Here is a 72089-nt window from a genome sequence, read left to right as displayed (position 1 = left end):
CCCAAAAAGGACAAATCTAAACATTATGCAAACTGTAAATTTGGCTTGAAACTTTCTGGCACCAAATAAAGGTGAAAGCATTTTTATGCACATAGTTTTTCATTCAAAATCAAAATCAGATCCCACCCCCAGAGGGGGAAAAAGCTTTTCTGGGCATTTGATTCTAAATGAAGTATTTTAAGGGACACTTTAATATAGGGAGTGATGTAGAGCAAACACAGTAATAAGTTTAAATTGCCTGTTTCTATGAGAGCTGTACAATACATTTGTGAAAGCTACAGTATATTAGGCATTTTTTGCTTTGACTGCTCAGAATTTATTCCACTTTGGGAGTCTTTAAGCAGCCCAATTCTTTGGGGGAGATAGTTACATCCTGTTACGGCCAGTCAGCAAATCTGGTGCCCTATCTTCCCTAGGTTGGGAGCAGTTAAGTTAGGGTAAAATATACGCAGATGTAACAAATAATCTTCCTAATTAATAAGATGAGAGTTTATTTTTCTGCTCATCGTTGTAGCCATTTCAGGTTGGCTTTGCTACAGAACTCATTCCAGGACCTCATCTTTCATATTGTTGTTCTACCCTCCCTTAGGCTACTGTCAGTCCCTGGTCTATCAGTGCTGGTTACAGCTTATTTGTCCTATGTGCCCATGCTTCTGCAAGTGGCCTTTTAGATAAGAATCTGGAGCTCAAGGGAGAGGCAGCGCTGGAGATGTACATGTGGGAGTCATCAACGTGGAAATGGTATTAAAAGCTTGAGATCATGCAAACTCACCTAGAAATGGAGAGGCAGCAGAGAGGCCCGAGCCCTGGGGAAAAGTAATAATAAGAGCTCAGGTAGAGAAAGAAGACCATCAGAGGAGTCTGAGATAAAGTGAACAATAAAGAAAGAAGAGGAATAGGAGACTGTGAAGCCTTGAAGACAAGTAACAAATGTTTTGAGAATGAGGAAAATGTCAGTGAATGTCCAGAGATCAAAATAAGTGAAAAACTAAGAATTTACCATTTGGTAACACTGAAGACTGTGTTGGAGTTTGTCCTATACAAATCTTTCAGGTAAAAGGAATTAAAGTTAAAATGTACTGTAATTCTTACCTTGCCTGGAGAAAGGAAGAAGGGAGGTGGAATGGAATCAGAGCTTCTATGGAAGATGTTTTTTATTTGGCTTTTCAAGAAAAATCTTTTTTTTTAATTAGCCTTAAGCTGAGGCAGAGTGCTCATTCTCCTGACAAGACTGCCCTCATTATCAGTGTGTGTTAGCAGGGCTTTGCCCTCAGTATAACTGGGGCAGTCTCAGACAAGTGTAAGCTGGAGGTAGGCGTCGCCTTGGGCTTTGACTCTGGCCAGGGGCATGCTTCTCAGAGCTCTGCTGGAATCAAGATGCACCTCCTGACTGCCTGACATTCTGTCCTCAACCGCGTGACTTGCCCCTCTGAGGATTTACTGGGGGAAGTTGTTTCATAGTTTCTTCTACTCAGTTTCCAGGGGAAATGTTTAAGTCATGGGTCAATCTGAAACTATCTGCACTAAAATAATAAAAATTTCTTCAAATTCTTTTTTCCTGTATAGTAGTAATTAATAACTAGTTTTCAGGACTGATTCTATTCAATGATCAGTCATAATTTCAGTGAAAACCTGAATGAAATAGGATGACTCACCTATGCAACCTACCATAGTATCCAGGTGTATAAGTAGGGAACTTTCTAATAGCTTTGTCTGAGCCAAAGACAAAAGTCAGAATATATAGAAGAGGAATCCTTAAGAAGGGACAGTGTCTGTGACTTCCCTTTAATCATGTGCTAACATGTATGTGTATGTGTATGTGTGTATGTGTATGCTCATTCACAAATGTATACTTAATACTGATGGGGGTCAATGTTTTCTTCATAGTGAGAGAAGGGATTGTAATTCAAAAAGGTATCATGAACAGCAGATAGTTTAGGATTATGTTTTCTCGTGAGAACCTGTAGTAAAGGTATTTTATATTGTTCTGGAAATACACATATACTTTGGGAATCTAATAAGTGGATGGTAAGAAGTACTGTATATACTTTTACATAATATCTATACTAATAAAACCTAGGTTACTCTCACACGTGATGTCATCACAAGATGGCCACCACAAGATGGCTGCACGCACAGCGGATTCGGGGCCCTGCAGCTGCTCTGCGTGGTGAGGCCTGGGGGTCCCGTGGCTCCACACAGCACAGAGGAGGCAGGTCTCCGCATCTCCGCCACTTTGCACAGAGGAGGCGGGTCCCAGCAGAGGAGGTGGGTCGCAGCAGGGGAGGGCAGTTGGGGGTGATCGGACTAGCAAGGGAGCAGTTAGGTGTCAATCAGGCCAGCAGGGGAGCAGTTAGGGGGTGATCAGGCTGGCAGGCAGGTGAGCAGTTAGGAGCCAGCAGTCCCAGATTGTGAGAGGGTTGTCCAACTTCTGGTTCAGGCTCGATCCCTGTGGTACATCCCCAGAGGGGTCTCAGATTGGAGAGGGTGCAGGCCAGGCTGAGGGACACTCTCCCCCCGCCCCCACCCCATGCACGAATTTCATGCATTGGGCCACTAGTAAAAATATAACCAAGACTCTCACATGGATGAATCACCAATTTAGCACTATGTGGAGGTAATGCTTATAGCTAAAACATTGCAACTTTTTTCACTGTTTTCTAAAATGTATTTTAATTGAAATTATTATTGAGAAAATTGTAGCTTCACATTCAGTTGTACTAAATAATACAGAGAAAATATGTGTACAGTTTTCCCAGTTTGTTTCCCTCTCCAATGACGTTTTGTCAAATTGTGGTATAATATCACAACCAGGATATTGACATTGAAAAAATCCACCCAACTTATTTGGATTTTCCTAGTTTTACTTGTACTCATTTCTCTCTCTTCCTCTCTTGTCCTCTCCATTTCTCTTTAACTTTGTGTATTTAGTTTATGAAATATTATCACATTTGTGGCTTCACATATCAATCACCACAATCAAGATACTAAACAAGTTCCATAACCACAAGAATACCACATTGCTTTTATGAGCACACTAACTTTCCTTCTTCTCTTTTCTCTCCCTAACCCTGTGAGCCACTAATTGGTTCATTTCTAAAATATTTTTATTACCAAAAAAGTTTTAAAAATGGAAAAATATACCATGTAACCTTTTGAAATTTGCTTATTTCATTCAGCATAATGCCTTTGAGATATATCCAAGTCATTATGTAAATCAACAGCTTGTTCTTTTTTGTTGCTGATTAGAATTCCATGATATGGATGCACAATGGTTAATTTAACTGTTCACCCACAGAAGTAAATCTGCCTTGCATCCAGTTTAGGAGTATTATAAATAAAGCTTCTATGAACATTCATGTACAAGCTTTTGTGTAAACATTAATTTCCATTTCTCTGGGATGAATGCCCGGGAGTATAATGTTGGGTCATATGGAAGGTGCATGTTTAATTTATTAAGAAACTACATAACTGTTTCCACAGTGTTTATTTGACATCTGTATATCCTCCTCAGTGAAATGTCTTTTGATGTCTTTTGCTCATTTTGTAATTTTGCTATTCAGTTTTGTTATGAGTTTCAAAAATGAGAAGTTTAACGCTTAAGTTTTGAGAGTTCTTTATATATCCTAGATACTAGTTCTTTATCAAATGTATGGGTTGTGAATATTTTATCCAAAACTGTAGCTTTTATGTTTATCCTCTTCACATAGGACTTCACAGAGAAAAAGGATTTAATTTTGACGAGGTCCAATATTTCAATTCTTTTATGACTGTTTTTTGTGTCAAATATCAGAACTCTTTGTCTAACCTTAGATCTTGAAGATTTTCTCTTTATTTTTTTCTAAAAGTTTAGTATTTTATATCTTGTATTTAATTTCATGGTCCACATTGAGTTAATCTGTATAAAGTGTGGTACTTAGTCTAAGGTTATTTTATTTTTCCCAGAGATGTCCAATTATTCTATCACCATTTCTTGAAAAGGATATTCTTTCTTCATTGAATTGCTTTTGCCCCTTTGTCAAACATCGGTTGGGAATATTTGTATGGGTCTATTTCTGGCTTCTTTATTTTGTTCCACTGGTCTATGTGTCTGTCCCTCTATCACAATCATAGAATCTTTATTACTGTAGCTATATAGTAAGTCTCAATATGGGGTAGTTATGCATATACATTTTAGAATATGCTTGTCTAAATCTGCTAAAAATCTTTCTGGCATTTGATAGGAATTGAATTAAACCTATAGATAAATTTGGTGAGAATTGACCTATTTACTAGGTTGAACATGGTGTGTCTAAGATGTATTTTTAATTATACCAGTAATATATAAATAGTTTTCATTCTGAAAATTTAAGTGATCAGATAAAATTAGACCTCTTATACCACCCCAGTTCCAATTTTCTCCAAAGTAACTCTTATCAATATTTTTCTATGCATTTATTTAATATGACTTTGGACTGGATAAGTGACAGCATACTATATGAATTTTTAAAAGCTTACTTTTTACTTACTTGTTTCATTGAGACCTCCTTATATTGGTACATATAGATGTACATCATTCATTTTAACTGCTGTGTAGTATTCCATGGTATGGACATATTACTTATTTAGCAGTTTCTTTTTTTTGTATTGGCCTTTATTAAATTGGTAAAATTTCTGTAGATTCTGTCACTTTAAGCAATAGGTAACAACCACTTTACTTTATAGCAAGTCACATTACTACCACCAGGTAGAAAGGACCATTTTCACAGTGGAAGAGTAAACACTGTAGTTTCTTTATGAGTTTTTATTCCTTGAAAGCAGAGGATGAATCTGTCTTATTTTCACTCTACCCTTACCACCTAGGATAGGGTCTAGCACATCATAGCCACTCAGAAAGTACTCATTGACATTGAAGGATCTTGCTCTGTGTTTCTACAAAGTCCTGGAAGTAAAGCAGATATTAGTAGAAGTTCCCAATCACATTTATCAGAATTATAAAATAGTGAATATTGTGTTGTTGGTTCAGAGGGATCAGAGAAAACCTAAAGCTTTTGGCATCAATTGAGATAATAGATATAAATTATAAATTGTTAAACTAATTTATAAAAGAAAAATTTTAATTATTACTATTATTATTATCATACTATTATTATAAACCTGAATCATCTTTCTTGTCTTAAAACCTCGATATCCACAAATGAGTCAATGAATGTGTATTTTATCAAAAGAGTATTGTTAAAATATATCTGAATTGAAATTACATTTCTACTGATGTTTGTGCATGCAACCATGTGTGCATGTGTGTTATGCGTGAATAAACACACTACTAAATTAGCCACTAGATTCAGTCAAGAGTCTGAGCTATGGCATTAAGTGGATTGGTAAATGGTAAATTAATGGTAAATATAATTAGTGGTAAATCAAACAAAAGTGACCGGCATTTTCTATGACAAATGTGAAGTAAAACAAATGATTTTGGAAGCTTGCTCTACAGGAAAGATGTTTACTGGTTCAGCTGGGAGAAAGGAAAGATCCTGACCAAAATGACACCAAGAAAAAGAACAAAAATCTGGATGTGTGAATATATTGTTTATCCTGAGGATAGAGATTTGTTCACAAAGTTGAATTGTGAACCAATTGTTCCTTTATGGCTAACTCTCAATCAACAACTGCAAGGCAAAATTGTGAAAGTTTTCACAGGCTCTGACAGGATCATGGCGAAGTAAACTGAATGTGAGTATCCAATGAAAAGACTTGGTTGTGGAAACTCTAAGTTACTTAAAAATCTCAGTTCATTTACCTGTGATGAAGATTATAGTATTAGAGATGAAGGATACTAACATCAGACATATTTCTTCACTAAAATAGTTACTTGAGGTTTATTTCCCTGAGATACAAAAAGAGACTGACCAGTGGATCAGATACCCTTTCAATTCTTGCTATGGATAAGAGATGCAACCTCATAGCAAAAAGATCCAATTACCAAAATTTCCTCCAAGAGTGTCCTTAAATATCAGACCTTCCTACTATTGGTGACACTCTGGGACTTTCTCCTCATCAATAGCTGGCATGGCTAACAAGAATGAATATTTAAAAAAAATTTTGCCATTTATATTTAATATATCTAAAAATACTGTGACACTATGGTAAGAGTGGTATTCACATGGGCATTGAATCTGACATGCAGTGTGAGTTGCCTTTGGGCCTTTGGATTTTTGTTTTGTTTTTCAAAATCAATTACAATTTAGTAAAACAGCAAATTACCAATTAAACAATGACTTGAGCATGACTTCAATTTGGGATCTATTTGTTTTTTTTTTGTGGTAATTTAAAATTTCTAAAAAAAAAATTTAAAAACACACATGGAGAACTGAATCTAAATGAATTTTTAAGGTAAAATACAGATCTCAAAGACTGTTTTGTTTTGTTTTGCCTTGGATGCTTTGAGCTATTATTATTTAGAACTAGACAAGATCTGTTTTATAGCCTGATGCGACACAAATGCCACCATCACAAGTAGGCCACAGATGTATGATAATTTGAGCATGATGTTTTTCTGAAGACCCTCTTCAGGCTGTTGCGTTTTCTTCTTTGGTAAACCCTGATTGAATCTCAGAAATAGCAAATGTGAAAGAGCATTGATGACTTTAATGGCATCTGTGATTTCTATATGCATGAGTCATGATTCCAGCATTACATCTCTTCTAGGAAACCTTAGTTCCATGTTGCCTGTATTTATAATGTAAGCTCCATGAGGGACATGACTAAGAAATTGATGTTTCTCATGATGGCTAAAATGTGTGTAGTAATGCCAAATCATATTTGGGGAATAAATGAATGACTTGATGCCGAATGTAGTACAGAGAAGAGATGGCAAGAAGTCATGTATTAGCTATTATTATTGCTCACAGCTGTTTCCTTGTTGTTGCTATTAAACATGCCACTGAGATATAAATGACGTATCCTAGGGGAGTGAAGTTTTCATCTTGTCCTCAGGCCTTCACAAACAAATCCCATACTTTGGAATTTATATCTATGCTGGTATATCAGTTACACTTGCTTGAATATATAGGAATAGATAGGAAGCTTGTGACAGAGTAGTTCAGAACCAAAGCTTGGCATAAAATAGATCAAGAGCAGTCTTTCCAACTTTCCAAGCAGTTCCTCAATTTAAGACTCAGTTTCCTCAAATGCAAAACAAGGATAATAATTGCATACACCTCACTAGGTATTTGTAAAACTTAAATGGTTTAATATATGGACAGCATTATATTATAATATATGGACAGGATTATAAGGGTAGTTATTACCCAGTAATACACTGAGATGTTTCAGTGAATACAAAGAAGAACCAACATTGGGCTCTGCCCCAAAACTTTACCATCTAGTTTGAATAAGCAAGATGTACACATAAATAAATAAAACCCCCAAACACAATGATGTGCTATTGCACAGCATAGGGGAGGGTTACTGTATAATTCTAGAGAAGAAAATAAAGCCAGGAAAGTAAAGTCAGAAAATGAATCACAGAGGAGGTAATGTGAAGTGGGCCATAAAGAATAAGCAGAATTTTGATAAACTGGGGAAGAAATTTGGGTCTAAAGAAAAGAGAACTATGTGAGCAAGAGACAGATGCAGTAGTGAGCATGGCACATGTGAGAGGCAGTGAGGTGATGTACTGATTGCAACAAGCATTCAGATGGAGTCCTGGTGAGCAGATGGAGATCTGGTCGGCTACAGGTGATTCTAAACAGAGGATAAAATGAAAAACAAAAAGGAATTTTGATTTCTTTTACTATAAATTATTATAGCATATTGAGGAAGAACAATGGCAAAAAAATTATGTTAAAAATTTAAATATATTCCATGTATTGATACTACTAATACCAAATATGGCACTATGAACAGTAGAAGTTGAGTCGTGATGCCATTTCACTGAGCCAAGCAACTATACAGAGAGTTTTTGATCCTGTTGTTTCCTCTTATCCTTGCTATGCCTGTTATCTCCCTCTCCCCCTCCCTCTTCTTCTCTGTTTCCTCTACCTGTTTTTGTGCTGGCATGTGTGTGTTTGCTCTCTCCATAGTCTCTTTAGTGTCATCTCAGTAGAGGCTAAATGATTGTATCGAACCTCTCAGACCACTGTTTAATCCATCCATTTCCGTGGCAGCCAGTTTCACAGATATAACCTGACAGCAACCTGCTTCTGCTGTATCCTGTGTCATCTCAGCAGCCCCTGGGCTTCCAATGGGCAGCTTTGGACCAGTGAAAGATGGAGGTGGATGATAAATACACCCTTTCTTCAGGGGGTAATTCTGAGGCAAGCTCTATACGGCTTGTCAGAAAGGCCCTGTGTCAGTGAGTTCCAGTTGCCCACAACAGTGAACCATTTGAGAACACACCCTCAGATTGGGTTTGCCTCTTACCCTGAACTCCCTGTGCTGTTTCCTGGGATCACTTCCCAAAATAAACTACCTGCACATAATTTTTTGTCTCAGGTTCTACTTTCTGGAGAGAACTCAGAGGAAGAGTCAAAGGCAATGAATGAATGACAATGGCAGAGAGCTCTATGGTTAGACAATTTTCCTAAGTAATCAAGGAAACTATAAAAAGTAATTCTCTGATTACTCCAGAGATGCAGACCAAGCTTCATTGGTCTATTGTTCAATCAAATACTTTGAACTCTTTACATATGATGCAAATACAGATCTCCAACCTAGACTTCAGGAGGGGAGTGTGTTTGTGCATGTGTATATTTTAGTTAGTGGGAATGTATTGAGCCTCAGAATAATTTCTACATACCATGACTGCTTCTGTGAAATTCTGCTGAGGATATGTGTGTATTCACAGTGGATGTGTATTTGTGTTGGTGTAGGCAAGTAGAAAAAGAATCAGGAGTGCCTTATAGAGTTTTTTGCAAATACGGATGAGTTAGAAGTGCAAATTAAATAACTTCATTCCTTTATAGGCTTATAGTTAAAGAAATGGTAAAGCAGAACACTTAATATAAATTAAGTCTTGGAATTTGATAAATCACCAACTACTTTTGAGCATTTACATAGGAAAAATAAACTTTCTTTCAATAAAAAATGCTTATCAAAAAGTTTGTAGCCTCTTTTCCAAGTGCTCTTTTCTAATTACTCATTTAAAGATATTCACTTTTCCTATGTTTTTAAAATTGGTGATGTATGAGCATGAACATGCCATTTTCATCTAGAATAGACATTTTATTACAATGAGATTCAATGCTATTTTTCCAGGTGTACTCATCTTTCATTCCCTCGCTCCATACTATTTTATCTCCCACATTTACCAATGCTGCTACTTGGATTTGTATTTTAGTTCAATTAATCAAAAAGATTAAAATTATTTCTAAACCACATTAGAAAATCAATATTCTAATGAAATGTCTATTCTGTTTGAGAGATAAAAATGGAACTATGGATTCCTGTGAATGCTGATTTGGAGGGGAGATGCTCTACTTGCCTTGCGGTTAATCCACAAGCATTTGACAATTGCTATGTGGGAGTCATTGTGTTAGATCTGCAGCAATTACAAAGACCTATAGTAATCCTTCACCCATGGTGAATTCCTCTTACACAAAAATTAAGTACGCTGAGATTTAATGAGTCACCCCTGTTGTTTTTCACTGGGGCTGCAAGGAGCTTAGGCTGTTGCTCAACATTAGCTGGGGAGAAAGTTGTCTCCCTCTCCCCCGCCCTCTTTTTCTCTGTTTCCTCTTCCTTCTCTTTCTTTCTCATTTTGCTTTTGAAAAATAAAGTCTTGGGAAGCACACACAGGGGTTTCAGCAAAGATTTGTGTCATATGAGAACTCTCCTATGGGAAGCTGTTGGTTCCATGTGTTCTGAAAGATTAAGTCTAAAAGAAGCCTTGGGTCAGCAAGGGGGTTAGGCAGTCACATGTGGCAGAGCAGGGATGGGAGGGGCAGACAGTTGTAGGAACAAGCAGCAGAGGGACTAGCTCACAGGAGGGCTCATCACAGATGACAGAACAGAAAGCAGAAGTGTTCCCACATCCCTGTGCTTAACAAGCTTGTCCTCAGAACGTATCCCAGCATTCAAGAGTTACTGCACCTGATGCAAAGGTAATTCCAATCTACATCAAAGGAAACATGGAATCGCTGTAAACATTCTTGCATTATAACCATAATATAAGTCAATAGCAGAAATGAAATAACTCACCCCTGATATGCCTTATGGGAACTTTACAATGAGATTGTAACTGATTTTTTCCAGGTTTTATTTTAATAGATGATTTAAAAAAATTAAACAACTTCAGAAAATATTTAGTTGAAGGAGTCAATGACCTTGAGTAAACCCACATTATCAAACACTAGGTTTACCTCTTGGCTGGGAGGTGAGCCAAACTCAATTGTACCTTCCAACAATGCTGGAAAGTATCATATTTGCAAGGTTGAAACAAAGATGATAATGAAAGGGAGCATGCTTTCGGTCTAAACTTCAAAACTAGATGTCACAGTAAAAACTGATCTTTCTTCAGGAATAAAATTTAATCTTGAATGCATGCAACAAATGTGTATTGAACACCTCCCATGTGCTAGGCACATAGCCGTTAATTGCTAGATGATTCACTGCAATCTTGGAAAGATACACAGTGAGGCTTTGACAAAGATCATTTATATTTTTGTCTTGGTTTGTTTTTCTTAACCAAAAAGACTAAAGAAAATAATTTCAAGAAACCAAAACATTATGTAGAATTATACAAGTGGGCTGGCTGGGAAACTGGCCTAATAGAGCACACACAGGAAAGGGCCCCACTGCTCTGCTCTGTAACCACCCACGAGCATCTTTTCTTTCTCCTCTCTTCGTCTTCATGGCCACTGTGGTAATCAAGCCAGCAGTAGCATCTCAGGGGCAAAGGCAATTGAAAATTAATTTCATAATATCTATCATCATTCAGTTAAGATGTTTAGAATGCCATTTCTACTCATTGTTTAATGTGCTCCTTTAAGTGAAATAAAAAAACAACAGAGTTTAAAATGTTTTCCTGTAAACTTACTCTATAAAGTCTTAATTCCTCCTCCCTGAAGAAATTTCTCCTTCCCCTATCCATTGAGTGGCTTAGAGCTACACTATCCATTATGAAAAACACTAGCCACATGTGACTATTTACAATTAAATTTAAATTAAATAAATAAACTCAAGTGTTCAATAACCAAACATGGCCAAAGGCTATCATATTGGACAGCACAGATACAGAACATTTCCACCAACTAAAAAAATTCTCTTGGACAACTCAGACTTTCAAATATACAATACAGTATTATTAACTACTAGAGTATTATTAACTCACTTCCACTTGCCTCAGCTGGCCGCCCCGCCCATCACCAATCATAGCTCTCGCCCCACCCTCCACCAGTTGTAGCCCTCTGCTCCACCCTCCATTTTAAGGGTAAGAGGTTCTTCATTTTTACAGCTGAATAGTATTCCATGATGTAAATGTACCACAGCTTTTTTATCCACTCACCTACTGATGGGCACTTGGGCTGTTTCCAGATTTTAGCTATTGTAAATTGTGCTACTATGAACGTTGGGGTGCATATATTATTTCCCTTTGAGATAGCATGGAAGGACCTAAAGAGTGTTATGCTATGGGAAATAAGGCAATCAGAGAAAGGCAAGTATCAAATTATCTCACTCATATGTGGAATCTAATGAACAAAATAAACAGATGAACAAAATAAGTGCAGAAACATAGAAACATGGGACAGACTGACGAATCTCAGAGGGAAGGAAGGGTTGGAAGGGCATGGGGAAAGATTAACTGGGGAACTTATATGCATAGCCCATGGACACAAACAATAGTATGGTGAAGGCCTGGAAGGGGTGGGTACAGGGTGGAGGGGGTCAATGAGAAAAAAAAAAAAGGACATCTGTAATACTTTCAACAATAAAAATAAATTTTAAAAAAGATTCCATTTTAAATATATTCTATTGTATATATAGCACATCTTCTTTATCCATTCATCTGATGAACACTTAGATTGTTTTCATGAAAATTCTTAAAATCTTTCTGAAGTCTATTTTCTATGGAGAATATATCAATCAGCAGAACCACTGACAGCCAAAATAATGCTTTAAATGTGAATTAGAAAAGGCTCCCTTGAATTTAAGTAAGAATTTTAAAAATTAGTATATATAATTTTTTAACTTTATTTATTGATCTGAGAGGGAGAGACATCGATCTGTTGTTCCACTTATTTATACATTCATTGGTTTCTTCTTGTATGTGCTCTGACTGGGGATCAAACCCAAAACCTTGGTGTATCAGGATGGCACTCTAACCAACTGAGCTACCTGGCCAGGACTTAAAGTTAGTATATTTTAATATATAATAGCAAGTTAAACAAATATAAGATGACTTTTATGAAAATTATACAAGTAAAACTAGTAAAAAAATTATAAAACATTAAAATTTAAATCACAAAAATTAGAAACTCAGAGGAGGGGTTTGGGTGGAAGTGGAAGAGGATATAGGGGAGATAAATGGTTATGAAAATAAAGAAAAAAATTAGAAACTCAAAGTTACAAGATATAATATAATTTATTATAAAATAATCATTCATTTTACTTCCATAGAAAATGAGACTCTTTATAACTGCTTCAATGTTCACTTGTGCTATTTCTATACAGAAATGGTTACTAGATTCAACAGTCTGTCTTGTAGTATTCTTCATTAAAAAATATACAAAGGGATTTGAAGTTCAACAACTGGTCTACACGAATCAACCAATTCTGAACTCACATGCCAAGATTTTATTTAAACCAACTAATCACTTTTTCTGGTAAATCTTTGTGGATTTTGCTTTTATGAATTCTGTACTAATTTTTGTGTTTTCTTCTATATGAGTAAATCCTCAAAGTTTTAAACTAATCTCAGAGTTATTCTTTGACAGTTAATCCAGAGACCTAATCTCTCTGGGTGTGATCAGATTCTCACTGTCCTCTCAGATAGAAACCTCAGCAGAGCACTCACTCATTCTCAGAGTCCTTTTTTAATTATTAATTTGATCATAATTCTTCAAAATAATGTCACAAAATATTAAGGAGGCCATGAAATTTTTATAATCATAGTTCTATTTTTCCAACATAGTATTTTTTACATAAAATTAGAAAACATTGACTTTGAAACTTAATTTTAAATTGTGAACTGATCATGGGGTTTGAGGTCCAAATAAGTCTTCCTTTTCCTAGTATTTTCTATGTTGGAGAAATTGGTATCAATTTGTTTGGCATTAATGATTTAGACTTTGTAAGTACTATCACTTATATATATATTTTTTAAAATTATGAATCATTTTGATGCTTTTAAGGACATTATGTATATTGAATTTTGGTTTATGCATCATTTCACTTAAGACATTGAGCCAAATTATTACTTAGAAAATAAATATTTAAAAAAGACAATTTTGCAATACTTTTGGCCCGTGTTCTATAATTTACATCTTTATTAATATCACCAACAGTTTGTATAAGAGCACACACTGCATCTAATTGAGTTTTCATGGCTCAATGGAAATGACTTGAATTTCTCATTGTGGATTCTGCAATGGTTTTAAAATTGTGTTTGTTAAATGTGTTTTCAAAACATTTCATTATTTCACTGAAGCCAAAGAGCAGTAATTATATGACCCTTGGATAATGTTTAAAAAGCTTTTTTAAAAACCTAAGTGCCTTGCTGGTATGGCTCAGCAGTTGAGCATTGACCCATGAACCAGGAAGGCACCCTTCGAATCCCAGTAAGAGCACATGCCCAGGTTGTAGGCTTGATCCCCAGTAGGGAGAGCACAGGAATTAGCCCATCAATGATTCTTTCTCATTATTGATGTTTCTATCCCTCTTTCTCCCTTCCTCTCTCTGAAATCAATAAAAACATATAAAATATTTTAAAAACCTAAGTGATAATAAAAGAGCTTTTTGCATCATTGTTACAGAATAAAAAATTTAGAGTGCCTTAGAATTTTTTTAAGGATCTGTTGTAATAAATCATTATGTTTTCCATGTTTTCAAACCAATACACTTTAGAATCCCACGTTTCTAAAATATTTTTGGCTTAGATCTATTCTTTTTTAAGTCTAGTCTATTATTTATTTATTTATTTATTTATTTGCCAAAATATATACACTGAGTGGCCAGATTATTATGCTCTCTGAATGCATAATAATCTGGCCACTCTAATATATATATATATATATATATATATATATATATATATATATATATCACTCTAATATCCTATCTAATAAAAGAGCAATATGCAAATTGACCATCACTCCAACACACAAGATGGCTGCCCCCATGTGGTCAAAGATGGCTGCCCCCATGTGGACACAAGATGGCCACCACAAGATGGCCAGCATGGGAGGGCAGTTGTGGGTGAACAGGCCTGCAGCGGAGGGCAGTTGGGGGAAACCAGGCCTGCAGGGGAGGGCAGTTAGGGGGGGGAGACCAGGCCAGCAGGGGAGGGCAGTTGGGGGCGACTAGGCCTGCAGGGGAGGGAAGTTAGGGGTGACTAGGCTGGCAGGGGAGGGCAGTTAGGGTGACCATGCCTGCAGGGGAAGGCAGTTATGGGCAATCAGGCCAGCAGAGGAGTAGTTAGGTGTTGATCAGGCTGGCAGGGGAGTGGTTAGGGGGTGATCAGGCAGGCAGGCAGAAGCGGTTAGGGGCAATCAGGCAGGCAGGCAGGCGAGTGGTTGGGAGTCAGCAGTCCTGGATTGTGAGAGGGATGTCCCAGATTGGAGAGGGTGCAGGCTGGGCTGAGGGACACCCCTACCCCCTGTGCACGAATTTCGTGCACCGGGCCTCTAGTATATATATATATATATATATTAGAGGCCCAGTGCATGAATATGTGCATGGGTGGGGTCCGGCCAGCCTGGCCGTAGGGAGGGGACATGGGCGGTTGGCCGGCCTGCCTGCTGGTCGAACTCCTAGTTGAGGGGAAAATTTGCATATTAGCCTTTTATTATATAGGATATTCACTGAGTGGCCAGATTATTATGCATTCAGAGATCATAATAATCTGGCCACTCAGTGTATATAACCCTTCTCCAAAATCTGGTTTTGTATTTCATCCCCTAAATAATGTGCAAGATCATTTATTCTCAATATTTATATTATAGAAGTTCTTCCATGATGCTTTCAAATTTCACTTTCATTTCTGCTACATAAAAAGTCCCATTATCATGCACAAAGTTTCTTGGATGATGTTCTGGATGATGGATACTAGCTTGCCAAAAACTGAATTATGTATTATGAGTTCAAAAAGGCCTATCAGTATTTTTATCATTAGTATATAATGTCTTCATTGTATCATGGATAATGATATCCATAAAACTGATTTCAACTAAAAACACTACTATTAATGGGTATTTCACTTTGATTGTTTACAAAAATGCTGTGAATGCTGCCAACAATTGCATAATTAGTCTCAATCCTCAGTTGATTTTCACATCCCTGGAATTCAAAATAATTTTTAAAATTACATAATTATCAGAGATAGATAATGAACTAAACAGGATGCAATGGTTTTTCACTATTTTGAAGAATTTGTTTTCAGAATAAATTTCTGAAAATGTCATATTAGTACCATCTTTTAGAACATTTATTACTTATGTAGGCTCTGTACCTGGATCAGCAGAAAGTATGCTGGGTGTAATATGTTCTTTGTAATTTTTTGCTCCTGGTTTTCCTTGAAATTCTGTAGCAATGGCTTTCATCAGTACATTGCCCATGCTTCATCTGTACCCCAACTGTGGCCACAATCTGCACACATTAGGCACACATTAGTACTTTCCTTTTTTTCTACCTTTTCCTTTCCAAAATTTTATTGAATAATTATAATGGTTTTGTTTTTCTTTATAATAGTTTTCTGTCTTTTATGACCATGATTAAAAAAACTTTTTGTATATCTAGTAACTGTTCAGCACTTTATCATTCAAAACAATTTCAAATATATTTATGTAATAAGTTGCTATGTTTTTTAGGAGTTAATTTTTGTATTGGTAAAATTTTTATAAAAAAAGAATCAACAGTTGCTTATTTTGTGGCTCATTTTGTGGTAATCTTTAATTTATATGTATGAAATACTTACTTTAGAGGTCTTTGAAGGCATATGGATATTGCTTATTGCATGGTGATTCATATCATAATGAAAACACTTGTAAATTTAAATCAAGAAGTCAATAATACCACTGGTAAATAAATGGCAAATTAAATGAACTAAAATATAGAATGCAAATGTAGCCATGTTCTAATATTCATAGGGAACTTATAAAATTAGATATTTGCTGATCACTAAATTTATCAGTTGTAAAAACATCATCTTGTTTAGCATCAAAGTATATTTTAGATGTGATTAGTTTAAAAAGTCTTTCAATTATCAAACTTGTTCCTCTTTCATAAGTTAATGTGACATAATATTATGTGTATATGTATACATAATTATATAATATCTAATATGTCAGAATAACATACTTTATTCCCATTGGTCATAAAATTGTCATAATATATTCATTTCTATGGAACAAGACTACCATGGTCAGAAATTGTCAATATAAATATGGAAATAGTTTATCCTTGAAGTCAATAGTTACAATAAAACTACTGACATTGTTACAAAAATATAAAAAAGATATTTGTGATGTGCATAGTATTCTCATGTGATGCTCTTGAATAGTTCACAACCTAAAGAGTTGAGCATGACAGCCCTAAGGATTGAGTCTGTCCTTTAATTAAAAGTTCTGAATGAAAAACAAAAAGAAAGAAAGAAAAAGTTCTGAATGACCGGCAATCATTAAATATTATATATCCTTGACCCTTTGATCACAATGATTGGAATTCAGATGGACAACTCACTTAAGCAGGACTAATCAGAGTTTCTTACTTAGGAATTCAGGACTGGAACCAAGATAGAATTCATTTTGGGGTAGGTAGAGAGAAACATTAAAAATCAGATGCCAGTAACCAGGTCTCATAGAATGGATAGAAAACCCTGGTCTGCAGAGAGGGTGGGGAAAAGGCAAAGAGAGTATTGACATCATTCAAGTGCCTGGTTAGAGGTCTGGCTGCATCTCTGACTCTGGGTCCCATAAATCAACCCTCTATCCATTGGTAGAGGGGTATTTGAAAACATAGAAACACACACACACACATTTGTTTGTTTGTTTTTAAATGAGAAGCTGCCAGCCATTACTCCTTTATATATGTAGACATTGAAAATCACTTGGTAGTAGATTTTTTTCTGACTTTTTCCAAAATGCTTGAGCTCTGCCTCTTAATCATAAAAATGTAAGATGACAAGATACCAAAGACCTTGAACAATGAGACAAAAAACGTGTGTGCCAAAATCAAGGCTGCTACTCTAAGGTGCTATCCCTAGAAGCAGGCTGAAGAAGCAAGGTGCCTCGTGGAAGAAAGGGCTTGAGATTACAGTTCATACCCTTTTGAAATTTAATATATCGAGAGGCTTTCTGATGGATTTTGATGGTCCCACATGAGTTCCAATGGAAGGATAGGATCTCAAAGACTCCTAAATGAAACTCACCAAGAAGATGGGAAGGGTCTGTTCTAGGAACAGTACCAACACCTTGAGCTCGTAAGGAATGACATTCTGGAGCAGCATGTTGCAAGGCTGGGTGCTCCCCTAGACCTATACATTCCAGCCTGTGGCTTTGCCTGGGAGCAATGGCTGAGCATCTGAGCTTGAATTAAAAATAATCTTCTTACCTGAGGAGCCCAAGTATGCAAGCATGTTGCATGAAGCAAAGGCTGGATCACCAATGATGGTGTAATAGACAAAGGTGCATTGGCTATCCGATGGGCAACTGACCTAAGCTGTCACTTTTCAGTTGGGGCATAATACAGAATGACCCAACTCACCAACTCTTCCTCTATCTGGCTTTTGGAAACAGGTATGCATGGAGGAAGCCCAATTCACAGAGCAGAGCATTCCTTTGAAGAGAGATTGGATTTCCTATTAATGTGCACAGAGAATAGTCCGAGAGCTTAATTGGAAAAGAATCATATCCATATTTGTACAAGTAGTTTCTACAAATCATGATTCTAATCAATTCCTCTTTTAGATTAAATTAGCTAGAGTTATCTTCATTAGGTGCAACCAAAGGAGTCCTAACCAATACATCAGAAGAGTTACATTTTGGGGACATGAACCGATCTAAACCCACGTCCAGGTTGCCTGTTTTATAAGCGAATTCTATCTCTAATTGTTAATGTTTTATAACAGTCTATAAACTGTAAAACAGTGTATTATATTTAGAATGATAATACTGCAATATGAAAAAATAATATAGTTCCATCTCATGATTAGCTTTCCCCCTGGAAAAGGCAAAACAAATTAGAATCCTATCAAAGGCCAAAAGTGACTTCCTACCTCAAGCATCTCCAAACACTTTATATGGAGATTGATAAATTAACTCAGAGCACCATGTTGGTGTATGGAAGGAACTTTAAAAATCTACTCCTCAATTTATTCAGTGATTTTACAATAAATCAACTCCTTCTCTATGTAGTAAAACATTTCCGTGAAACAACAGATCGATTGGCTAAACATCATGATTTTGTTGTTCTCTGTAAAAGGTTATAGTGAGTAAAACTGTATTTTTATGGTTGCATTGCTTAAAGAACACTCTTGCAGCAGATTTTATTTACTAACTTAATTTATATCCACATGAACTGCCATTCTCAGCTGCATTTATTTTCTTTAAGTCATCCCAGTCCTTTCTAAATACCATTGTTGTAGCTCTCTGTAACACCATTATTTTCTTTAATCTTTTAAAAACACAGACAGCTTCACAAATAAGTTATTTGTTATAAACCTTTGGAGAGAATTTCAATATATAAACAAAGTTGGTTGTCAGTTACTTTAGGCTTTTTATGATGTTATATTCTTTTCTATAGTTTATCAGTAGATCTATTAAATCTCAATTACTTCACATAAAATCATATTCAAGCAGCTTGTTTGTATATTTTTAATTGCAAATCTTATACCATCCTTTTTCCATCTCTCTGTTGAAAACGAAGTTGTTTGGGAGAACATTGTAAGTTAGATATTAATGTAAGGATATGATATAAAAATATTTACCCCATCATTTTATTCCTGTTGCAAGATATGTTAATGCTCACCAGGCTGATATGTAAAACAGTGATGGCACTAACCACACATTAGATAATGTCTTGGCAAGTTATGTTAAAATGAGGAAATTAAATGACTCAATGTGTACTGTTTCCTGGGTCAAGATATACCTGTATTTAATATTTTTCTAAAGTCCAAACGCCACCTATTGGTAGGAGGTTTCCCTGCAAAGTGTATTTAAAAAAGCAAAAACAGAATAACAAACAAAATCACAGGGCAAGTTAGAATTGAATTCACCAAATATAGAAATAATACATTTGTCTGTAGTACAGATCTGGCTAGCTAGTGCCTTATGGTTATTTTTGAGAAAATGGATATGAGAAGAGAAAACTGTGATATTTGATGTTTTCTCCAGTGGTATTGTTTCTATTTCCAAACTTTTGAAATTTGGTCCCTTAACATATTCATAGAAATCACCACATTTCTTGGAGTTGCCTAGACTTAGAACTGTGTTTTGTTTGTGCCATAACTATAGACTAGACTATAATAGAGTTTCTAAGGAAGAAGTATTTTACACAAACAAGTTTAGAAAGAGAATATGAAAATAGTTTTCAGGTATAAAATTTGGTCAAAATAAAGAACAGTTCATAGTTGTAAAATACCCCAAAAGACAGTTATGTAAATGAAATGGAATAAAATAATTTAAGTTAAAATCAAGCATTAAGATTCAGAGAAGAAACATAGCATCAACTAAATAAAAGAGAAGAAAATAATCCAGTAAAGTAACATATTCATACAAAAGAAACAAGTAAGAGAGACAGAAACTAATCTTAGAAATTCCTCTTCCTACTTTCCTCACTTAGCTGGAATCTTCTCTTGAGTCAAGGCCTCAGGACCACGCTTGTGATTGAGAAGCCCCTCCTCTGACTTCCAAAAGCAGTCTATGTATATTTCTGTCACAGGGCTTTTTCCATCGCACTGTGACTTGTTTATTCATATCTTTCCTCCTTGACATGGGATTGGAAGTCATTCATCTCTGTATCTATAGTGGCTAGCACAGTACCTGGTCAAAATAACTGCTCATAATTGTTCACAGGAAGAATGAATAAACTTCAAGAATCAACTCCTACCAATCCCAAATGGGGGAATGGGAAACATTTGTTTCACTTGGCTCTCAGTGCACCACAGTCTCTACTTCACTGGATGCTTCTTCTCTGTCTTCTTTGCTCATTCCTCCTCATCACCTGGGTCTCTTAAGGTTGGAATGTTTCCATACTTAATCCTTAGATCTCCTCTTTCCTATCAATAAATAAGTCTTTGAAGGTCTTATTTAGTTTCATGGTTTTAAATAACACTAATGACCCAGAAATGTGTAACTTCAGCCCAGACTGTTTCCCAGAACCTCAGGCACACAAATGCAGTTGCCTACCGCACAATCAGTACTTAGGTGTCTAATGACATCTTCAACTTACATGTCTAAAATAAAACACCCGATTTCCAGTCCACCAAAATCTGCTCAGGCAACAGCAAGTCCACACTGCAGGCATAGACCAAAATCCAGGAGTTGTTCTTTCTCCCACATCCTATATCCAATATGTCAGCAAATATTACTATCTTTTCTTTGAAAATATATCTAAGATCTGACAACTTCTTACTGCCCCCACTGCTATCCTTAGCAGTGGTTTTCTTGCTTCTGCCTTTTCCAGTCCCTTGTTTTTATTCCCAATATGGCAGCCAGAGTGATCCTATGAAACATAAGTTAAATCATATCAGTCCCTCTTCCAAACCCTTTAATGGGTCCTTTTTCACTGAATAAAATCTAGAGTCAATTTAATGGCTTAAAATCCTCATGACCTGGTCCCTCTCTGACCTCATCTCGTACAGTATCTTCTGCTCCTATTGCTCGCTCAGCTGCAGCACACTGACTTCCTTGAAATTCTTCTGACAAAGCTTTTCTGACCTCCCTACTTAAAATTATAAGTGCTTCACACGAACTTTGCCTGCTTTATTCTGCTCTCTTGCCTTAATAATCATCTAACATGCTTTATGATTAACTTATATTTTTTATTTTATTGTGTACCTTCCTTTACTAGAATGTAACGAGGTCAGGAATTTTTATTTGTTTTGACCAGAACACTTCTTGGCACACAATAGATGTTCAATAAACATTGATTCAATAAATAAGTAAACATTTTATTTATTTATCCATTTGCTCATTCAGTAAATATTTATTGAGGACTCACTATGTTCCAGATACTGTTCTAGACTCTAAATCAATCTTAGTGCAATCACCAACCCCTGGGTTATTGGCTAATGAGGTTGGCTTTTGGCTGGTGTTAAATATAATTTAATTAATCACCTCTTTTCCATTCCCTCCCTTTGCTCCTCCTCTGTATCATCATGTATTTTTTCTACTCTCCCAATTATTTTGTCTATCATAGTTTATTACTTCCCATCCTATTTGTCTTTCTTTCTTTTCAGAAGTGAGATAAAAATGACAAGTAATTTCAGTACCAAAGAAAGGAGAGCCATACTTTTTAAAAATTTTAATGTATTGGGGTGACATTGGTCAACATGATCATATAGGTTTCTGGTGTGAGTGTCTATGTTACAAGATCTATATATTGCACTGTGTGCCCACCACCCAAAGTCAAATATTCTCCTGTCACCATATATTAGGATCCCCTTCTCCCCTCCTTTCTCTCTGGCAACCACCACACTGCTGTCTGTGTTCACGAGTTTTAGTTTTATATCCCACATGAGTGAAATCATATGGTTCTTAGCTTTTTCTGACTGACTTATTTCACTTAGCATAAATGTTCTCAAGGGCCATCCATGTTGTTACAAATGGCAGTATTTCATCCTTTCTTATGGCTGAGTACTATTCCATTGTGTATATGTACCACATCTTTTTTATCCAGTTCTTTATCGCATGACACTGGTTATTTCCATGTCTTGGCCACCATGAATGGTGCTGCAATGAACATAAGAGTGCATATATCTTTGTGAATACATGAATTCGAGTTTTTCAGTTATATACCCAGGAGAGGGATTGCTGGGCAGTATGGTAGCTCTATTCTTAATTTTGTGAGGTATTGCCAGACTGCTTTCCATAGTGGCTGTAGCAGTCTACATTCCCACCAGCAGTGGAAGAGGGTTCCCTTTTTTTCACAACCTCTCCAACACTTGTTATTGCTTGTCTTGTTGATAATGGCCACTCTAACAGGTGTGAGGTGGTATCTCATAGTTTCGATTTGCATTTCCCTAATTAGTAGTGAGGTTGAGCATCTTTTTATATATCTACTAGTGGCCCAGTGCATGAAATTCATGCACATTAAAAGGGAATTAATTAGAGGAAATATTTTAATATTGCTATTTGCCCTTTCTCTATAATAGAAGTGTCAGAGATGAAAGAAAACTAGTAAAACGTATATGAAAATCTTCCTCCTGTCAGAGTCTGGGGCACACCATGAGACCCAGAGTCAAGTCCCCGCCCACCCACGTGCACCTCAAAATCACATGAGACCCAGACCTGGCCAGCCCCCTCAAATTGAGCTAGGTCCAGACCCAGCCAGTCCCACCCTTGTCAAGCCCCATCAGGCAGGGGGGTGCAGCCTTAGGTCCCCTGGCCTGGCGCCAGGGCGGGGTGTGTGGCCTGAGTTCCCCCAGCCCGGGCCAGGGAAGGGGATGCGCCTTGAGGTCCCCTGTCAAGCCCTGTTAGGTGGGGGACATGGCCTGAGATCCCCTGTCAAGCCCTGCCAGTGGGGGACTTGGCCTGAGATCCCCTGTCAAGCCCCACTGGGCATGGGGTGCGGCCTGAGGTCACCTGGCCTGGGGTGAGAGGAGCAGCCTGTGCTGGGCCGGGGGACCGCACCTTGAGGTCCCCTGTCAAACCCCGCTGGGTGGGGGGGCATGGTCTGAGGACCCCGTCAAGCCCTACCTGACGGGAGGCGTGGCCTACGGTCCCCAGCCTGGCACCAGGGTCGGGGGGGCATGCCCTGAGCCCCCTGTCAAACCCCATGGGGGCAGGGGAGGCACAGTCTCAGGTTCCTGCTGATAGCTCATTAAAGCTCATTACGGGAACTCATCCTCCCCTGTGGGTGCATCCATCTTGTGTTACGGAAACCCCGCCTCCGCTGTGGACGCATCCATCTTTGTGGCAGAGTGATGGTCAATTTGCATATTCCCTCTTTATTATATAGGATTGGCTGTTTGTATGTCTTCTTGGAAGAGGTGTATGTTCAGGTTCTCGGCTTACTTTTTGATTGGGTTGTTTGTTTAGTGTTGAGTTGTTTATATATTTTAGAAATTTGAACGTGTTGGTACTAAACTAAAGTTTTTCTTTCGACCCTTAGTGTTATTTAAAAAAAAACAACACAACAACAACCATAGGCTCTGAGAGGTAGTCAGGAGCCTATATTTGGACTGTATATTTAGAGCGAACATTGGAGATTTTGAACCATAGAATGGATACATGGGGTCTCAAATATGCCAGTTTCAAGTCTGAGGGCAGGATGAAAGTAAATATCAAATGTGAATCAATTTAGATAATATATTCACAACAAGAGTTCAATAAATTATAGCCATGAGCAATTTTTAATGGAAGTCTGACAATTTGTTGATTCTGTATTATGTTTATGATTTTGTCTGCATGCAACACACACACAGTCATCTGGTAAGTGGATAGACACTTACCATGGCTGATAGGCATTAAATTACGACTAGAATTACCCATGTCACATACAAGAGAGACACCTTTAAATTTTAACCTGGAAAATCCTTTCTCCACATCACACAGGATAATTCCTTTTTCAAAATCTACCACATATTCTACAATGTAAATATGTCAGTCCAAGATGATTTCAGACTGAAAAGTAAGTGTACTCATTCCCAAGCCATGAAAAAATATGTATCTTCTTTTACAGTCAACAGTTTGAACTTTGTGCTTACAGATATATTTTAGGTAGCAGAATATAATCATTTAAATGTACTTTGACTTTCCAAATGGTTATGTTCTTAAGAGAATGCTTAGTGGAAGCCTAGCACAAAGGCTAGCCATAGACTAGACTCCTTGATTTTTTTTTTTTTTCTCTAGGGCCCATTGAAATGCAACCAGTGGAGGAAAAGAAACATGATCATGCAAGAAAGAGTTCCTCTCTGGTGCGCCTGTAAGAGGAGGCAGGAATAAGTTCCAGGGTGGACAACTGCTTTTCGCTTTCCCCAATCCCTGACTCAGAAGGTGTCTCTAAGGGCAGTCCTCCAAGCTGGTCTCTCCATTACTCATTACAGTTCATGACAAGATGCTTCAGTTAAAACTGAATCCATTTTCCCTCTACTTTCAAGCAGGAATTGTGTGATAATTAGAGGATATGTTGCATTTTAGATACCATAATTCTGCCCACACATCCAACTAGTAATTTGCTAACCACAAATGTGTTTGGCCTACACATTTTATCTCTAAACTCTTTGCTTTGACATGCTCTAAAACTACGACTCTAATGTAAACCTAGATGTAATGGTAACTCTTTCAGCAAAAGTTACTTACCCTAAAACCATTTAAAAATTGGGAAAAAGTGTCTGATATATTGTACAAAAGGGTCTCATTGATGAGAACAAATTGTTAATTTATGTGATTTGCCCTCAAAACTCTAAATATTATGCTCTAATTATACTGTGGAAATCTAGTGATGATGGGAGGTTGAAACATCTTTCAAAATGAGCACTTTTCCACTATTCTCTGAGGAAATAAAATATAAATAGAATAAAATAAATGTGAGAACCTAAATATTATTTCAAGTTTTTAAATGCAATAGCTATTTAATATTTCACTTGCCTAGAATAGTTAAGTTAATGATTGTTATCTGAATATATGCATTGGTTTTGTCCTTTATATAAGAATATCTATCTAAAAATAAAATTAATAGCAATTCCACATTAACCTTTGGGATTAGTAATTACTAATTAAATAGGCAAATGAGCTTCTGCCAGAAAATCTCATTCTAACTTCATAAAAACTAAAGGCCTTTAAAGAAAGCTTCATAAGTCAAGAGATTAAGGAAAATGCTAACTAGGTACATTTTATTATTTCTAAATTTTTTTGTGCTTCCTCTATTTTTTTTTAACTTGCCTCTATGACTGTATTGTAATGTATCTACTTTTTAGTAATCCCTGATGTTTACTTCCTTGGTGTTTGGTAGTTCATTATTTCATTCATTCACTTGTTCATTCTCTGTTTCTGTTAGCTTTCTTTGGTTGCAATCTACAGAAATGAATCTTAAATAACAGAGCATAAATGAAGCAATACATGAATTATTGCATAGGCATGACATAGCTCACAAAATCAAAGGAAAGATGATAAACCAGTCTTTCTTTTTTTTTTTAACTCAAAAGTAGAGTCTCTTTAATGATCTAGAGAGGAAAGTAGATAGTCTATTTTCTTTAGGCTACTATTGTATTAGATGAATGTACTCTGAATATGTGTGTGCATGTGTGTATGAAAGAGAGAGAGAGAGAGAGAGAGAGAGAGAGAGAGAGAGAGAGAGAGGAGATTGGAGTAGTTTAGGAATACACAACATGCCCACCTCTTGGTCAGGGTGTGCAGCACCTTCATAGAAATGCTCTTCAAGACTATATCCTTTGGTGGACTAATTGTTTCTCAAAACCAATTTGAGAGTGCAGTTAACCAAAGACTGGAGAATTGATGCTGGATAAATTAAAACAACTGATGACCACTAGATTCATGTCCTTTAAAGTAAGTATTAAACATTTTAGTTCATGCCGAATTCTAAAAAGGTGCATGTATTTTCATTGCAATCCCTACTTCTTGTAGCTCATATGCAGACAGAGGAACTCATCATATTTCTCTTGTAAGTACATTTACATTATTCCTACCCTTTTCCCCTTTTGCTACTATAAACAATACTGTGATAAACATACTGACAATATATGTTGGTATACTTATAATTTTTACTTGGGGTGACTTTCTAATGGGGGATTCTTGAGATAAAAGATATACAAATTTTACATCTTAGATACATGTATGCAGAGGCATATAAAAATAGTGAGAAGAATATATAACAAAATGTAGTCAGTGGCTAGCACTGCAGACTATTTTTAAACATGAGGAGGTCTATCATTAAAATAGAATTGGAAATTTACTCAGAGAAGAAAAAAACTTCCTAGAATGCTTTCTCTGCCTCCTTGTTGCTTCTTCTCTACTAGGAACCTGACATTTTCTTCTCAAGAAGGAAGTTTTAAATGGCCTAGTAATCCCTTACTTAAAAAAACACCAAGAACTATTTATTTTGACATAATTTCAGACACAAAAATAATTGCAAATATAGTACAAAAAACTATATATAGTCTTTATCCAGATTATCCAAATGTTAACATTGTACATTTGCTTTATTTCTCTCTATATATACATATTATGTGTATGATATATTGTACATATGATCTGTTTAAGGGTAGGCTGCAGACATACAACCCTTTAAACCTATGATAAATAATCTGCCTCCATTTTCTCAAGTTTGACTACTGACAGTTTTTAAACCTCATTCCCTCTTTCCCCTCTGAACAAGCTGATGAGAAAGCTTGATCCTCCTTCCTTTGGTGCCATCAGGAGATTCAAACCATGAAAGTCCTACCTATATAGGGGAAACCTCAGTCTGGCCCCACCCACTAAGCCACAGTGAAAATCCTGAGCCAGTCTCCTACCCCTGCTCTCTTGGACCTGCTTGGGAAGCTTGCCCTGCTCTCCCAAAATATATCAGTTATGTAAGTAATAATCCTTCAAATACCATCTTCAGATGTGTTTGTCATCATAAATCTCAATCACAGAACCCTGGGTGAGAGTCCATCCTACAAACAAGCAGTGATCACAACAAATCCTAAATATAACCGCTTACATAATCACAGTATACTTATCAAAATATTAACATTGATTTACCTCTATTATCTAATCTACAGGCCCTTTTCAGGTCTCTTCATTTGCCCAATAATGTTCTTTAAAGACAAAGATTATATTGGGTTGTATTATTAGTCAGACTGCGTGTATATTTATCTCCTTTATCTGGAACAGTTCCAGAGCCTGTCCTTGTTTTTCATGACACTGCCATTTTTGAAGAGTACTCTTCAGTTACCATGTAGACTGTTTCTCAATTTGGGTTTGATGTTTCTCCAGAATTAAATTCAGAGCTTGTTGTATTAGAAGTTCCTTTTGTTTCTGTATGTTGGCGTTGTGTGCTTTTTGGCCTATCAAAGGGCTTTGGTATTATTATTTCTTGTATCTCTCAGGTAGGAATAAATTCCAATACAAATCCAGACTTAAGTCTTGAACATCCCAAGGCTGAGACAAAACCACTGGATGACATTTCCTACTGGTTCTCTTATTATTGATCTAGAGTGATAGAGGGTGGCAGTTACTGGGAGGTGGAGGATTAACATTGTACCAGTTATGCTTTGGTAAACTTTGTAAGTTTTCCTCTCTTAAGTCAGATTTGACTGAGGTCTCACATAAGAAATGACATGTTAAAACCTCCTCTTGAACAAACATTTTTCTGCCTCTTTTGTTATATTACCCTAGAAATTCAAAGAGCTCCTAAAAACTAAAAATAGGGGATGGTTTCTAGTAATTGTAACACTATTACTAGATGTTGGCCTGATCAATGCCTTTCACATTTTAATGTAGACCTTTTCAGATTATTTACTATAAAAAATATATACTCCTTTTTAAATCAGAAAATGCATGCTGAATCCGGTTTGGCTCAGTGGATAGAGAGTCGGCCTGAGGACTCAAGGGTCCCAGGTTCGATCCCGGTCAAGGGCATGTACCTTGGTTGCGGGCACATCCCCAGTAGGGGGTGTGCAAGAGGCAGCTGATTGATGTTTCTCTCTCATCGATGTTTCTAACTCTCTATCCCTCTCCCTTCCTCTCTGTAAAAAAAATCAATAAAATATATATATATATAAAAAAAGAAAATGCAGGGGTTTTTTTCCATTAAAAATAATCAAACCTACCCTTGACCAGAACTATCTCTTACTATAATTATTATTTTCTCCTTTCCTTTGAGCAAAGCTCTTGAAGAGTAGTGGCCACTTGATGTCCCAACATCCTCATGTCCCATTCAGTTTTGCCGAAACCATCGCAGTGTCACTTCTTTGTGGCACTTGGTCAGTGTTGGCCACTTCATCCTTTGGTATCTGATATCTAATTAAACATGGTCTTTACTTGAATAGTATGCTTCTCCCACCGCATAAATGTTATCATTCCTCTGGGTCCCACACATGTCCCTCTTATCACTGTCCAATGAAATCATACACTTCAGTGGGTTCAGCTTCCTCTTTTTCACAATGATCCAACCTCCAAAACTGTAGCCTAGTCCTCACTTCTAAACTCCAGAATTTTAGGCTCATCTGCCTAGTAAACTTTTCTACTACAAATCTCCAGCATTTCATCTTTAGTCATTACCTCCTTCATGCCCTTGACCAGCTTGTGTACTCAGTACTCTCTCAGACAATTATTCTAACATTCACTCAATCACAGTAAGTCATAGTAGATTCCATGTTCTCCACACCCAAGTCCTATTGAGTCCAGCTCTTATATATTTCTCAGTTCCATTTTCTCCCTTCTTTTACATTGCCTCTACTGCCTGGCTATAAAGAGAAATTTGGTATCAATTCATAAAAATTGCACTTACTATACATTTCAGAAATTTCAATTCTATCCATGTCTTTTTCTTTTTTTAAAAAAAATATTTTTATTGATTTTTTTACAGAGAGGAAAGGAGAGGGACAGAGAGCTAGAAACATCGATGAGAGAGAAACATCGACCAGCTGCCTCTTGCACACCCCCTACCGGGGATGTGCCCACAACCAAGGTACATGCCCTTGACCGGAATCGAACGTGGGTCCTTTCAGTCCGAGACCGACGCTCTATCCACTGAGCCAAACCGGTTTCGGCTATCCATGTCTTTTTCTATCAAAATATCTCCACACTTGAAAAATTCCCACTATCTTTATGACATTTGCAATAAATTTATACAACATTTGGTAAGATCTTCTGGAACTTTATTACTTCAAAAATAAGAGAAAACAGCTGAAAGACATGAACATTAACATTATTTGATTCATTAATTTAGAATGAGTGTCCAGTTTTTAGTGAAAACAATTGAGGCATTCAAAAATTGTTTTTTAGATTTTGCTGGCAATGAAAAACCATCATTTTTAAAAATCATATCTTCAGGCATAATTCTTCCCATTTGTTTCATTTTCTGTAAAATATTCATTTTCTTACACTTTATTGTTGCACAGATGACTGACTTCTCAATGTCTACCAGTAGGTGCTGATCTTCAAAGAAACACTCTGAAACTTGGTGTTTCACTGTACATTGTTAAAGTCTGATTCCAGATGGTTGAAAGTACATTTGTGTTTGGTTAACTTCACCTAAAACTTCAAACAAGAAAAAAAGATAACTCAGAAAATAAAAATCTGATTCATCAGAGAGCAAAATATAAGCTGATCTGCTAGGATCCATATTTCCTATTAGATCCCACAGTGCTTCAAAGGTTGAGATTAACTTTTCAAAATGTGTCTGAACTACATGCACTGTTAAATAATGAGCATCACAGCTTGTCTGGAAGTCTTTTCATGATTATACCTTCATTCTGCAGCACTTTACGGTAATGAAGTGAGACCAAAAAGAATAAATAATTTTTCCTCAAAGATCCTCAAAATGACACACCTGAAGAAAAATTTCCATCAAAATGGTTTCTGCAAAGAATCAGAGAAAGATTATTCATAAGTTCAAAACAGAACTTGGTATTAAATGCTTAATATTTCTCAGAATATCAGTTAGAATTGCTGCAATATTATTATATCCTTCAACATTGTGTGTAGTTAACAAAAATTTTGTAGAAATGCAAATTTGCATCTTTAAAGTTTCTATGCTAAAACAACACAAGATTTAAATAAGCAGGACTAAAAGACAACAATGAATAATCTATACTAATGAAAGGGTTATATGCTAATTAGACCGGGTCGACCAGACATCTTCCGGATGTCCGACTTCCTTCTGGACAAAGCCACTGTGGTGGGGGCTGAGGCAGAGATGGTTAGGGGCGATCAGGCTGGCAGGGGAGGGCAGTTGGAGTGATCAGGCCAGCAGGCAGAGGCAGTTAGGGGCAATCAGGCAGGCAGGCAGAGGCAGTTAGGGGCAATCAGGCAGGCAGGCAGGCAGGCAGGCTAGCGGTTAGGAGCCAGCAGTCCCAGATCGTGAGAGGGATGTTTGAGGGGTCCCAGACTGGAGAGGGTGCAGGCCAGGCTGAGGGATTTTGTGCACCAGGTCTCTAGTCTTTTATAAGCACTGATAATGAGGAAGAGAAAGAAAATGTTGTAAGAATCAATATGAGAGAGAGATGATGATAATGTTGATATATATATATATATATATATATATATATATATATATATATATATATATATATATTCGGAGATAGAAAGACTAGTAAAGACTAAAGACTAAAGACCAAGATTTGATACAGGACAGACAATTAAGAATATAATTAATTTATTATGATATTTCTATTTTGCTAGTGGTTCCAGATGATTTAATAATAAATTTGACTAATAGAAGAAATGAATCTTTTCAGATTAAAGGTGAACCTTCCCAGTCCAGTGAGAACGTGTGGTTTAGTTTATTGGAACATAGTCTGTACACTGAAAGTTCGCAGGTTCAATTCCCAGTCAGGGCACATACCCAGGTTGCAAGTTTGATCCCCAGTCCTGGTGCCTAAGGGAGACAACTAATGTTCTTTCTTACATCAATGTTTCTCTCTCTCCCTTCTTCTCTCTCTAAAATCAATAAAAACATATCCTCAGGTGAGGATTTTTTTAAAATTCCCATTCACTATGAATTAAGAAATTCCAATACTGTCTTCGTTTCTTCTAGCAAGTTTCAAATGTCTTCAGAGTTAAAAATTTTTCATTAAATATCTTTCACAGAAAAATTATCATAAATTTATATTATATTTGATAAACTATTCTAGAGCTTTTCTTCTGGAAAAATCAAAGAAAATGGCTGAAAGACAGCAATATTTGCCATTATTTGGTCCATTGCTCTAGAACAAGTGTCTGGTTCTTAGTGCCACTTGAATTGAGGCATTCAAACATTACTCTTTTCATTGGCTCTTTGGTTTTGTTTTATTTTGTGAGTTTCAGTGAATCCATGTTGTTTCTTGTGGTGAAGTACCCCAGTCCAAATCTTTTTAAAGAATTTAGAATAGCTAAGAACCAGCTGCTGATTTCACAACTATAGTGCAAGCAACTATAAGTTTTCTCCAAGTTTCTGCAGGACAAAAAAAAAAAAAGTACAAATGTTTTTTCAGTGTTTTTTGAATCCTACTAAAAATTTGCACTTTGATCTTTTAATTACACTAATATAACTGCTGTGTAAATAATCATCCAGTAACAAAGAAGTGAATTTTAATAAAACCAAACACTTGCAAAAGGTACCATTTAAACAAATACTAAGTCATATTTATGTAACATTCTATTTTCTTGATTTGTTCTTTTGACCTTAAACAAATAGACAGCCAGATATTCCTCCAACAAAAATGGGTTTATTTGAGAACAACAAAGAATTGCAATTCAGGACATGAGGTTTACTGGCAAACCACATGTATGTTCCCAGAAACAAAGGAGAAACAAGTCTATTACAGAGAAGAACAGGAAGTTGGAACAACTACTATAAACAGAGTTCCACTTGTAGGGCTTTGGGACTGACATAGTGTGTGAGAGCTCCCCCTACAGGTCCTACCAACTCTAATTTAAATGAGGTTTCTGTCCATTAAACTTTACTATTCTTTAGTTTGAAAACATAAATTTTAAAGTACATTATATTTTAAAGACAATTTTTATATTGGTAAAATATTTCATATATATACTAAAACTGCCCAAGTATAATTGAGAAATCTCCATAATAGTAGATATTATTTTTGTTGTGTGTGTGTAGTAACGGCAATTAAATGTAGCTATGCTATCATCCAATACCTCTAAATATCAGAATTAGCCTACTTAGGAATTGCCAATAATACTCTTGCCATAAAAATTGCTAGAACTTATTTGACAGGAAAATAAATGCAACATGTGCCTTACAATATATTTCTAATGGACTATGAACATTCTCAGTCTAACACAGACTATTAGTCTATTCCCCAGTGATTAATATTTCAACTTAGTATGTAAGACAGTCTTCTCAAAGTATCCTACACCCCTAGAAAGTATTTTCCAAAAAGCTTGCCAAAACAAAAATACTTCTGCCTCATCTATTACCATTTATATATACCCATACTGCTTGTTCACGTCAACAACACTCTACTTTGGCTGACTTTTCACAATCCACAACGTGTTGTGTTTTCAGTATTCATTCCATCTTTCATTCAGCAAACATTTACTATGTGCCTTCTAAATGCCAGTAAGGTGCTGAGAATACAAACATAAAAGATGTTGCTTCTTTCTTTAACAAGGTAATATCTGGATGGTAAGACAGACAGTAAATAATAGATCTGACAGGTGCCAGCACAGAGGTTCCTTAGGGATGAGAAAGTATATATTAGAGAGTTTACTCAGAAGGCTTGGGAGATAAACACAGTAGGACTTGGAAAGATTTTAACTAAAAAGGAATAAAATAATATTTCATTTAAAAAATCACTCTGGCCTCAATATTAAATCTAGAAAGTCCAGTTAATAATCATTAAAAGAAGAGAAACTTAGAAATATGGCAGGTGGAAAGAAATGGCCATCAACCTCTTGTTCTCACGAATTATCAGATTATTTACTTCTCTACAAGATGGAAACACAGCTTATTAATTTTTGTATACCAGACCATTATATTAAGCACCAGCTTAAAAATGCTTTTTGAGCCAAACTTAAGGTAATATTTTTAAAAATTTGAAGAAAAAATTATGAATTATCTCTCTCTCTAAATATATATATGTGTATATATAAAAATATAAATATATATATGTGTATATATATATATATATATATATATCCTTTCTGTAAAAAAAACACACCCAAATAGACAAATAATGTGAGAAAATTATACTTTCTATTAGTTTCCGAAATTAATTGGATTTATATTAATCTTTTGTTTCTTTTAGATTCGACAAAAAATGGTGGAATAATATCTATAAATTGGCAACTAAGAGAAGCAAATATCCAGAAAACCCACAGTCTTCAAGATTGGTTGCTTGGTAGTTCAGAACTGCCATAATTTGTTCAACAAACATGTGCACTACATGGGCACTACAAATAAAAGATGGTGAGAATTCCTAATTTAGAGCACTTTGTTTTAAAGGAATATAATGACTATGGAAACTACCATAGTCTTCCTGCTCTTCCATTTTTCTATTCTTTTAGTCCCTTTAAGCCTCAAACTGCAAAAGGGGATTTAAAACAAAACCTGCTGTAGGGCCAAAGAGATCTGACAGGAGAGTCATCACCTCCCTTGTACTAAGTTTGGTTCCTTTTGAGAACTTCCCCTGCCTGTAAGGAGGAAGCTGGAGGAATCAGTAGAATTGAAAAGTATATTAGTTCCGGTGATTTATTTGACAAGATTTTCTGGATATTTTCAATAACCATGGTATTTAAGAACCACCTCGATTCTTCTATAGTCACCATAGCATGAAACATCCCCCAAAGAAGGCTCTTGTGCTAGTTTGCTTAAACTTTTGAGGCTCTAGCTCCCTTGGTACACCAAGGACAGATGGGTTGGGTGACTGCAGTGAGGTATGGGTAAAAGGTGCTTGTAGCTGCTATGTTCATAATGACTGTGATCTGGCCATAAAGCTGTATCACAGAGTTTTGGAAGATTCATTTTGATGGCTGATTCATGCAACTTTTGGGTATAAATTATATAATACTTATATTATGCTGGTGAATACCTGTGTTAAGTAAACTAGAGGCCAGGTGCATGAAATTCGTGCATGTGTAGGGTCCCTAGGCCTGGCCAGCGATCAGGGCTGATCTGCAGGGTGACAGGCAGGACGATTTGGGGGGGGCCCTGCTGGCACCCGCCTTGGCTGGCCTGGGGCCTGCGGGCTGGGGGCAGCTCTTGCATTAAACATCTGCCCCCTGTTGGTCAGTGCGCATCATAGAGATTGGTCATTCCTCCGTTTGGTTGATTTGCATATTAGGCTTTTATTATATAGGATACTCAAGAAAGGAGAGCTATTATTTCTATCATCATCATCACCTTCTTTCATGAAGGACAATGTGCTAATTGCAGGTCCCAATTATTCCCAACTTAATCCACAAATTGAAATTATTTATTTTCTAATATTCCAGGTAAGATTGTTCAAACAAAAAAGAAGCAGTAGCATTTACAGATGGCTTGAAGATAGTAAATAATATTTAACTACCTCCTCTTCCAAACTATGCTAGCCCAAGACAAAGACCACAAAAAAAAAATGTTTCGTGGTCATGGCAGCCATCCTGCTCTCAAGTGGATTCAACCCAAGGTACACTGTGGTTGTTCTTTTTCTTCTTAAGCCCATAGCACTGGGGATATTTCAAGTAATCAGCTAACTTACCCTCAAAAGGAAAAAAAACAAGTGGTGGATAGACAGTGGGTGGATCAGAATGTTGAGAAATATTCACCACAAGGATAAATGCTTAGACATAGACATTTATAAATAATTAAGTTATTATTCTTAGTCTGCCTCTTTTTTTCTCCCTCTCTCTACCTCCCACCCAAGTTGAAACAAGGATTCTATTACCAAGGAAAGTTTGAGTGTTGTGAAATAAAGAGTCCTGGATCTGATGGCGCCCTATTTCTTTCTTTCTTTCTTTCTTTCTTTCTTTCTTTCTTTCTTTCTTTCTTTCTTTCTTTCTTTCTTTCTTTCTTTCTTTCTTTCTTTCTTTCTGCTTTCTTGCTTTCTTTCATGCTTTCTTTCATTCTTCCTTTCTTTCTTTTGAAACATGCTATGGCTCTATCAACAGACCCTATAAGATTCACCTCTTGGATGCGCTGAAACCCAAAGTAAAGAAACTTTGAAAACTTCTGAAAATATATTTAAATAAAATGAAGGACTCAAAGAAGGAGACAATCCAGAATTGAATCTGTTATAATGTTAAATTCTCACCACAGATTCAATATGCTTTTTTGAATATTGAAATATGCAATATGACTTTCATACTATAGAAGATACACACAAAAAAGGTGATGAATGTGAGAAAAGTCACATATTTAGTAGACCTAGAAAGTTTTATTTTATTCATGCATCAATTATTTACTGGATACCCAATAATTCCTAGGCACTATCCAAGGCACTGGGGCAGTAGAGGTTAGGGAGGGATTTGTTTTCTATATTTGAATGGCCATTTCAGCCACTCACAATTCTAAATGTGCTTTGTTCATCCATCATTTCAAGCAAATTAGTGCAAACAAGGCCTGAGAGTTTTAATATATATTCAGACAGCTGTGCACACTAAAGGGGACAGATGTGGTTTCAACAGTTCTCTGATTGTCTGAATTCCTTTTTAACACCTGTGTCAGAGAACACTTACCCACCTTTATGAGCATGAGATCACCTTAGTATTTTCTGCCTGTAATTTTGAATAAAGGGCCAGCCAACCCCAAGCGGGAATTGACCTCAAAATTTACTCTTTTTTTGTGTGTGTGGCCACCTGCATTTGAACTCATTCATCTCCATCAAGTTTAATAAGCTGAGGGAAGGGGAGAATCCATTAATGGAATTGAAAGTTTTTCTCTTCAAAAGGAACTTGTTAAGAAAATAAAGTGGTCTTAAAACACACACACATGCACACACATGGAAGCAAGATTTGGCACAACATAAAAAATAATAAAGCTGGAAACGTTTTTCTTCAGACTCTAGTACTTATTAAACATTTAAAATAAAGCCAATGAAAATAGTTCAGGTGTGACTTTGTGGCAAAACCATGAGACTGTTTCTTAAACTTTACACACAAAATATTTCAGGTTATTTTTTATCCCACTTGTTGTCTGGAAAGTGAGTATGAAAGAGAATTATCCAAGTATGATAGATTTTATTTTGTAAAAAAATTACATTTATTTTTACAATACATACAAATTCACTCTTTTTTGTATATGCTTCAACGAGTTTTGACCCGTCAACCCCAAAGTTGTCTCATGCTACCTTTGTAGTTTGCCCCTTTCCCACCCTCAGTTGTACCTTTAAAAAATATATATTTGTACTGATTTCAGAGAGGAAGGTAGAGAGAGAAACATCAATGACGAGAGAGAATCATTGATTGGCTGCCTCTTGTACGCCCCACACTGGGGAATCAAGCGCACAACCCAACCTTGGAATTGAACTGTGACCTCCTGATTCATGGGTTGACGCTCAAACACTGAGCCACACCAGCCCAGCCAGCTATACCATTTTTTAAAAGCATGATATACATATGCAGTCATGCAGTACATAGCCTTTTCATCTGGCTTCTTTTCACATACCATAATTCATTTGAGATTTGTCTGTGCTACATCAGTAATATATTTCTTTGTGTTTCTGAGTAGCGTTCCATTGTATTAATATATAATAATTTGTCCATTCCCTGGTTGAAGAACATCTGAATTCTTTCCAATTTGGTGCAATTATGAATAGGCTACCATAAATATTTACAGATGGGCATTTGTGTGAAATAAGTTTTTAATTTTCTTGGGTAAATTACTAAAAGGGGGATTGCTAGTTAAAACGTTAAGTGTACATTTAACTTGATAAGAAACATACAAACTATCTTCCAAAGTGGCTATACCATTTGTGTTCCATACAGGAAAGTATGAAAAATTCAGATTCTCTACATATTCACCAGCATTTGGTATTTTCATTAAATTTTTTTTATTATTTTGGGCATTCTAATAATTGTGTAGTGGTACACTTTACCTTAATCAAGACATTTTCCTTTAAAAAATGAATCTGTAAGTAGGAGTTACCAATAGTGACTGAGGTTTTCAACTGGAACTTTTATTTGGCCCTGCCTGTTGGCCCTTCTCTACTATATCTACCTGCCAGAGTAGCTGAGAGCCTCAAGTACATGCTCTCACAGGCTAAATAACTCAACACATAAGAAATATAATAACGTAAAAGAAAACCAACAGCTCAACAGTATATGTCATCTGAAGCACAAGTATTAGAACAGAACAAACAAAACTTTAAAATAACCAATATATATATATATATATATATATATATATATATATATATATATATATATATATATTGAAGGAGATAAAAGAAGGTATTAGCAATGTGAAAAAAAGCAAGAGATTATTAAAAGGGACAAAGTAGAAATATTAGTTATCCCAAATAAAATAGTTGAAATAAAGTCCACATTAGATGGGATAAAGAGTAAGATGGATATGGCTGAAAAAAGAATCAGTGGGTCAAAAACACAAAATTAATATAACAATACAACCATTATCATCAGGGTTAGAGAGAGGGTGTGAAAAAGCCAGGTCCAGAGTAGGCTCTTAGCACACGGTAAGTATTCATTTTTCCCACCATAAATTCTGGATGCCTTTTTGACAACATTATGGAAAGTAATATTTCCAATCTAATAACTTTGACTTCATAAATTTGGTCAAAGGTGTGCATAATCACGTAATGTATTTCTCTTTCCCTTTTCTTCTTTAATTCTTGCTTTCTTTCCTACTTCCCACCAGTATATACCACCCACATCTTCATGTCTCTGTGGCTGTGTAGGATGCGTAAAGGTGGAGCTTGTGAGTTTCTGAAGCCAGAAAGACCTAGATTGAATCCCATGAGTTTGGGCAAGTAAATTAACCTCAGAAGTCTCAGTTTTCTAATCTGTAAAAAGAGCATAATATTACCCACCTCATAGGATTCTTCATTATGATTAAGTGGGATAATGAATACCAAATGTCTAGCACAGGGCCTGGCACATATAGATACTCAACAACCAATTCCTCCATACTCTTCAAAACCTTTATTGTTTCCAACTCCTGATATCAAATTTCTTGACTCCATAAATGGAGATACATCCTACAAGGTGCATACAATTGGGTTGAGTTATGCTTGGGATTACCAACCCATTAACAAATTCACACTGAGGCATTGTTTACTGATATAAGCCTCTTTTCAGAAAATAGGGATTTATTAGAAGAAAGAGTGAAAGACAGATTAGAGTCCCGGATGTCTGAAGTAGGAAAAGAAGGAATAGAGGTAGATATACCTAAGAAGAGAACACTGAGTCCACTAAAAATAAGCTTTATCCACTTTAACTTTTTGTCTGAAAATGGTTGTGTGTCTCAGAGTCTAGCTTATAATACTATTCGTGTGGGATTTTGGTCTTTGGACAGCATATTATGTTCATCAACCATATTATAAATGAATATGTGCTATGTAATAAGGCTTTTCTTTTACTCCCAATAATGAACGCAAACTTTATTCTGAATTCTATGCTAGAACAAGTTGTATTGTAAATTTTTTGTGGTATATGAAACCTTTCCCTTTCCAAAGTATTATCAAAGTCCCTTTGGAGCTAATTAGTGCAATCCCTGGGCCAGATATCCTATCTAATAAAGAGAGAATATGCTAATTGACCCTCACACTATCATTAAGATGTGGCACCCACAGCCAATAAGAAGGGAATATGCTAATTGACTGTCCCACCCTCAAATATGGCGGTGCCCACAGCCACAAGATGGCGGAGCCCAGTCCCCTCAGCCCCACTGGGGCAGCAGGCATGGCAAGGCCAGGCCCGCCCCCAGGTGGGCCCAGCCACTCCGCGCGCCTGCCTCTGGAGTCCCCCAGTCCTCTCAGCCTCCCAGCCACCCAGGGTTGGCCCAAGGCACAGGCAAGCCTTGGATGGTGGCTGCCCAGCTGCCCAGGGCTGCCCGAGGCTCAGATAACCAGGGCTGGCCGAGGCTTGCACTGCCAGCAGTGGCAGCAGCAGAGGTGTGATGGGGCATCGCCTTCCCCTGATCGCCAGGTTGCCTCCCACCCCTGAGGGCTCCCGGACTGTGAGAGCGGGCAGGCCAGGCTGAGGGACCCCCTCTTCCAGTGCATGAATTTTCATGCACCGGGCCTCTAGTCAAATGATAAGAGGGGAAATTTGAGTTCATGTTGGGAACAACTCAAGCATTTGTTATCAGTCAATCAAGGTGAGTTTCCCCTGCACATTTATACTCTAGAGATGTGAATCTGGTAATGACATATATATATGGATTGTGAATCTGGTGTTAGCAACCTGTCCATTGACAACGTGTACCTGCAGGATCACCAGCACTGCCCCCTCTCCTAATAAATGTGACATGCTATCAAAAAAGTCATCATTTTCCCATGTAGTAAACACTACATTTGTTGCCTTCTTAAATAATATCTAAAGATAACATTGACATCAATTTTAAATAAGGCTTTCAAGATCAGAGTAATGTAAAGCTTAGTGGAATGTTTCTGAGGTGTGTTTTCACCTCTGAAATTCCACGTTCACACACTTCTTCGTTTCATCATTTAACTGATCTGGGTGTAGAGTATTCAGTTCATCAGTGGTAGAAGTACTTTTGGAAATAAAAAAAAAGGCAATTACCCAGTAGATATTTTGTCTATGGCATGAGATTGTGGAAGGCAAAGTACATGTTAGTTATGGAAATGTTCTTTCCATCACTGAGGGAGACTTATTCAACATTCAGTGTGTTTTAAGTCTTAAAGGTCCAATGACAAGACAGCTTCACTGATTGCCTTGAGGACACAGTGAGAACAGGCTACGTCTGAAACCTCTGGTGTACCTGGCAGAGTTTCAAATATCTAGGTTCCACCCAACATTCAGTGAATCAGAATATGTGGTGAGTGTCCTGGGAATTCTCCCACATGAACTTTTGTGGGGTGGAGATTGTCTCTTGTTCTTCATTTTATTCCTGGTGCTAAGCACAAATCCTGACAGAGCAGACACTACATACCTGCTTGGTAACTTTAACATTCCACAAATGTTTGAAAATATTGGCCTTCTATGAGCCAGACACTGTTCTAGACAGAAATCCCTATTTTCATGTGGTTTACATACAGGAAGAGGGAGGGGGGGGGAACAATAAACAATAAGCATAGTAAGAGAAGGCAGAGAGCTCTATTAAACTCAAGTGTCAAATGAGGCCTCGTAAAGAAGGTAATATTTGAGCAAGGACTTGAAGAAGGTGAGAAAGTGAGTCTAGTAGATGTTTGATGGAGGAGAATTCCATGAACAGAGAACAGCTAGAACACAGAAAGTAATTCAGGAGTATGCCTGGAACATCAGAGAAACTAGAACCCTCCTGGGCTGGGATCAAAGTAAGCAGGGTGTAGAGGAGATCAGAGAGGAAAAAAGGGACAGATCTTGTACCCCACTGTAAGGACTATAGGTTAAATGAGAGAATGAATTAATATTTGAATGAGATAATGAATGAAGTTGCTACTATATCATGTGGCAAGTACTAAGTAAAGAAATTCAGAGGGTGGTCAGAGGGGAGTTCATTGTTGTAGGCATGGAAATGTTGTTTTAATATTCAATATTTTGTTTTTGTAATTATAAAGCACATTTTACTATCATTAATTTTGTCATGGGCTGGTGAAAATTAAATATGATTCTAATAAGAGCAGTGCTCTTTCTTGTTTTTTTTTCTTAATATGTGCCCTATTTTTAAGAGCAAAAAAATTCTCCTATTCTTGCTTTTCCTGAGATAACTAATGAACCAATATAGCAGAAGTAGAATGAAATCCCTGTGTCCTGTTCTTCAATCAAGAGTTCCTTCCACTGTCTCACATTCGCTCAAGACATCCAGAAAGTCTGACAATCAGTTCTATGATTCCAAGGGCCATAAACACCTTAAACTAATACAATGTTATATGTCAAGTGGAACTCTATAAAACTGGATAAAAAGAAACCCAACAGTGTCCCAAAGTGACTGCTCTTTTACTGACTGTCTCTACCAAGTAAAAATAAAATTTAAAGGGATTCTACATAGCATTTAGTTCATTGATGTTTTCTAAGGTTACAATACAAATTATTGCTGTAGTATCAGATATCATTTTTTAAGTGGGTCAGTCATGTCCACGAATGTTTCACACATTGTGATAATATTATATAGACTAGAGGCCTGGTGCACAAAATTTGTGCATGGGGTGGGGGAGGGTCCCCTCAGCCCAGCCTGCACTCTCTCCAGTCCAGGACTCCTTGGGGGATGTCCCAGGGATCAGGCCTAAACCAGCAGTCGGACATCCCTCTAACAATCCTGGACCGCTGGCTCTTAACTGCTCACCTGCCTGCCTGCCTAATTGCCCCTAACTGACCCCCTGCCAGCATGATCAATCCTAATTGCCTCTGCCTGCTGACCTGATCGCCCCTCACTGCCCCCCATGCTGGCCTGGTCACCCCTAACTGCCCCCCTGCCAGCCTGGTCACCCCACGCAGCCTGCTGCTCGGTTGTTTGGTGGCCCCTCACTAACCCCGCTGCTGGCCTGGTTGCCCCACACAGCCTGCTGCTTGGTCATTTGGTCGCCCTTCACTAACGCCCCTGCTGGCCTGTTCGTCCCATGCAGCCTGCTGCTCAGTCGTTTGGTCTTCCCTCACTAACCCCCCTGCCAGCCTGGTTGCCCACGCACCCTGTTTGATTGTCCGTTCGGTTGCGACAACAGTCACTTAGCCTTTTATATAGATAGATTACTTTCAATAGAAAAGCTACAATTTAATCAAACAACCAAACCAAAGAAAACACTAGTCAAACAAACAAATAGAAACAAAACACACACCCTAAAGAAATTGCAGAGTCAAGTTTCAGGAAGAACATGGTAACAGACAAAAAGCGAGGGAGAGGAAATCTTATGTTTTTAGCCTGATTATTTTATACGAAATCATCAAACTAACTTCAGAATCTCCAAATTTTTTCAAAGTGTATATAATGACAAATTATTACATTTTATGATAATTTGATTATGTTAGAATTATAAAAACATTTCAACTGCAATGCATATATAATAGAATCATGTTTTTACATTTGACATTACTCTATTGCTGTATTTTGGTTACATTTTACTTTTTTTTTCAGGCTTTTTGATGCTTTCTTTTTAAATGACTTGAAATATTAGGGAAATCCAGTATTTTGTGTTTATCTAACATTAAGCAGGTCATGTACCAGTGATCACTTTATTATCTGTTCCATATGAACAATCCTTTCATATTGAAATAATTCTTGGAGCTAGACTGCAGTGTTCATTCACATAAGGTGAATGTTACTCATACTGCACCCAAGAAACTGTGATCACTTAGTCCTTTATAAAATCTTTATATCAGCAGAGTATATGTTAAAATGATCATAAACTTACATAAACGAACTCTGTAACCCCACATAGTTACAAATTATTAATTTCTTTACATTATATTAATATGTTAAATATTTTATACTATGGAAAATATGTTACATATACATTTGAAGTTTATGTGCTCCCTGGGAACAATCCTGGAAAATATATTGCTGAGCTCCCACATGCATATTAAAAATACATTCTGTTTCTTCTGTGATTTTCATCGTCTATCTTGAGAGCTTACGGTAAATAATTGGTGAGAAACAGATAGAAGGCATCGACAAAATAAAGTTTTTATGTTGAAAATCTGAAGTGAACCTCACAATTCTATATTTTTACAATCCCCTGGCATGAAAAGCTCACCAGCTGTGCATTAATAAATTCACAATTGTAGTTTCAGGTTTTAACCTTACAGTGCCAATAAAAACACAATATGGAGAGGTTCTTTATGAAACAAAAATCTCGATAGTGTCATTTTTAAATATTGGTTATTTTTTAATAATGTGTTCTTTTAACTGAAATTAGTTTATTTGAATTCATAAAATGTAAAATAATCTTTTTAGTGACAGAGTCTGAGATGTTGAGCAGTTTAGGCAAATGCTCTAGTAGAAATTACTAAAGACATTATTTTCCTTCTAACAAGATTCCCCCTGCCTCCAACTCTCACTCACTCTTCTTCCTTTCCTCCTTCTCTCCCATAGAATGTGTTTGCTTTTTCCTTTCTTGATCCATTGTTCATGTTCTTCTCATCTCCTCCTCTTCCTTTCCTGCTGGCCTTTTCTTGTTTCCTTTCTGCATGAGGGCTTTGTTTGCTTCCTTAATGTCTTTTCTGGCTATTTCCCTCCTTCATTTGGTGACATTGAAACTCCTTTTGGCAAAATCTCTTCTTTAGATATATCAGGGATCTTGCATGAAATGCCTGGAAAATTAATTCCATGTACATTTTAGGAAATCTTGCTCACAGCTGCATTTTTCCATTAGAGATGGTTTCAAAGGCAGCATAAAAAACCACAGCCAAATGAGGCAAAGTTTAAGTGAGAAAACATGTGTGGAGCATTAAGCCAAGTGACAGGAACAGGGTTACATTTTCAGAGAAGTTCTGTAAATGTCTTTCAAATAAAAGAAGGACCTTCCTTGAGCTTTAAAAACAAAAGTCAGATTGCCAAAACAATAAAATTTACAAAAATAAAATCACATTTGGTTTGAAGGATAATTATAGCTCACTTCTTAAACGATGGGTAAACAGGAACCACAGATGTAAAAAAGAGCTTGAAATGTACCTGATAACAAAAGAGAGAAAGGGAGAAATTTCAACTAAAAACATTCTATCCATTTACTACCATTCTTTATTGGCTGTTGATCATAATGATTTCAGTGAAGTCATAGTCTGCTAAAATCCCTGCTGTTTATCAAATTTCACTGATGTAACTCATTACTTTATGACATCTTCTGTGACTCACAGATTTTCTCTTTCCCCATTTTGGACAATGGTCTTTTTCTACTGAGTTTTAAAAAAGCTATGTTAACAAAATTGATATAACTAATATAAAGCTAGTAGCAATAAATTATGAAAAGATACCTAATCTTTAACAAATTTCCCAATATGTAGATTGCCCTGAAATCTCTATGAGTCTTTTGGGTAGTTGATGGAAAGTGCATGAACTAGCAAACTTTTCTCCTTGCATCTCTTACATGTGTTTGAGAAGAAAAAAATAAGACTTACATCTCTTACATTATGCTAAGTGAAATAAGCCAGTCAGAGAAAGACAAGTATCATATGATTTCACTCACGTGTGGAATTTAATGAACAAACTGAATCAACAAGCAAAATAGAAACATATTCATAGATAGAGAGCAGACAGACAGCTGCGGGGGCGTGGGGGGTGTGGGGGAGAGGGTTAGGGGGTGGAGGAATTCAGCAAAAAAAAGAAAAAAGAAAGAACTGATGGACATGGACAACAGTATGATGATTTAGGGGGGAGCGATAAGTGGAGGCCAAAGAGGGCATTGAGGGGATAAATGTGATGGAAAAAAATAAATTAATTTAAAAAAGAGTTATATCTCTTAACAACCTCCTAAGTTGCAGAAGACCTTTTATACATATTTTTATTTGATGTAATTATTTTATATCTTGGAGGGTAATAAAAGGGTATTAAATGAGTGGTCATTTGGTTCTATGCAGAAGAATGTTTACTATAATTCTGAGCCACACAAATTGATTAAGAAAAAAATTGATGTGAAATAATAACTATTTCCAAAGATTTCTGCTAATTCTGGAAAAGAACCCTTATGAGGAAGTAATCTGGAAAGATATTAAAAATAAAATTTATATCTCTGTGACCATTTTACTTTTATGCTTGCCTAGGGAGATCAAATATGAAGTATTGACCTTTGTTTAGAGAAATCTCTACCCAATCCCTCCACCTCCAATCTAATCAGTTTGAGTTGAAGTACTAAGTTAAAGGCACAGCCTTCTCCTATGAACCTCCCCCAATAACTGATGGTTTAGAGCTTCTTTCCAATTACATTTTGAAATATCTAAGGGGCTGGAGTTGTTTGGAATAGGTCCAAATTGGGGCAGGGGGAGAGGGGGGAAAGTAAGGGGTTTAGAGAATGACTGAAATTCATTGTCCAAGTCAGGACAGACTTGAGAGGGTGAGTGAAGGAAACTGTAGAACTATGGAGCGGCATAATGATGTAAACCTTACAGGCAAAAGTTGGGAGCAATTAGAAGAACAAAAAGAAGCTTCTATTAAATAACAACAGTAGCATACATAAAATGTATACAGAAAATAACGTACGTAAAAGCGTTTGACTCTGTTGGAAAAGACACTCAATTTTGGGAGAAGTCACTTGATTTAGATGTTTCTCTGTTTTTGTTCTTTTTGTTTCTTTAATTTTAAAATTGTTTTATCAAAGTAATATGTGGTTTCAAAAAAATAAATTAAACTCTGACCTTTCCCTGCTTTAGCTAGTCTCCAGGAGCAACCCCTTTAAACTCTTTTAGAGGTTAATACTTAAGTTCATACCTCTAAGTAATATATACATCCCAGGTTGCTTAGTTTGGTAGTATTGTTTGCTTTTAATCAGGACAACAGAAGATTTTTAATCCTTTTCTATACCCTCTCAAGTCTCCATATATGCTTTTATTATAATTTTTGGTTAAATTAAAATTCTACTCCTTTCTCCCTTTATATGTTTGTAAATAGAACTGTAAGGCTCAATCAGATTCAGGTTTGACCTTTTAAATAGCAAGATTATCTTATAAGTAATGCATCTCCATCAGGTATCATTATGAGTGCATAGATTTAAACATATTTGATGTATTTCAATTGTGTTTAAGAATGCCCTAGGATGCAATCAGAAAAGTTTAAACAGAAAAGAAAATGATGTTTCCTATTTTTTATAAATTGCAAGGAAAAAAAAGAAATACAGTAAATGTAGGGGAAACCCAAGTTGTAATGAATGATTGTTTGGATCCTGATTCAAATAAAAATATTGTGGTGGGGGGAAGGAAAATGAAGAAATGTATACACTACATGGGTAGCTAATGCTATTAAGAAATTATTATTTACAGAAGACCCAGAGACATATGAAAATATGCTCAAAGTCACTAATCATCTAAGAGATGCAAATCAAAACAATAATGAGAAGCCATCTCACACTTGTCAGAATGGCTATCATCAAAATATCAACAAACGAAAAGTGCTGGTGAGGATGTGGAGAAAAGGGAACCCTCCTGCACTGCTGGTGGGAATGCAGCCTGGTGCAGCCACTGTGGAGAACAGTATGGCGTTTCCTCAAAAAGTTAAAAATGGAACTCCCATTTGACCCAGTAATCACACTTCTAGGACTATATCCCAAGAAACCAGAAACACCAATCAGAAAGGATATATGCACCACTATGTTCATAGCAGCACAATTTACAATAGCTAAGATTTGGAAACAGCCTAAATGCCCATCAGCAGATGAGTGGATTAAAAAACTGTGGTATATCTACACTAATAAAAGAGAAAATGCTAATTGACCATACCTTTGCTACACCCACAGCCAATCAGAGCGATTATGCAAATTAAAAAAAGATCCCGAATAGCCGCAGCAATCCTGAGAAAGAAGAATAAAGTAGAAGGGATCTCAATACCAGATTTCAAGCTGTATTACAAAGCCACTGTTCTCAAAACAGCCTGGTACTGGCACAAGAACAGACATATAGATCAATGGAACAGAATAGAGAATCCAGATATCGACCCAAACCACTATGCTCAATTAATATTTGACAAAGGAGGCATGAACATACAATGGAGTCAAGACAGTCTCTTCAATAAATGGTGTTGGGAAAATTGGACACACACATGCAAAAAAATGAAACTAGATCACCAACTTACACCATACACAAAAATAAACTCAAAATGGATACAGGACTTAAACATAAGGCGGGAAACCATAAAAATACTAGAGGAATCCACAGGCAACAAAATCTCAGACATATGCCAAAAGAACTTCTTTACTGACACTGCCCCTAGGGCAATGGAAGCTAAAGAGAAAATTAACAAATGGGACTACATCAAAATAAAAAGCTTTTTTACAGCAAAAGAAACCATCAACAAAACAACAAGAAAGCCCACTGCATGGGAGAACATATTTGCAAATGCTATCGCTGATAAAGGTTTAATCTCCAACATCTACAGGCAGCTTATGCAACTTAATAAAAGGAAGATAAATGATCCAATAAAAAAATGGGCAACAGACCTAAACAGAATATTTTCAAAAGAAGACAGAAGGAAGGCCAAGAGACACATGAAAACATGCTCAAAGTCACTTATTATCCGAGAGATGCAAATCAAAACAACAATGAGGTACCATCTCACACCTGTCAGAATGGCTATCATCAACAAATCAACAAACGACAAGTGTTGGCGAGGATGCGGAGAAAAAGGAACCCTCGTGCACTGCTGGTGGGAATGCAGACTGGTGCAGCCACTGTGGAGAACAGTATGGAGTTTCCTCAAAAAACTGAAAATGGAACTCCCATTTGACCCAGTAATCCCACTCCTGGGAATATATCCGAAGAAACTAGAAACACCAATCAGAAAGGATATATGCACCCCTATGTTCATAGCAGCACAATTTACAATAGCTAAGATTTGGAAACAGCCTAGATGCCCGTCAGCAGATGACTGGATCAGAAAACTGTGGTACATCTACACAATGGAATACTATGCTGCCATAAAAAAGAAGGAATTCTCATCATTTGCAGCAACCTGGATGGAATTGGAGAACATTATGCTAAGTGAAATAAGCCAGTCAATGAAAGAAAAATACCACATGATCTCACTCATTTATGGATAATAAAGAACATTATAAACTGATGAACAAAAAGATAGATACAGAGACAGTAAAGCAACAAACAGACTTTCAAATTACAGGGGGAAAGTTAGGGAGAGGTGAGGGAGATAAGAAATCAAACGAAGGACTTGTATGCATGCATATAAGCATAAACAATGGACGCAAAACTCTGGGGGTTGAGGGCATGTATGGGTGTGGGGTGGAGGGGGTAATGGTAAGATATGTACACATATAATACCTCAATAAAAAAAAAACTGTGGTATATCTACACTAATAAAAGAGAAAATGCTAATTGACCATACCTTTGCTACACCCACAGCCAATCAGAGCGATTATGCAAATTAACCCAACAAAAATGGCGGTTAATTTGCATACGCTGAGGGAGGGAGGAGTGAAGACTGAAGATAGCATAGAAGGAAGAGGGAGGGAAAGCGGAAAAAAGGCGGCTGCTGGAGGGAAAGCGCGGGCGGGGCAGGCAGCAGTGGTGGCGGCGCACGCAGCCGCAGTGGCCGCAATGGCAGCAGCGGTGGCAGGCAGGGCGGGGCGGGCAGGGCGGGCGGGGTGGGGGGCGGCTGCGGCGGTGCCCGCACAGCCGTGGCGGCCACTTGCAGGAATCTTCCTGCAATGGGCCCCTAGTGCCACTAGAAAAAAAGAAGGAACTTTTACCATTTGCAACAGCACAGATGGAACTGGAGAGCATCATGCTAAGCAAAATAAGCCAGTTGGAGAAAGATAAATATCACATGATCTCAATCATATGTGGAATATAATGATCAACATAATTTGATGAACAAGAATAGATCTGGAGACAAATGGGGGGGGTGGTTAGAGAGCAACCAAAGGACTTGTGTGTATGCATATTAGTATAACCAATGAACACAGACACTAGGGTGGTGGGGGCTTGCCCAGGGTGGGAATGTCTGGGGGAGGGTCAATTGGGGAAAAAGAAGACATAATGTAAAACTTTAGACAATTAAAAAATAAAAATAAATTATTATTGATTTGGGAGAATGGAATAGTGGTAATGTGATTATTTTTTAAAGGAGTGATAATTATTAAAGGATTCATAATTGTTGAAGTTGAATGAAAGGTATACAGAGATTTATTACACCATTCTTTCTAATTTTGTATATGTTTGACATTTTTGTAATAAAGCTTTAAAAATTACTATTTGATACTTTTCTTATTATGACTATACTAGAGGCCTTGTGCATGAATTCATGCACAAGTGGGATCCCTCAGCCTGGCCGATGGGGGCTGTCTCGCCCAATCCTGATGAGGGTGATCAGGGTGATCGGAGCCAGCCAGGGGAGGAACTGTGGGAGGTTGGCCAGCTGTGGGAGGTTGGCGGTGAGAGCACACTGACCACCCAGCCAGCAGCGGGGAGGGACCATGAGAGGTTGGCCAGCTGCAGGAGATTGGCTGTGGGAGCGCACTGACCACCAGGGAGCAGCTCCTGCATTGAGCATCTGCCCCCCGGTGGTCAGTGCGCATCATAGCAACCAGTTGACCAGTAGTTCAGTTATTGGGTTGTTTGGTCACGTAGGCTTTTATATCTATAATAGTGGCCCAGTGCACAAATTCGTGCACATTGAAAGGGAATTAATTAGAAGAAATATTTTAATATCACTATTTGCCAAGTCCTGGGTGTGGGTATCTGGCTCCCTCCTCCCTCCTGTCAGAGTCTGTGATGGCATCCTTGGGATGCAGTGTCAAAGCTGGTGCCCCGCAGGGCTGGTGCCCCCAGGGGACACAGGGTTGGTGAGGGGTATGAGAGTGGTGGCCTGGCTCTAAGAAAACCACCCTGGGCCTCCCTGGGTTGCCTCTGGGTTCCGCCATGAAAAGAGCCAGAGGCGTTGGGGCTGAGTGTGGAGCCTGCAGCAGCAGCAGTGGAAGAAGCTGTCATGGCTGGCTCTTTGCCTATCACAGTGGCAGGACTGTGGCAAACAGCAGAACATGCCTTGGTGGGAATGTCTCTATCAAATGAACTGGGTAGGGGCTGTTTTAGAATGTGGCTGCCTGGCTACCAGGGTTCCACATTCTGTTGGGTTCCATCATCAGGAAATGAGCTCACTGCTCTTGTCAGAAAATGAAATCACTGCTCTTGCGTGGAGAGAAGCTCAGGGTAGGGGACCAGGAAATGACCAGGGAGGTTTTCTGTCATGTTCATACCCCAGGTCAAGGCTGAGGGGTGGACGTGGAATGTGGGCAGCTCCCGTTACCCAAGGTTTATCCCAACACTGGAGCTGAATCTCATTTCCCCCAGATGGAGGTGGAGTGGGGGTGGTGCCCTTTGCCCTGATGTTTAGCCCATGGGGCTGGTGCCCTGTGGGGCTGCAGGACTCCGCCAAGTCCTGGAGTCCCGCAGCCTCACAGGTCAACTCCCCTGAGTCCCGGAGTCCCACAGCCCCGCAGGGTGACTCCCCCAAGTCCCGGAGTCCTGCAGCCCCATGGGGAGACTCCCCCAAGTCCTGCCCCATGGTCGGCATCCCACAGGACTCCCCGAATGCACTTCCTGCTCAACTTCTGTCAAGCCCAGCCCTGCCCACCTGCACGTGCCTGCTGTGCTCACAGCCATCTTGTGACGATGTGAGGGCATCATGGCATGATGGCATGAGGACCACCTAGGCTTTTATTAGTAAGTTTATAAAAGGCCTGTGACCCTAATGCCATAAGGACCAAAGACTGGCACGGGTGGGCGGGGCCACGTAATTTTGCACGCTGGGCTTCTAGTATATAGATAAATATTGTTCACAGCTGTACCAAGTAAAGTATTTTGGTATTTTATTTTATTACTTGAGCAACATTTTGTTTTTATTAAAGTTGAAATTGCCTTATTCTTTTATTTTCTTAGTTTTCTTTGAACTTACAGCTAAGTTTTTTCACTTCATCCAATAACTTTGTAAATGTCTCTGAATACAATATTTTGACATAGTCAAAGCTATTAGATAATCTACAAACCTACTGGATAATTTTCTGGAAGAATCCATATTAGAAATTCACCCATTTGTTCTAATCTTTGCTACGTGCTCTCTAGGCCTATCCAACAGTTTTCATTCTAAGAATTCCCTTTGCCTTTCTGTTCCTTTGCATCCTATGTACTGCTTCTTTTTCTTTTCTCCCTTATTTTGGTGGAGCACGTCTTTCAAGAAGTTTTATTAGAAAAATACACGAGATAATTATTTGAAACTAGAGGCCCGGTGCACAAAATTTGTGCACAGGGGAGGGGTGTGTGTGTGTGTGTGTGTGTCCCTCAGCCCAGCCTGCACCCTCTCCAATCTGGGACCCCTCGAGGATGTCTGACTGCAGTTGGACATTCCTCTCACAATCCAGGACTGCTGGCTCTCAACCGCTTACCTGCCTTCCTGCCTGATTGCCCCAAACCGCTTCTGCCTGCAAGCCTGATCACCCCCTAACCACTTCTCTGCCAGCCTGATCGACACCTAACTGCTCCCCTGCTGGCCCGATTGCTCCTAACTGCCCTCTCCTGCAGGCCTGGTCACCCCTAACTGCCCTCCCCTGCAGGCCTGGTCCCCCGCAACTGCCCTCCCTTGCAGGCCTGGTCCCTCTCAACTGCCCTCCCCTGCTGGCCATCTTGTGGCATCCATCTTGTGTCCACATGGGGGCAGCCATCTTTGACCACATGGGGGTGGCCATCTTGTGTGTTGGAGTGATGGTCAATTTGCATATTATCTCTTTATTATATAGGATGGTGTTTATCTGAAAATATCTTTATTCTATCTCCACACTACACTGATAGATTGGCTGGATACAGAATTCTAGATTGGCAATAATTTTCACTCATAATTGAAGCTATTGTTTTGTAGCATCGAATGTGTGAAAAGTCTGAAATCATTCCTATTCTTAGTCCTTTCTATGTGACTTGTTTATTTTCTTTGAAAAATGGTTCAGGATCTTTATTACTAGTGGTCTGAAAATTTATGATTACATTGTTGTATAATTATTCCATTACCTTCTCCCATCTCTCTCTGAGTATATTGATTTTATTTTCTTTAAAAATTTGTTATGTTCCCTACTTTTTAAACTTCTTTTTCTGAGTTGATTTTTACTTGTTTTAGTGTACCCTTTTTATGTCAGTTTTTTTCTAAAATATCAAGTGATCTTTAGCTACTTATTCATTCTTAATGATGACATTCTGAAAAGCTAATTGAGAAATATATCTGCATGAATACAGTTTATTAACTATTTTAACTTGTAGGTTTCACTCTAGGCTGATCAAATGATCAACTGAGTTTTTTTACAAGAAAGCCCTAGATTTAAGAATCTCAGTATTTTTCTTTGGGATAGTTAAGTTTCTCAGAGGATAAAAGTATCTTTTGCGAGAGCTTGGAAATGGATAGAGGAATAAAAGCCTGGTTGTTATCATTTTAGTAGGAAACATAGCTGGGGATGATCTCACTGGTCAATATGCTAACTTTCATTTTATCCCCATTGTTAACCCAGCATCTCATCCCCACCCAGTGAATCAAAGGCAGGCATAACACTCACTCACAGTAATCATCCTATGTGGTATTTAAATTGTAATTATAATATATCTAAGTAAGAATAAACATTTTTCTCAGGTAAACTTGCAAACATAAATCTATTAAATTATGGTAAATATTAAAAAGCTATAGATTATAAAATTATTGTGGCACATGCTATATTATGAAATGCTAATAAAACAATGAACTTAAATAATATTTACTTCTGTAATGGCTGAACAACAGTATCTGGTGGATTTAGCTAGTCTAAGGTATTTTTTTAGATTGAGATTAAATGATATTAAAACTAATATAATAGCAGTATATGTACTTAAATTATTCATAATTCACTGTATACAGATGTTATATAAAATTTATCATAGATATTATATTTGGGGTTCTCAGATTACATAAAATATCAACAAAATATAGTTAATTGAGTACAAAGCAATCTACATTATTCTATCAGGTCAGTGGTTATTCCAGTGACCATAGGCAACATTCATTAGGCTCATGTTAGCTGTCCAGCTATATTGCTGTGAAATATTAGAAGTTTAATTGAACAGCTCAATAGGCTCTAGTATAAGAAGGTATTTAAATAAAAACTGAGTCAGAAGTAATTTTCATGAATGACATTTCCATGAATTTTAAATCTTTGAAAATTGAATTATTTTATTTCACAATCAACACTTATTTTTTTACTATAATAGGAGAAATTACCCTACTTTCTAATATTTAAAATATTAGAAATGCTTTTATCATAATTTCTTTCTCACTTCTACTCTGCATTTCTAAATATAACAGATTTTCTTCACTGTTTCTAAAAAAAGAGAAATGGTTTTCACATAGTGATTCCTGTGCTTATATTTAAAATATATCCTAAAAATAAAATAAAATATATCCTGTGAGATGCTGAAAATTCAACTCAATTGGAAAACCACATGCTCATTTTCTACTTGTTGCCAGGTACTGAAGTAATATTCTAACTGCTTTAGGAAATTGATAGTGTGATATAAGTAAAAGACTCTGGAATCTAGGGTTATAAGATCTGTACTCAAACCTAGGCTTTCTCATTACAAGCTTCCTGAATCCCACAAGTCCTTGAACATATGTTCTCTAAGGACTTTCTTTTAGTAGTATTTTCCTTTTTTTAAAAAAAGGACAATTTTCCTTGTCCTAAAATCAAGGACATGTTCATTGATTTTAGATTTTTGAGGGAGAGAGGGAAACATCAATGTGAGAGAAAAATGAATTGGTTGGTTCCCATACCGCACTCCCACCAGGTATTGAACCCGCCACTTTCTGAAACACAGGAGGGCGCTCCAACAGACTGAGCCACATCAGCTAGGGCAGTGGTGGGCAAACTCATTAGTCAACAGAGCAAATATCAACAGTACAACAATTGAAATTTCTTTTGAGAGCCAAATTTTTTAAACTTAAACTTCTTCTAACGCCACTTCTTCAAAATAGACTCGTCCAGGCCGTGGTATTTTGTGGAAGAGTCACACTCAAGGGGCCAAAGAGCCACATGTGGCTCGCGAGCCGCAGTTTGCCGACCACGGAGCTAGGGCAATAGTATATTCTTGAAACATTCTCTGTTTCTGCTAGTACAAATTTAGTTGAAAACACAGAAATTCTCTAATTTGAGTAAAAGTTTGTGTATTGTTCAGAGTTCCATAGAGGAAATAGAAATCTCTATAGATATTTTAAGCAGAAAGGTATTTAATACAAGAATTAAATGAGCAATAGTTGAACGTCAACCTATGAACCAGGAGGTCATAGTTTGATTCCTGGTCAGGGCACATGCTGCACATGCCCAGATTGAAGCTCCAGTCCCAGTGTGGGTTGTGCAGGAGGCAGCCGATCAATGATTCTCTCTCATCATTGGTGTTTCTATCTCTCTCTCCCTCTTCTTTTCTCTCTGCAATCAATAAAAATATATTTAAAAAAGAAAAAGCAGATAAAAGAGAATTAAATGTCTCTAAAATCATTAAAAAGGTGAGAGGAGCTATAATGAGGAGACAATAAAACCTATGAGTACAAGAATTTAAAGACATAGCTTTGATTCAGGGGTGCAAAACACCCCATAAAACTTAGCTGTCTCCTGACACCCATGAATTTGGAGACTGGACAGGAACTGAGAGCGTGACCTCCACTCCCAGCACCGTACTACTCTCCACACTCATGGTCTTAAATCTTATTTGCCAGGAAAAACAGCAGAAGGATGATAGCATCCACCTCTTCCAAATCTACCTGTTTCCAAATCTTGCACCTGTATATCTAGCTGGTATCCCAAAGTAGCTGCAAAAGAGTCTAGAAATATAGAATTTGGCTTTCCAGGCTCGGAAATTTGAGCAGGCACATCAAAGGAGGTGAGAAAGAAGCCAAATGCCTATTAACCATATCTCTCATCCTGGAGAGTGCTGAGAGAGGTAGGCTTATAAGGCTGTACAGAACTTTGTAGGCTTGAAGGACAGAAAATGAAGATGCAAGTGAGCATATTCAAATAAGAACTGGACAGGGAAATTAAGTGAATGGCTTTAGGGTAATCATTTTTTCCCAAGAGATGTGCATTTTTAATCCCTATTTTTTTCCTACTCTTCTCTGCTTTCTCTTTTTCTTTCTCTTCCTTTCCCTCTCGCCTCCTCCCCAACCCCAACCTGCTTACACACTGCTCTATAATATAAACTAAACAACTGAGGAATGGAGATATAAGTGAATAGGTGAATAAACAGATGAAAAAGAGACTTGCCTCAATTTCCTTGTATCTAAAGTGAAAATGATAATATCTGCTCAGTTCTTTCAGTCTTGTTGTGAGGGTTATGTAGGATAACAAAAAAAATTTATATAAATGTTATCTTTTGTTTATGAGGCATGCATCGTTTTTTATCATCAATTTTAAAATGTTAAAGTAAGAAAAAAACATAAAAGTATCATTTAGAATAGCATTTTTTAAATACATTTTGCTGTGGTTGGTATGGCTATATTATCTGACACTGGGTCTGTAATTCTCAGTAAATACTAATTGAATTGAATCTACATGTGCATTTATGTGTTTAGTAAATAGTCTAGATACATCCATCCATGACATAGTTTTATCATTGCTAATAACAATCCTTATTATTTCCTTTTGTGAAGTCATCTGATAATTGACTGAATTTCCAAATGAGAAAATCAAGAACCAATCCAAGTGTCACTCTACGGAACAGCTACCCTATGACTACTGTTCATTCTCAATAGACTTCAATTTATTCCAGAAATATGATTCCAGTACTTTCATGGGGCATTGAACTATAGATAAGACAATTGCAGACATAAAACTCTATACTTCTATTGGCACTAAACAGCAATAGTTTAGTACAAAAATTGAAGTCATTGTAAGACTAAGTTAACCCACTCGAGAACTCTAAGTAAAGGTTCCATAGTTACCAAATAAGAAAATAAATAATATTTATTGCAGGACTACCTTGATTATTTTACATACATTATTGTATCATGACCTTTTATTGAATAGCAAGACCTATGTCAAGTAATTTAGACAGACTCGTGTGGTTTGTTTTAGTTTTGTTTTTTTGTCTTATAGATTCTAAATGAGTATCTAGTATACACCAGGAAATATCCTTGGGACATAATGATGAGCAAAATAAAAGTGATCACTACCCTCTAGAAACTTTTACTTCAGATGAATTATGAATAAAAAACATTACAATGCACTAAAAATGTGATATTACTGTGCTATGGAAAAACACAATAAGGACTCAATGTAGCCTCTAATAGTCAGGATAGACTTTCTGGAGGCAGTAACAGCTAAGGCGGGGCCTAAAAAATATATCTGGGATAGAGTATGAGATGTATAGGGGCAATATCTGAGACTTCTGTAGGACCTTGTCTGACATGCAATGGCATTTCGACTTAATAAAAAGGAAAATGGGAGACTTTAAGCAGAGAGGGATATGGTCAAATGTGCATTATGGAAAGATCAATGTGGAAATGGACTGAAGGCCTGCAAGAGTGGAGGCTGGATCGAACACTTGGGAGAAAGTCTTAGTAACCAAGGTGAAGAGGGATGGTGGCCTATACTAGGGCAGAGCTAGTGGGGACTGAAAGAAGAAACATTTTACGTGTTCAAATAAAACTCTTGTAATTTGACAGAGGGGAAGGGGGAAGGAGAGGTATGGATGATACCTTTGTTTCTGGTTGGGATTAGACTACTGGAAGGATGACAGCATCATTCATTAAAACTAAGAAATAAGGAAGAGAAACAGAATTCTGAAAGATATGACAGAAGTTTGGGCCATTTTGAGAGTGAAGTGCTGAAAGGCATCTCAATGCAGATATTCAGTCATATCTCTATTCAGTTCTATAAGTAGGTCTGAGAACATCAGGGAGCTCTCTGGGAAGGGGTGCTGTACAGCTGCACCTCACACAAAATAATATGGAATGTAAACTGTAATTAAAAAATACAAATTTTTTGAATAAAAATATTATTGACTAGTAGTCATAAATGCTACTAAAGGAATAAGTTCAAAGCATTGGAAAGGGGTCAGTTGGGTTCACTGGAGCTCTGTAAGGTGCAGAAGCAATACTGCAATGAATTGGAAAATGTGGAAGTGAAAAAAAGGAAGGCAGTAATTATAGATAGACATTTTATGAAGTTTGACTATAAAGGGAGTAGAATGATATAATGACAGTTGCAGGGGGGGGGGCATTAGATTGACAAAAGCTCATCTTACTCACCCCCCTTTTTTTTTTTCCAAGATGAGAGAGACCTGAGTAATTTTAAATGTTGAAAGGGAAGAACCAACATAACAGAAACAGAAAGTTGGAAATTATAAGACAGAGAAGATACTTAACTGAAAGAGGTAGGAGAGGAACCGAGCCAGGTAAAGATGTTTTAACCTCAGATCCATTCAGTCATTGACTCAACAGATAGTCATTGAATATTGACTCAGTTCTGAAAATACAGAAGTAAAAGGACATGAATGTGGGAGAAAGTAAATAAGCTTTGTGGAGGAAAAGGTGAAAACAGAGAAACTGAAGGTGAACATGGTAAAATGGGAATTTGTTATTAAATGAAAGAGCATTAATTTGAGAGGCATTCAATTTAATAGCTTTTTTTTTCAGATTAATGTCCTTCATTGTGCTCTGTTTGAAAGTTTCCTCCAAAATAATTTCTGTGTCTTTATAACCTTCCATGTCTGTTGAATCTGAAGTCAGATTATAACCCCTAAAGGAGTTAATCAACCCAATGTTTTCTTCTTGGTTTTACGCAAGGCAGGACTCATTACTCAGCTGGATTTGTTTCTTAAACCTCCACAGGGATGTGGCCAAGAGAGCTCATTGCCAATCACTAATATTATCAGAGCAGGAACAGTTACAAAGCCAAAAAAAGAAGAAGAATGGGGAGCAGGCCACACTCTGCACCTGATGTAGGTCAACATTTCTTCATTCAACCAAGTCAGAATTTTTTACAAAGTTATCAGTTGATGCCATAGAGGCCAAAACCTTGTACAAAGAAGGAAACCACACACAGCTCTCTGTGCCGAGGATGAAAGACTCTGAGGCAGAAGAAAGTAATGTGTGTGCCGGCTCTTTAGCATATGCTGCTTAGGTCTGGACCTCCAAGGAATCAGACTGACAATTTCGCAAAAGGATCTGACTCAACTGCTCCTTTCAAAAACACTTCAAAGGATGGTGATGAGGGATACCAAAGGGATAAAAGTTTTCTTTCAGGGCTGTGTTAATTTATTTTAGACCAAAGAACAAACATCCCAATTGACAAGGTAGGTGATTCAGTGCTTCTGACTGCAGTGACAAGCCTTGTAGAAAGACCAGGTCAGGAAGAGGCTGGAAGAAATTCCCAATCAATTCTGCAACTGGCCTATGAAGTAAGTCTCTTAAGTCACTCTCATTGGAATGTGTGTTCTGACAGCTAGACCCAGAGAAAAGTCAATGCAAGGGAGGTCCGGGGAGGGAAATCAGGGATGAAAGCCAGGCTGCTAATGACCTCTCTGTGGATGCAGGAGACTGACACAGACAGAGGCAAAGGAGATTCAAAGATTATTTTGTCATAGTCAACTACCTGGAGCCTCGATAGAAAATGTACTGGATTTGAAGTTTGAATTCTGTCATATGGATTCCAACATGACCCCAGTTAGGCTAGCTGTGAGACTAACAGCAAGTAACAGCAAGTAACTTAATTTACCTGTGTTAAATGGGAGGCAATGTCTCAAGAGTAAATGATAGAACTGTTAAGTGCCTTGAGTGAGATAATATACACTAAGGCACTTTGTAAACTCTAAGATGCTACACAAGTTAGAAAAAATTTTATAGTTATATTTGTAATAATTAAGCATATAATATAAGTATTTGAACTTTTAAAACCCATATAAAAAAAAAGTAGTAGTGAAAATGTCACTAAACTATGTGAATAGTGACAATAATAACTGGGTACAGAGACTAATGACGCTTTCTGAGAAAGGTGTATTTGGTTTATTAGCCGGTGTGTGCCTGCCTGTTTTATGGACTGCTTACAGGATTGTTTTGTCTGATGGCTATGTGGCCACTGGCTTCTACAATAAAGACTCATTCTTATACCCCCACAACTTCTCATGGCTTCTCCGTCTGTCACCCAGAGTCTAAGAAGGTCCAGCCCCTGGTAGAAGGTCTCGGCCTCGACAGTTAGTGCAATGGGCAGGGTGTAGGAAGGAACCTGCTCTGATAGTTGGGGTAGTCGAGCAGAATTCAGAAGAATGTATGGACTCAGAGCTGCAGTGCTCCGGCAGTGCTGTGCTCTAGCTGTCTCTGACAGGGAGTTTGTGAACTGGACAATGGTGGGAGGAAGACTTTTTACTTTGACACTTTTTGGATTTTAAAACATATAGCTCTATCATGATTTCAAAAATTAAATTAATATCTTAAAAGAAAGTATTTGTTTGGAAATCCATCGTTCCCACCAGATTGCGGACTATGCCTTGTTTCCAGAATCTCATTACCTAGCTAAGTGCACAACACACAGCACCTGCTCAACAAATATTTACTAAATAAACGCTGAGTAATAAGCTGCTGTAGATTAAACTTTCTTAAAGGAAGGGCGAACACCCTACTATAGTTTTCAAATAGAGTTCTATATGCAATGCGGGGGAGTGGCACTCTGTAGAAAGGACTGGAAGGAACAGTAGAAAAGTGCCTTAGAAGATAAGAAAATGGATTTCAGTACAAAAATCTTAGTTCTAGTTGTCATTCATTTTCTAATTCTTTCTAGAGCTTACTGGCCAAGGTTGGGGTGGTTTATAGGGGGTTGGTTTATAGGGGGTTTATAGGTAGAGTGAGGAAGAAGCCTTCAAAATATTACTTTGAAGAGAGAGATGAAAAAAGAAAGACAACAGTTTCAAGTAGAAGCAGCTGTATCTACCTCTTAAGAAGGCGATTTGGGGGGTTGTGTGGCTTCTGGTAAACTGTTTTGCTTAGTGGACTCCTGTTTTTGAAATGATTGTGGATTTTAATTTTTTACTTCATGCCTATTTTAAATGTTTGTTTGATATTGTTTTCTGAATGACTTCCCTCTGCTCCATTCAAAGTAGTCAGCCCACATATTATGCTCATTTTAAGAATGAATGATGAACATACAGGTTAGATCACATGGCTTAGAGCAGTGGTTTTCAGTCTTGGCAGTATATTGTGATCCCCATGTGTAATCAGATGACCAATGGGTCCAGGCTGCCTGTCACTACTTGAGCCAATTAAACAGAGACAGGGTTGAATCATACATGAGCATTTATTCCAACAATACAAGAGGTATGGGAGAGCAGCGGATCATCCACAAAAATCTGCTCTGCAACCCCCCATAAACCAGCTGCTTATATTGGGTAGGACAAAGATTACATGGGGAAGTAGGGATTACTAGCATGGGGAAGTAGGCAATGTGGGCTGGGGCTGGACTCTATTGTTTGGGCAACAAGGTTGTTAATCTTTCCATAATAATAGGCAGTTCTTGAATGAGAATGGACTGCGTTCCAAGGTTGACTCCAGGTCCAAGTTTGACTCCTGGGTCCCTGAAGTGTACACCTCGCAGCCAGGTTAGAATGTCCTTTCTTTATTCAGAACAAGGCACTCATCAGTCAACAGGGCATGATTAATATTTCCCATAACTGTAGCTAGTCCCCAGTATTCTATTTTTGGCCCTAATATAGGGAGATTTCAAAATAACTCTGATGCCTGCTCCTCCCCCCGCCCCCCCCCCCCCCAAGTCTGATTTAATTGGATTATAGAGTGGCCTAGGCAACAGTGGGGTGAAAGCCAGAGGGAAAGGACGGTGGGGGTTAGGTAGAGGTGGGCAAAGGAGTGGGGGGATGGGTAGATGGGGACAGAGGCAACTTTGCCTTTGGCGATGGGCACAGGATGCAGTGTGCAGGTGATGTTTTATTGAGTTGTACATTTGAAACCTGTATGGTTTTGTGAACCAATGTCACCCCAATAAATTCAATTTAAAAAATAAATAAATTTTAAAAATTTAAAATGTTTAAAAAAACCATAAAGAGGAGGAAGCTACTGATAAAGGGAATGATAAGGACAAAATTCAAGAAGCAGAATAAGAGAAAGCAGGTAGATCTAAGGAATTGTTAAGGATACTGGGTTTGTGGGTGTTCATCGTGTTTTTAATTTCTATTTTTTATTTATTTTTCTAAATTTATCTTTGTTGTTGAAAGTATTACAGATGTCCTGTTTGTTTGTTTGTTTTTCCCATTAACCCCTTCCATCCTGCACCCACCCCTCCCAGGCCTTCAACACTCTATTGTCTGTGTCCATGGGTTATGCACATACATATGTAAGTGCCCCCTTTAATCACTCCCCACCCACCTCCCACCCTCACCTTCCCTCTGCTTTTATTTCTGTTTTTAACAGGAGTGAATACACAAATGTTTAACAACGGGTGTACATGGGAGAGACTCCCATCATATTTTTAATAAGGGCATTCAAAACTAGACATATGAATAACATAGATGGGACTGTAACATATTGGTAATAGAATCATTTAGGGCTTGTTTTTTAAAAGTATAATGTGTATTTTTGTGAGCTTTTACTTTGTGTGCATATTTGCTCTATCTTTAAATAAAGATTTATATTGGTGGTAGAGTTAATGTACTAATAACTTTTGTATCACACTAACACACTCCCTGAGACTGAAATTATGACTTAGTTTATAATGAAACATTTTCAACTTTATAATCTTAAAAATCACTTTGATAATGAATAAGTGACATGAACAACTTCCTGGAATAGCTTTGAAAGTCTAAGTAAACTCTGAGTTAGTTCTTTACAAGCAACTGTAGGAATGAAATATGACTCTCCCCACAGACTTCTTCCTGATTATATTTCTTCGTCTGCTTACCTTTCTCAATAGAAATGAAATAAAACTAATAACCATTCACCCTTGGGTAGAACTTTACAGTTTGTAAGAAGAGATTAGTTTGACCTCACATGTTTACCTTAACAACCCTGTGAAGTATGCAGGCAAAGATTAGCTCAAAACAAGACTATAGATGGTTTATACAATATAACACATTGGCTCCAAAGTGTGGCTTGTATACCACTGATTGAACATAAGACAAATTTCAAAGCTCATACACATTTTTAATATTAGTATTTTTGCATAAAATTTTAGTATTTTTGTATTGCTTTTAACTTGTATTAACCTGTATCTTCTATTGCTGGCAAATAATGCTGTTTTTCACTTACAGTAGTGACATAATGTTGCCTTTTTAAATAAACTTATTTTAATAAAAATGAATTTATTTAAAGAAAACACTTAAGTAGATAATAGTACAGGCATTATTTAGAATAGACAAGGGTTGTAAAGATGATATGTGAATAATTGAAATGTAGAAAACCTCATCCTGTACCTAATATTCAAGTCTACATTACTATTTTTTTTAAAGAAAATATACATGTTTAGGTCACTTACAATTACTTTGACAACTTACTTGTTGAGGGATAATTACTATTTTTCCTATATCCCACTTTGAAATAATAAAGAAATAATAGCAAAAATATTGAATGAATGAATACATTTTTTTAAGTAAAAAGTCCGTATTCCACCCTAACCAGTTTGGCTCAGTGGATAGGGCGTTGGCCTGTGGACTCAAGGGTCCCAGGTTTGATTCCAGTCAAGGACATGTACCTTGGTTGCGAGCACATCCCCAGTAGAGGGTGTGCAGGAGGCAGCTGATGGATGTTTCTCTCTCATCAATGTTTCTAGCTCTCTCTCCCTCTCCCTTCCTCTCTGTAAAAAATCAATAAAATATATATATTTTTAAAAAGTCTGTATCCTCATGGAACTTACAGTCAAAGAACAACTTGACAAGGTGAGCAGGTGGCTTGCGTATTGATAGAGGAGTAAGGCTACAACCCTATTACAGAAGATACCCTATTGGTTGAATAGCAGTAAAAGCTTACCAAAGGAGACGACATTTAAGCTGAAGAATGTGTAAGAATCCCGAGGATGGAATAGCATGTACAAATGCCTGGAGGAGAAAGAGCATAAGGCATTCACTGAGCTTCAAGTAGATTTGGAGGACAGGGTTAAACAGTGTTAAGAGTGGCAAGAAATTATTGAAGAGAAAAAACAAGTAACAAATCATGAAGGAATTTGTTGTTTCTGCAGATCTGAGTTGTACTGCAAGCAACATAAATGGACCTTGATCACATAAAAAGATAAAATCTTTTGGAAAACTATCAGAGAGAGGCCATGCATTCCATCCCACCAATAGCACACACTTGTAGGTTTCCCAAAATAAAGTAGGGGACCAGATGTAGATATAAAACAAATAAGATTTAAAAAGAGAACAAAATGAAAACACATTTTAAAAACTTGGATTTCATTCTGTAGGCAATCAGGAGTCATAAAATAGATTGACAGGTTCAGATTTGCATTTTAGATAGATGGTTCTTGCAGGAGTGTTTTAATCGAAGTGAGGGAGAGGAGATTGAGAACTGTGACCTTCATATGATTGATGACTTTGACCTAAGTTGTGGTGGGGAAAGAGAATGGTAGCAGGAAATGGGTGTTTTTCCATGTTTGCAATTGCTGACCTGTATTTCTGCATACTTTGGACAGTCATGGCTTCAGTGACTTGGCTTTCATGAAGGGGAAGAAGAAAAATCCCAGATGGGGGTGGACTTGGAAAGTGGAGAGTTTGCTGCCGCCTTCTCCCGTATGGCCTGAGGGTCCACAAAAGAGAACTGCCTACCACCCCCACTTTCAACAGTGTGGAAGCCATCTGTTTTGTTTTCAAATACCTAACAAGGTGTTTGGCCATAACACCTAACCTTGACTGTCCCCCATAATGGGATGTAAATTTATGAACACCCTTTAGTCACTTGCCTGCAACTATATATTTTGGCTGCCTCCCAGGTATTTAATTCCTTTATTGATGCATTTCATGATGGTTGTTGCTTCTGCTTAAAAGCTTTTGCAATCGCTGAGTTTTTGAAATACTATCTGTTTCTCTCCCATCCACACTTTCATTTAAATTGATTTTCTAGGTTTCTCGTGTATTTCTATATGTGGAAAAGCATTTTAGATAGATACCATAACCTAAGTACACGAGGTAAAGATGGGGGACAACTGAGATCTGAGTAATGTTATTTTAATTGTAATTTAAAGCCAAAAGGCGAAGACTTAGTAAAGAGCTGTTTTCATTACAGTTGTTCCATGAATGAAATGAACCATTACACATTGGAAAAGAAGAAATCATTCCACAGTGGCTTAGTTATAACAAACAAAATGAGTTCCAACAAGCTGTGCTTAGTCCCATGGCCAAAACTGCATTCTGTTGGTATTTAGGATTTTTTTTTTAATGTGGCATTGTATTTTGGAAATGTTAATTCATGTTATACTCTCTTTGTATAATATATTTGCATTGAATAATGAGAGAAATGACCAGCTGGTCTCTAACAGTTACAAAGCCCTTTATTGGAGGCAGCAGGTTGATGGCAGATGGCAATTTTAGGTTTAAGTCTCACCAAGAATAGATTTGCAGCACCTTGTTGATGTGGGATATATAACCTTTCTCTAAGTTTATGAAAATGATGGTAGAGTGATTTATTGAGACACAATTTACATTTTGTTCTCAATGTATTTTTTCTTTTCTCATTAAAATAAGGAAGGCTTTGGGGTTCACTGAATTAGAGTTCCAAAACCAAAGGTAGAAGTTACTCCAAGACAACGCCTCTTATTGACTTGTTTTTGAAAATTTGAATTGATTCTGGAAATGAATGAGAGGAGGAAGAAGGGAAAGGTCTTTGGGTTTGGAAAGTTGGAAGAACAATTTTATATCTTTGGCAGGAGAGATTCTGCAAACTAGGGAAGAAGAAAGTGGTACCTGATGAGATAGCAGGATTGACCCTGACTCCTTGAAAGGCTGCCACTTCTGTGCCTAGGCTTGGTGCAGATACAGCAAAGCCACCCAGCTGTAAAGGGGCCACACAGAAACAGAATCCTCTGCTTTTGTAATGATCTTTGTCATTATCATATTGGAGACAGGAAACTATTCTCTTGTGTGACCTTGGACATCCAGGACCTTGACCATACCCACCCAATCCCATATCCTATGACTGGTAATGTATTTCTCACTATCTCAATGATTAGAAATTTGCAATCTAGTTAAAAATTATTTAGAATGAGTTTAGTAGAGTAAAATCAAAACCCTTCACAAATGTGAGAAGACAGTAAAATAATATACAGTACAGTCATATAGCTCATAACAAGGTTTCAGTCAATGATGATTCTCATATTTACCATGATAGTCCGATAAGATTGTAATAGAGCTGAAAAATTCCTATCACCTAGTGATTTCATAGCGCCTCATAGTATCATAGTGCAAACTTTGTTTGTGGTGATGCTGGTGTAAACAAAATTATTGCAATGCCAGTTGTATAAAAGTACAGCACATACAATTATGTACAGTGCATGATACTTGATAATCATAATAAGCAACTATGTTACTAGATTATATATTTATTATATTATACTTTTTAATCATTATTTTAAAGTGTATTCTATTAAAAATTTTTTCTTTAAAATAGTATGCTGTGTTATGCCTCAGACATCTCATGTTTATCATGTCTCTTGATTGCATCATTTTCTCTTGTGCTTGATTTAATCTTGTTTTGTGCAGTAACATGATATATAGGCTTGTAGCTTAGCAGCAATAGTTTGTACCATAAAGCCTACATGTATAGGAGGCCATACCATCTAAGTTTATGTAAGTGCACTTATGTTCACACATGATGAAATTGTAAAAAACACATTTCTCAGAACATAACCCCATCATTAAGTAGCACATGGCTGTAAAAACAAAAGGTGTGAAGATATGATTCAAGATCATTGTGCACTTTAATTATTATAGTAACTAGAGGCCCATTGCATGAAGAGATTCATGCAATAAGCCTTCCTTCCCTTGGCTTCCAGCACCAGTTTTCCTCTAGCACCCGGGACCCAGGCCTTCGCTCTGGCCGGAGTCTGCCATCTTTGCTGCAGACTCCAGCCAGAGTCTGCGGCCTTCATCTTTGCTTTGGCCGGAGTGCCGCTCCTGTAGATCCCTTCCCTCCATGCCTGGAGCAGCTGGGCAGCTGCCATCTTTGGCTTTCTAATTTGCATATTCCCCCCTGATTGGCTGGTGGGCATAGTGGAGTGATAGTCAATTTGCATGTTTCTCTTTTATTAGTGTAGATTGTGTTAAATAAGAATAGTAGATAAGCCCAGCCAGTGTTGCTCAGTGGTTGAGCATCGACCTATGAACCAGGAGGTTACAGTTCAATTCCTTGTCAGGGCACATGGTGGAGTTATGGGTTCTATAACCAGTAGGGGGCGTGCAGGAGGCAGCCAATCAATGATTCTCTCTTGTCATTGATGTTTTTACCTCTCTCTCCCTCTTCCTTTCTCTCTGAAATCAATAAAAAATATATATTGTTGAAAAAGAATAGTAGATAAGCACTGGTGAGAAGGGGGAAGGTGAAGAACTGTTTCCTGAGAAGTAGATTAGTGCCTTTCACTGGCAGTCCAACACTGTTTTATAATCAATGTTCCTAGACACCTTTTCATTTCTGTTCTGAGCCCTTCATGTGGAGGTAGGGATAAACCCCAATTCCTCACAGTTCAGCGTATCACTCTCCTTCACAAACCATGACCACACATCCCCCTTCTCTTCACCAGGCGAAATGATAGCAGTCTATTAGCTTTGTCTTTCAGCATCTAGGTTCATTGTGCCTGAGATCATTAAAGAGAGTGTGTCATAATGACAAAAACCAGGGAACATCCAAGCTGAAGCTGTGAGGGATCTTCAGAGGTACAGGAGCTGGTTCATGTCCAGGCTCTGCCACTTCCCAGCTGTTTGACCTTGGGCCCGTCCTTTAAACTGTCCATGCTTCAGTGTCCACATTTGTGTTGATCATGTTTTGACACCTTGGTGAGCCTTACAGACCTGGGGAAAGACTGTTTCTCTCAGGGCTCCTTAGTTCCTAAAGATAGTAAACAACTTATTTGGGAACCTGCCTTTCATATGCAAACTAACCAGTTCTGAATCTGTATCCCCAACCACCCTCTTTATCTAACTCCCACACCAGGTCAATATTTCCCTTGCCCTAATCCCAGGGCCAGACAGCTAGAGACCACTGCTATAGCCCAAATCCCACTAAAATTATTCAAATTTGCCAACCCTAAAGTTTTTACTCTGCCCTCCTTGCCTTTCCTGTGGAAACCCCAATAAATGCTCCATCCTAGGCTTTCCTCTCACTCCTGGTTTTGCTTCCTGACCAAACCTGTTGCTTCTCCTATAGCCCTATGTGGCAAGGCATGCCCCCACCTCTGGGAAATGTAAGAAATAATTCCTTCTTTCATTGGCATTGGCCTCTCTGTGTTATTCCTCAGTCACCTCCATACATTAAAATCCCATGGGCACAAATAAGACAACCTTAAAAAATTAGGATAATAGTAATAGGTTGTCACAAGGATTAAAAGGCCCAACAATGTGAACATGTATATAAAGTCCTATGAACATCACTTGCTGCACAGTTATTTTAAACAATCTTTAACAAGTAATTGTTGATAACTAAATATCTTTACCTCACTTCCTTCGTTTCACCATCTGTTAAGGAGGACAACATGACAGTCTGTTAACAGCAAAGGAATATCTTAATGACTAATCTTGACTTAAAAAAATAATAAAGGAACTCTATTTATACAAAGTATTATTGGAAAATTCCAATAACTATTGCATTTTAATCTGAAAAAATATTGCTAAGGCAATCTTATTGATCAAATGACAATGTCTAAGGCCAATGATTAAAAATGTCATTTATATCTTCTGTAATGTTGTTCCAACTAGACATCTTCCCTAGGAGACTCCCAGTAGCTGCTAATTTCCAATCTACCCTCCTTGGGAAGGAAAGAAACATGGGGTAAGCATGCCCATGCTGGGAATAACTACTGCATTCCCCCTTTGTTTTTGAGAAGGCTCAGCCACATTTCTGAATAATTTTCAAATAAGAACCACATTTTCTGCCTGTCTTTTCATGTACAGTATGAACCACAAACTCTGGCCTAGGGCACTGCACTCAAAGGCCATTCTTGACTGTGTTCTCTGTCTGACCTGGGCTGCTGAAGCCCACCCTAACTAATCCTTCCAGTCACCCCTGAAACTAGTCAAACTCTTCAATTTAAACTGATGTAAGGCCCAAGTACAACAGGGAGTTATAAAAGGATTTGCAGATAAGGGAAGAGTTTTTCTACTAAGATAGTAACAGTGACCCAAAACTTTTCATGTTAAACACAGATGCTCATTTCTTTATCCACAACTGTGATAGAAAAAAGGGAGGTATGAAAACAAAAAGAGTGTCTTGAGAATGTTAGTATGCATCACAGTAACCTGGAGGGGCTTATTAAAATGCATACTGGGTGACTTCTACTTCAGCAATGATGGAGTTGACATTCTTTTCCCTATTCCGCCCACCCTCCCACTGGAATTCTCTCTCTCCTTCTCTCTCTCTCTCTCTCTCTCTCTCTGAATGGTGGAGGAATAAGATCTTGGGACCCAAGGAAGGACACAGTGGTGAGTGAGTTCCCTGAGTTTTCTTTTTGCCTCATATAACCCAGACTTGGAGTGAAAGAAACCAGCAACCAGGAAATGCCTATGTCGCAGACAAAAGAAAAGCTTCAACAAAAGGCTTCAGAAAGGGGCAACCTAGAAAGACAGAAACTTTTAGAAAACCACAGTTTAATTCCAGCAAAACACCACAGAAAAAAATTTGTGGCCACACCTTCACCCAGGCAAGCAAAGGCTGAGTGGGGAGCCTAGACCTTCATCCTAGCAAGGTTATAATGAACCTCCTCAAGCCCCTGCTGGGTGGTATTAAAGAAGGTCAACCCAGACTTCTTTTCCCTCCAGCCAATAATGAGCTCCCATCCCATGTCAGTGGAGACCATGTGGAGATCCTGGCTTCCATCACCATCTAGCAGTAATGAGATGTTTCTTCTCTTCACTGAGATGTTTTTAGAGGAGGCCTAGTAGAGAGTCAGGACTTTGACCCATTACACATAGTGATGAGATCATTCTCACCACAATGTCAGAGGAAACCATGTGAGGAGCTTGTATTCCCACCACTGCCCAGAACTAAAGAGACACCCCCACTCCCAAGAGTGTCAATGGAGACCAAGCAGCGGACATGAACTTCTCTTACCTGTCAGTAACAAGGTGACACGCTGCTTCTACAAAAGCCTCAGCAAAACAACATAAAGGCTCAGCAAAATAATGAAGGAAGAACCAAATGGAAATTTTAGAAGTGGAGATCATAATAGCTGAAATTAAAGAGTTCAGTGGATAGGGTCAATTGTAGAAAGAAGAGGACAGAGGAAGAATCAGTGAACTGGATGTTAGGGCAATAGAAATTACCCAATATGAACAACAAAGAGGAGCTGGAAGGAAGGGAGGAAGGAAGGAACAAAGAAAGGAATGAAGGAAGGAACAAAGGAGGGAGAGAGAAGGAAATAAATGAACAGAGCCTCAAAAACTATGGAAACAAACAAAAAGATCAAATTTTTGTGTCCCAGAGAAGAGGAGAAACATGAAGAAGCTAAAAAGAGTACTAAAATAATAATAATAAGAGCTGAAAATTTCCCAAATTTGGCAAGAATTCCAAACAAGATAATCCCAAAGACATCCATGCTGAAACACATCATAATTAAACTTCTGAAAACTACAATCAAAGAAAATATTTTGATAGCAGCTAGGGAAAAAGTACACTTTATCTACGGGGGTAAAACAATTTAAATGACTGCAAGTTTCTCATCAGAAAACATGAAGGTCAGGAAGAAGTAACACAATATTTTTCAGTGGTTGAAAAAAAAAAAAAAAAAAGAATCCTAAACCCAGAGGAAATATCCTTCAGTAAATAAGAGAAAATAAACATATTCTCAAATGATAGAAAATTGAGATAATTTGTTTTGAGCAGACCTACAAAGAATACCTAAAGGAAGATCTATCTCTATAAAAGAAAGAAATCTATAAAAGAAGGAATCTTGGAACATTGAAAAAGGAGAAAGAACAAGATAAGCAAAAATCATGGATAAACACAATAGGCTTTTCTTCTCATCTCAAATTTTCTAAATTATTTTTGATGATTAGAGCAAAAATTATAACATCATCTTTGTTGTAGATGTGGTTCTTGATGTATGTAGATTAGGAAGGTAAAAGAACATAACAGGAAGTATGTTTTCTACCCTTTACTTAAATTGTTAAAATGATGCCAATAGACTTTAAGAATGTAAAATGATATAGTCACTCAAGAAAGTAGTTTGGAAAGTCCTTTTAAAATTTAATATGCAACTACTATACAAGCCAGCAACTGTACCTTTGGGTATTTATCTCAGAGAAGTGAAGATTTATGTTCACACAAAAACCTGTCCACAAATGTTTATATTAATTTCATTTGTGATAGTCAAAAAAGAAAACCCAGATGTGCTTAATGGATGAATGGTTAAATACACTGTGATCCATTCATGTGATCAGCAATGAAAAGAAATGAACTATTGATGCAACAATCTGGATGAATCTCCAGAGAATCATGTTGAGTGGAAAAAAAAAAAAAACCTGCAAAAGTTTATATACTGTACTAGAGGCCTGGTGCATGAAATTCGTGCATGGGGAGGGGGGGTCCCTCAGCCCAGCCTGCCCTCTCTCGCAGAATGGGAGCCCTCAGGGGATGTCCTACTGATGGTTTAGGCCCGCTCCCAGTCGGGAGCGGGCCTAAGCAGCAGTCTGGCCTCCCTCTGCAGGAGGTGACCTGGCTGATCAGGAGAAGGCACCAGCCCCATCATCCCGCTGCTGCTGCCACTGCCAGCCTCCGCAGCCACCAAGGTGTTTTCATCAACACGGACTCCAGTCCCTTCACCACAAAAAAATGACAACTTTCTTTAGGCATTTTCAAGCTGTGTCTTTCATAGGATATGACATTTTTTTCTTTCTTTTTTTTTTTTATCCTCAACTGAGAATATGTTTCCATTGATTTTTAGAGAGCTTGGAAGAGAGAGGGAAAGACAGAGAGAAACATCAATGTGAGAGGGACACTTTGATTGGTTGCCTCCTGCATGAGCCCTGACCTGGGCCCCAGCCAGGGAGAAGCCTGCAACCTAGGTAGATGCCCTTGATCAGAATTAAACCCAGACCCTGCAGTTGGCAGGCCGAGGCTCTATCCACAGAGCCAAACTGGCTAGGGCAGGATATGACATTTCTTAGCCCCTCCAGCAGCGGACCTTTGTTTTTTCCTCCAGGAGTGAGGTGGAAAAACCCTAGATCACCTTCTTGGATTCTTATTACCCAAGTTACCAAGAACACTGCGAATGGCGGTGTACAGGCAGCTTAGCCAATGAGAGGTCAGAAAAGGTGTTTCCTCTGCAGCTCACATGCAGAGACCCCCCTGCATTGTGACTGTTGGGCTGGGGGCGTGCTGCCTGCCCAGACACGCTCCCTCTGCAGCCTGGGCACAGGATGCTGACTTCATCACCAGGGTGACGACACCAGCATCCCACCCCGGCCACTATGGGTGCCGCCACCTTTGTGATGAAGTGATGGTTAATTTGCATATTACCCTTTTATTAGATTAGATGATTCCATTTATATACCACTAGAAGCCCAGTACATGAATTTGTGCATGGGTGGGGTCCCTTTGGGTGGCCTGCAGGAATCGGGAGGAAACCCATAGTCCAATGCCATCTGCAGCTCCTACCTGCTGCTCCACTTATCCCGGCCCCACTGTGCCTGCCACGGGCTTGCGCCCAATCAGTCTCGATCTGGAGAGGCTCATGCTGCCACAGCAGCACTCGCCAGCCATGAGCCCTGCGTCCAGAGCCCTCCCAAGAGGAGTGGCCTGTGGTATCTGGCTGAAACCGGCTCTCCAACATCCCCTGAGGAGTCCCGGATTGCGAGAGGGCACAGGCCAGGCTGAGGGACCCCACTGGTGCATGATCAGGCCTGGGAGGGACCATGGAAGGGCTCCAGGGCATGTCCAGCCCATCTTGCTCAGTCCCAATCGGCCGGACCCCAGCAGCAAGCTAACCTACCGGTCACAACATCTGCCCCCTAGTGGTCAGTGCACTTCATAGCAGATGGTTGAGCAGTCTTAGCATATCTTTAGCATATTATGTTTTGATTGGTTGTTCGGTTGTTCTACCATTCAGTCTATTTGCATATTACCCTTTTATTATACAGGATCCTTGAGATGACAAATGAGAATTCATAACAGATTAGTGGTAGCTACGA

This window comes from Cnephaeus nilssonii, assembly GCF_951640355.1.
Source record: "Cnephaeus nilssonii genome assembly, chromosome: 6".
Taxonomy (NCBI): Eukaryota; Metazoa; Chordata; class Mammalia; order Chiroptera; family Vespertilionidae; genus Cnephaeus; species Cnephaeus nilssonii.
The sequence above is the reverse complement of the archived record's forward strand: the minus strand, read 5'-3'. Positions refer to the sequence as shown.